The sequence below is a fragment of the Bacillus rossius genome, chromosome 13 (genome assembly GCF_032445375.1).
Source record: "Bacillus rossius redtenbacheri isolate Brsri chromosome 13, Brsri_v3, whole genome shotgun sequence".
NCBI lineage: Eukaryota > Metazoa > Arthropoda > Insecta > Phasmatodea > Bacillidae > Bacillus > Bacillus rossius.
The window spans coordinates 47,217,421-47,289,509 of NC_086340.1; positions in this window are offsets into that span (position 1 = coordinate 47,217,421).

The window sequence follows — 72,089 nt, forward strand, 5'->3', positions numbered from 1 at the left end:
CCCTTTCAATACTAACCCCAATGAAGCAGAAAATTCCATTACACCCCAAGCATTGTATATGAAAGTAAGCACATATCACAATTGAACTAGAAAAAATAAATATAAAAAAAAAGCTAGCGAACACACAGACAAATATTCATCATAGCACCATTGGGTGGAAAGAAGATAGTACCATCAATTTCATCTCTACAGCCACATGCATTAAGAAATATATATATATATATATATACTTTTATTAACCTCACAGGAATCTTTTAGTGTATAATCGTTGTGAAGCAAAATTAGGAGGATAAAATTACAATGTATTTAAAAAATAAATCTAATTACAATTATTAAAAAGTATGTGCGCTAACTCACAATTGTAAAACAATTAATGAAAAACATACAAAACCTCTCTCTTCATATCTCTCTCTCTTTCTCTCTCTCTCTTTATCTCTCTTATTCGCTCTATATACTGGTTGCGAAATTCCACGATTGATACAATTAACTTAGAGATAACCCCCACACCGATGCATTGTAACGTCAACTACATTCCGCTTTTGAGAGGGAAACTAGAGCAACTCGAGAACACTCGCAGGCTCACAGCAACGTCCGCCACATTTACACACAGAACTAACCACTCGTACCCACCGGATGGGATACGAACCCCGAGCAAAAGGCAAATACCTCCGCTTAAACACAATAACAAGTGATCTAAATATAGAACGATAGTGCTAACGCGAGCAAACACATTGGTTGAAAACTTTTTAGAGTAATGGAAACAATACGCTCTTCAATTCTGTGTGTGTCAACTCTGGAAAATCATTACGTAGCGGCGGCAATATTTTACAACATCTTTTATAAAGAACCCTAAAGGAAAAATATCTCAAAGTAAACGATGAAAACAAAAAAAAACGTAGTATTTGTCGGTCGATGGTAGTGAAATAATGTGAGATAAAACATTAAAATAATGTTAAATAAATATATTAATTTTTACTATAAAATGAATCCACGTATAACCATAAGTATTTGATAATAAATCAACAAATCAACATAGATTTAAATTAATTAAAAAGTTGTAATAATAAATTCTTAAATAAATTTATTTCCTTTAACAAATTAACATATAGGTTTCAATTAATTAAAAAAAAATAGTTTAATGCAAAATTCGCCGACGTTTCGGTCGACATTGCAGTCGCCATCATCAGGAAGCAATTATCTACAAAGTAGTTGTAATAATAAATTCTTAAAATAAATTTATTTCCTTTAACAAATTAACATATAGGTTTCAATTAATTAAAAAAATATAGTTTAATAATAAATTTTAAAATCTATTCATTTTTTTATTATAAAAGGACTCTGCTTTTAACCATTAGATTTTAAAATTTATTATTAAACTATTTTTTTTAATTAATTGAAAACTATATGTTAATTTGTTAAAGGAAATAAATTTATTTTAAGAATTTTTTATTACAACTACTTTGTAGATAATTGCTTCCTGATGATGGCGACTGCAATGTCGACCGAAACGTCGGCGAATTTTGCATTAAACAATTTTTTTTTAATTAATTGAAACCTATATGTTAATTTGTTAAAGGAAATAAATTTATTTAAGAATTTATTATTACAACTTTTTAATTAATTTAAATCTATGTTGATTTGTTGATTTATTATCAAATACTTATGGTTATACGTGGATTCATTTTATAGTAAAAATTAATATATTTATTTAACATTATTTTAATGTTTTATCTCACATTATTTCACTACCATCGACCGACAAATACTACGTTTTTTTTTGTTTTCATCGTTTACTTTGAGATATTTTTCCTTTAGGGTTCTTTATAAAAGATGTTGTAAAATATTGCCGCCGCTACGTAATGATTTTCCAGAGTTGACACACACAGAATTGAAGAGCGTATTGTTTCCATTACTCTAAAAAGTTTTCAACCAATGTGTTTGCTCGCGTTAGCACTATCGTTCTATATTTAGATCACTTGTTATTGTGTTTAAGCGGAGGTATTTGCCTTTTGCTCGGGGTTCGTATCCCATCCGGTGGGTACGAGTGGTTAGTTCTGTGTGTAAATGTGGCGGACGTTGCTGTGAGCCTGCGAGTGTTCTCGAGTTGCTCTAGTTTCCCTCTCAAAAGCGGAATGTAGTTGACGTTACAATGCATCGGTGTGGGGGTTATCTCTAAGTTAATTGTATCAATCGTGGAATTTCGCAACCAGTATATAGAGCGAATAAGAGAGATAAAGAGAGAGAGAGAAAGAGAGAGAGATATGAAGAGAGAGGTTTTGTATGTTTTTCATTAATTGTTTTACAATTGTGAGTTAGCGCACATACTTTTTAATAATTGTAATTAGATTTATTTTTTAAATACATTGTAATTTTATCCTCCTAATTTTGCTTCACAACGATTATACACTAAAAGATTCCTGTGAGGTTAATAAAAGTATATATATATATATATATTTCTTAATGCATGTGGCTGTAGAGATGAAATTGATGGTACTATCTTCTTTCCACCCAATGGTGCTATGATGAATATTTGTCTGTGTGTTCGCTAGCTTTTTTTTTATATTTATTTTTTCTAGTTCAATTGTGATATGTGCTTACTTTCATATACAATGCTTGGGGTGTAATGGAATTTTCTGCTTCATTGGGGTTAGTATTGAAAGGGTACTTTGATAAATATGTTTTGAATTTTGTGTCTTGTATAGTATTTATCTATCATTCATGCATATATTCGTGTGTCATTGTATCTCGGTGAACTTATGTTTTGTGCAATATGAGTGTTAAGTTGGCTAGTGCGATTTCTTACATTGTATGTATTTAAGGTTTAGGAATAGCTAATATTATGTTACCATGTTGTCTTCCGGCCTGTTTTCACTTAAACTATGAGATTGCTAGCCTGGTTTAACGTACATGTTTGATTTTTTTAGATGCGTCTTTTACAATAATTACATATTGGTTGCGCAATGGCAACCCCTTCTGTCTGTGAAGTACACGTCTGGCAACTCGTGCTGGGCTGCGGTGGTCGGCGGAGTTTAAGGTCTTTATATGGGTTTGTGAAAGTGATGGAGAATATTCTATTAAGTGTGTTGTGTTTAGCTACTATCGGTGCTGCTGTTTATATATTACAGTTCTCGTTGTTAATCAATGTAAATTTAGATTTAAAATAAGTATAAAGGTTCCAAACATGATGGTGGAAACATCCTGGAAGTCGTGTGTGTGTGTGTGTGTTACGATCTAACCTTGTGTTTCGATACATATGTGGGACAATGTGTGATACTGCAATGATTATCATCCTTCATCCGCGAGGGAATTGGTCTTTGAAGCTTCATCTTACTGATCTATTTGCGTTTTTTTCACCTTTCTGTGTTTGTAATGTCTGAACTTTGTTTACTTTTTGAAGTGATTCCATATTATTGGTAATTTGGTTTGCTTTTTAATTGTATATTTATATCTATATGCTTCTGGATAACCTAAGTCATTGTTAAGTGCATATTTATGTAATATTTCAGTTTGTAACCACTGGATGTTTTATTATTATTACTTCATTATGTGTACAGGCAACTAGTGGTGACAGTATGGTTCTAGATATACGACATACCCGAGGATTTTTTTTTATATGTTTCGTATTAAATTGTTATAATTGTATGGTTGGTATCTAAATATACATAATTCCGTATTTATCGTTTCTTATCACTACGTAACACTTGAGCAAACATCAAATTTCTTACACTAATCCATTTTTTCTCAACTTGTGTGCGAACATACATAATTAAAATGATTTGTGCGAACAAGAGTTCGCAATTCCTTTCAATATACTTAATTATAATGCGGAATCTCTCTTCCATATGGGTTTTTAATGTCGCACGCTTCATTATATTCATTTAGCTTAGTCCTTTAACTTTTACACGTCTTTAACGATTGATTCTCTTTTTAAAGTCTGTGTCTTTAACTCTTTCTATTTCACATGTATGTTATTAGGGATTGTGACTATTACCATCGAACGTTTTGTGTTGGGGAAGCGATGTCTGATCTTTCTGAATGCGTTTTTTTTACGCTAGGTATTTTAAATTTTTAAATATATATTTATACTTAATTGTACTCTCATGTGTTTACGTCAATATTTACCTAATTTTCTGTTCAGTTTAGACTTTTGAAATTTCTCTTTTGGTTCATTCTCCTGTCTTATGTTTTTTGAGGCTGTGATATTTATTGTATTGTTTCTTTTATATATTACTTTCAGTTATGGCGGTTACACCTGTTCTTATTGGCATACATGTGTCTTTTTAGTACAGCATCTGTAGTATATGAAATGTAATTTCTCCTGACCATCTCTGTGGGTTTATGAAGTGTCTGGGTTTGAGTCTTATGATCGTTTCGATGTAGGTTGCATTATGCCTGTAGGCGTTGTTTTGGTTTTTTCGAGTTGACTTGTTATTTTTGGTAACTATATTATGATAATATTAAAGGATTATATATGTGATGGTAGAATTTCAAGGAACGTTTATGATGAGAATTATACAGTTTTGTTTGTGTACACGCTTCAGTTACTTCATTACTTATTATTAGTATTATCCTGACACTATGTTTATTTTAATGTAAAGATATTTTATATAAAAGAGAATTGGTTATTTTATGTCTGGCAATACATGGATTAGCACTAGTAGGTAGTACATAGTTGGTGGGCAATGAGTATTCGTACACCACATGTTTACTTTCATGTAATTATTATTTCCTTCTTTACTCCTTGTCACTTGAAAGTCGTTGTCGGGCTTCGTCGTTCACGTTACTTAGTTTAAAGGCATGGGTGGTGTAATTATAATTTGCAAGGCATCCTTGTTGTTTTAGATATTTTGATATATTATTTTTTTCTTGTTGGTAGCTTGTTTTCCGGGGGGGGGGGGGGGGGGGCGGCTGCGTGTGTGTTATTACCGTCTGCCCCTCCGGCAAGTGAATGTTACTTACTGGTGACCTCACGAGGTTCGCCGAGGCGACTGACCATCGTCGAAGCGGTGTTTGCTATGTCTGTAAACGATTTTGGCTAAGTGGTTATTAATATGAATATCATCGTGTGTTCTTTCACAAACATTACTGGTGTGTTCTATTCTGGTTTCGTCGGAATGGGATTATAGTGCTTCTTATGCTTAATGGAATGCATAGTAGTAGAATATATATTCTTACCTGAACCAGTAACCTTTTATTTTACGTTTTGTTATTAACGCCAGAGCTTCCTATGCTTATTGGGTGTATTTATAAAGGTTATTTGTTTCATTTACCTCGATATATCCTTAATTGTTATTTACTAGTATGAAGTCTATTGTTGGTCTCTGTTTATTCGTCTACCATATATAGAGATTGTTTTTTTATCTAGCCTTGATGGGAAGTTAACAATAATCTTATAAGCATTTACAACATGACTCATATAATATTCTTTCACTCCATATTTAGAACACCACACTCTATGTAATGAGCGAAAGGGAAGGATGGATAACACTTAATATTTTTTGTATGATTATTTAATATTGATGGTATGACTATTTCAAATTAGTTAGCGGTATATTGGGGTCTTTATACTTGCAATGATACATAGTTTATTAGAATAACATGCTATGTTTATAGCCGGGAACTAGTTTACTTATATGAAAGATAAATTAGTCAGAGCTGATGATAAGCATATGTATTACAGAGACCGTTAAAACGACTTATGTTTATATTCCTACAAAGTTTGACTGTATAAACCTGCAGGTATTTAGTTTAGGGTTTAACACGTTTTACTTACATATATATATATTATTTAATGGCTATACATACACTTTATTACTATATTTAATAACGTCTTGTGGCTATATCGCTTTGTACTTCCTATTTATTGCCTACACAAATGCTATAACGAATTTTATTTATTACTGAATGTATACTAGCTGGGCTAGCACTAAAGACTCGTATGTGCGTCTTTTTAACAAATGGGAATAGCATGTTTTGTCTCTGGTGTTGTGCCGTTCGTTCGCGAGGCCTTATGTGGGCTGTGGTGTATTTTCGGTTGCTTAATAACATATTTTGATTATGTAGGTATTTATGGTTATTGATATTTATTTGTGTTGTCATTTATCGGGCCGTGTCATTTGGTGTGTTGGAGAGTGTGGTAGTTTTATAATAATGTTCTCGTAGATAGATTTTTTAAAGACTGGTTTTGGTTTATTGTGATTTACTTATGTGTGGTATTTGGGGGGTCCGTCCTTATTTTTTTCATCAATGTGTAACTGAATTAGTATTTTTATAACCTTTCTTGCTGTCGATTGTTTATTTTATTACGTCATATCTTTGTTTTCGCGTTTGTTTTATTTTACGTATAGGGATTTTTACTCTTTGCATCATGCTGTCTCAATAAGCGATTTTATTATTTCATGGGAGTTTTCACTGCATTGCGCTGTATTGCGTTTGTGAGTGTATTTTGATTGTTTTTGTTATGTTTTAAATGTTTTTTTTTGTTATTTATGGTAAATTTTTTTGTCACATGCATTCGGCGGTTTCATGTATTACTGGGCTGTACGTTTTTTTATTGTGTTCCACGCTTAGGCTCTCCTGCAAGCTACTATAGCACGCGGCGGGCCAGGGTCGACAAACAAAACTTTCTTTTCGTCGCACCGGGAATTTGAAAACAGTTTTCCGAGTGCGTCTATGGAGTACAGACGTGCGCTCTCGCTTTGTAATATATTTTATAAATTTACTTATCGTTAAATGCTGACGGTTGTGCGGGTTGCTGTCCACACGGCGTATATAGGTGTTACTATTTTTAATATATCTTTTCGTCTGCGTTTTTATTTTTAATTACACGTTGCCGTGTTGGAGTGGGTGCATTCCGGTGAGTTTTTCCTTTATGTATGCTTATTTGCGGTGCGCGAACAGGCTACACGGTCGTTTGTTCAACGTTTATTTATATTTATTTGTTACAAGTCGCCGGGGTGGGCGGGATGTGTTCCGGTGCGTTTTTATTTTATGTATGCTTATTTGCTATTTTTTTTATTACTTTGGTGACATACGTAGTTTGTTTTTATCGATCGTGCCGCAGCTACATTTTATTTTTAATTACTTAACGCTTCGTGTTAACTGCAGGGGTTTCTTAATACATTCCTGGTCGCCGGCGCACGCTTCCAGCACGGCGTTTATAATGCTTAACACATTGGCCTGTAAAAATATTATAAAATTTAAATATGCTTATTACTTCAAGCGTTTTTTACGTTACGTTTCTCGCTCTCCTCTGTGACATGGCGGTGTGTATATGTGGCACTCCATTTAGTCTTAGCCAGTATGGCGGGTTTTTTTTAAGCATGGCTGCAAATGGTTTAGGCATTGCTAGTATGGTTGGGGTTTCTTTTAGGCATACTTGGGGGGTGGGTGTTTTAAGCATACTAGGAGTGGTGGTGGCACCTATAGTTTATTTTTTTTATTACCTCGGTTACATACGTCATTTGTTTCTGACGATATTGCCGCAGCTACATTTTATTTTTTAATTACTGAACGCTACGTGTTAACTGCAGGGGTCCCTTAATACATTCCTGGTCGCACGAGCGGGGCTCTCAGCACGGCGTTTGTACTCGACGTAAAGTAATGCTTAACACATTGGCCGAGAGCCGATTACTACACATTGTTTGTATAATATTTATTTTTTACTTGACGTACAATAATAGTAACTATGCTTAATACTTAACTTTCTTTACATACTTTTACGTTTTACCTATGCTTATAACACTAAAACATATTCGTGAGCGGGCCGCTCCCGATTTGTAATATATTTTATAAGTTTACTTATCGTTAAATTCTGTCGGTTGTGTGGATTGCACTCTACACGGCGTACATAGGTGTTACTATTTTTTAGTATATCTTTTCGTCTGCGTTTTTATTTGTTACATATCGCCGGGGTGGGTGGGGTGCGTTCCGGTGGTTTTTATTTTATGTATGCTTATTTGCTATTTTTTTTTATTACCTCGGTAACTTATGTCAATCGTGCCGCAGCTAATTACTTAACACTACGTGTTAACTGTAGGGGTCCTAACTATGCTATCCTAATATTATATAATTTAATTATGCTTATTACTTAAAGCATTTTTTTAAAGACATTATTATGCTTATACTATTGTGTGTGGGGTTATAATTGCGCAGTTTGTGAGTGACGCTCCAGCGGACAACTTCTTGCTCTCTATGCGCGGGATTTTTGAGGTTATGTTTCTTTAGTCATAGCTGGTATGGTGGTGTTTGTTTTAAGCATACTGGTGGTGGGGGTGTGGTAGACATAGCTGTTATGGTGCCTTTTTTGAGGTTATGTTGCTCCCAGGTATTTAGTCATAGCTATTATGGTGGTGTTTGTTTTAAGCATACTGGTGGTGGTGGGGGTGGGGTAGACATAGCTAGTATGGCGCTTTTTTGGGGTTATGTTTCTCTCATGTATTTCGTCATAGCTATTATGGTGGTGTTTGTTTTAAACATACGCTGGGTGGTGGGGTTGCGGTATTTGCTTTTCGATATTTCAACATGGCGGGTTATTTTCCAAATTTAAATATGACTATTGGAAATTTAATTTTGGCGGTTTAGGCAAAGCTCTTATGGCGGGGGTTTCTTTTAGGCATACTTGGGTGTGTGTGTGTTTTAAGCTTACATCATGGCGGCATAGGTATGGCGGGGGTTTTAAGCATACAACATGGCGCCTATATTATGCTTATAATATGACGTGGGGATTTTATTTCCACCTCTGTATATTCCTTGTGCTTGCTCCTTTCCTATACGCAGCGATGGCCTGACCTTGTTTCTCTGTGGAAAACACTTTCACTGTTACACAGCAGGTAAACACATTCCTGGTCGCACGAGCGAGGTTTCCAGCACGGCGTTTGTAATGCTTAACACATTGGCCGAGAGCCATTTACTACACAATGTTTTTAAATATTCTTAATATTATTAAAACTTTTAACTATGCTTAATATTTATTTTACTCGGCGTAACGTAATGCTTAACACATTGTTTACACAATATTATGGATTTTAATAATGCTTAACACATTTCTGTGCTTATTACTTGGCGTGTTGCACACACACAGTATTGTTTTTAAAAACATTATTATGTTTATAATATGATGTGGGGATTATAATTGCGCAGTTTACGAGTGACGCTCCAGCAGGCAACATCTCGCTCTCTCTGCGCGGGATTTTGAGGTTATGTTTATTTAGTCATAGCTAATATGGCGGTTTTTTTTAAGCATACTGCAACATGGCTGTTGGAAATTTAAATATAGCATTTTTTTTTTCGAAATTTCATAAACATGGCGGTATTTTTTTTAAATTTAAATATATCGGTATTTTATTTGTTTTCATAATTTAAATATGGCGATTAAGCATACTCGGGGTGGAGGGTTTTAGTCATAGCTAATATAGGGGTGGGGTTTTATAGACATATCTTTTTTTCGAAATTTGGTGGTTGGGAATTAAACATTGCGATTAAGCATACTTGTAGTTGGGGGTTGGAGGGGTTTAGTCATAGCTAATATGGGGTGGGGTTTTATAGACATAGCTAGAATGACTGTATTATTTAAGCATAGCGTTATTTTATTTATTTTCGAAATTTAAGCATAGCTTCTTTTAAGCATATTTAAATATGGCGGTTGTGGAGTGGTGGGGGTCTATAGGCATAGCGATATTTTATTTTTCGAATTTAAGCATATTTTGTCGAAATTTAAACATGGCGGCGATTGTGGAGTGGTGGGGTCTATAGGCATACTTTTTTAAAATATGGCGGTTAAGCATAATGGCGGTTGTGGGGTGGGGGTTTATAGACATATATTTTTTTTTCGATATTTAAGCATAGCTAGTATTGCTTTTAAAGACATAGCTTCTTTTAGGCATAGCTTCTTTCAACCATATGTTCGTTATTTTATTCTCCATACTTCATATGGTCCCGTGGTCTAGTGGTCAAGGTGCACGCCTCGTAACCACGACGTTGGTGCGTCTCCGGGATCGAATCCACCCAGTGCCCAGGTTTTTTTGTATACAATTCCCGCCTTCGGAGCGACGGTGGCGCGCTCCGGTAACTAAAGGCTGAACTAAGATGGCGGCCTACCGGCGCGCTCTGGTAACCAATGTCAACAACAATGGCGGCGCCCAGTGGCGGCGACGGTGGCGCGCCCTGGTAGCCAATGTCAACAACAATGGCGGCGCCCATGAAACAAGATGGCGGCGCCCAGGCTGTTACTGGCGCTGTGTTTACATTTCTATGTTTACATTGATCCAGTAACGGCTTACTACTCCTACTTATATATATATATATATATATATATATATATATATATATATGTGTGTGTGAGTGTGTGTGTGTGTGGGTGTGTGTCCTTGTCAGAATGGTAACGGGAGAGGAAAATTATTGATGAAAAATGAAAATTTATTAAAAATAATAAAAATTATTCTAGTAAAAGAAAAAAAATTAAAACGCAGAGAGAGGAAAAAAAACAATAGTTTATGTTTGCGATTTAAAGTGATAAAAAGTATTTAAATACTAATTGAACTCTTATGAGGGTACTAATTGCTTCGTTGTTAATATAAAACGGGTGTTTTTTACTTGTATGGGAAATATAAGAATGATAAGGCATCTAGTGCGTGGCAACAATGTTAATAGGCAATAGGAAATAAACTTCTAGCGCCTGCGGCATTGTCAACACACACTTCGTACGTGTACTACATGTTGTATCTAACCCCCTCCAACGCATTTGATTCTAAGTTGGACTTTTAGTAAGGATCCCTAATGTTATTGATAATATAATATAGCCTATAGCCTTCCTCGATAAATGTACTATCCAACACTGAAAGAATTTTTCAAATCGAACGAGTGGTTCCTGAGATTAGCGCGTTCAAACAAACAAACAAACTCTTCAGCTTTATAATATTGGTATAGATTAAGCAAGAACGCTGCTGTGGTTTTAAGTGCTGTGCTGTTGTTTCGTAGGCGTCGTCGTCGGCGGAAGCATTCAAGAAAATACTGGGTCCATCCCATATTGAGTGAAACATCAACGAAAGGATAATTTGTGCTCTTTCATAATAAACTAAAAGAAAATCCAGACAAGTTTTTTGAATACTTCAGAATGTCCGTTAACTCATTTGAAATACTTTTGTCTATGGTGAAAGAAAATATATGAAAAAGTAACACAGAAATGAGAGAATGTGTTAGTGCTGAAAATTGTGCCGAAAAATGTTTATGAAATAACTAATATATATATAATATATATACACACACATATACACGCGCGCGCGTTTTTGAGTAGACCATGGTTTTAAGGTCTTGGGGTATGAAAAGAAAAACTACATGAACATTTTCCGGAAGTCGTAACATATCGACTACAATGGGTAGTATTTCAGAACAGAACGCGGCGAGAATTCCCGCACGTGTGGCCGGGCATCGACTGAAACGCTGCGTGAAATCACGCCAACGAATTGGCAGCGGTGCATTTTCTTGCGGGCGACCTTGAAGACGCGCCTTTCTGTCCTCTCCCCGCCGGGAATTCACGCTGCGTCTGGCCGGTCTCATTCTCCTTGCTGCGGTTCATATTTCTGCCGTGTTTTCACGCAGAATCTCTGCGTGAAAACACGCTCGTGTGGCCGTAGCCTAAGCTTGCGGAGTGAAGGACAGCCGTAGTCGGTCTGTAGGTCTACAATTACAACTGACGCATCACACAACTTGCTCAGCCATTTCTTCTGTTCAGGTCCGGCAACGTAGATTATTTCGTTTTGAACTAGTAAATCTTCAATAGTGTTTTTCACTTGGTGGTACGGAATCTTTCCTTCGTCCCACTCTAGTCCGTGATATTTACATAGCCATTCATTCGACCGTTTTTTTTTTTCGTCTAGTAGTTTCCACGGATACGGAGGTCGGAAAGTGCGTGTTCGAGTCTTGTCTCCGGAGGTGACGCTAATTTCCTTGAGCACGAATCCATTTTGACTCTGGAAACCTTGCAGGTTGCAGTACATATTGTCGCTAGCAATGCTCGGTCGTAACTAAATTATTATCGAAAACGAAACAGTATTTATGTCAGAATTTTCACAAGTTTTTCTCGACAATTGTACGATGCAAGCCGATCGTGAAGTATCAGACAAAAAGCATAGGTGTTTGGCGGAATATTTCCGCTAGTCGTTATCTCGATCCTACAGTCGATGATGTTTAAATTTATTCGATCATCCTGTTTGAAAACGTCAAACACCATTAATGGAGCCTTAATCTTGAAACTGTCGGAACTCAGTATCGGTGACTGTCTCCGCCCATAGTAAGCTTGCTGAAACTTGGCATACATTTGATATGCGAGAAGAAATCTTCCACTTTCAAAGTCCATGTTCATGTCTACGTACGGATAACTTTCGCAGTTTAAAAATATTTTTACATTACGTATTTGACAGTTATCGAATACGGAGCGACTTACTCCTGCATTGAGCTGTCTTCCGGTCTGAAGCCCAAAGATGATGTATCTTGGTTTTTCCGTAGCGAAGCTGGACTTTACTATCCGATACGCTGACTATGAGGCAAGCCAGGATAAGTTTCCAGGCTCCAGGATCGGAATGGCACATCGAAGTTCTTGCCATTTTCTATGTTTTTTAACATCTTTACTCGTTCAACGGTGCTCACTTGGATGTGGGGCAGCATCCACTCGATAGACTGTAGTGTTAGCGAGACATCTTGAGGGTTTTCTGCAGCGGCGACAATTGCATTAATGTGCGTGTTGGCTAGAAGCAGTACGAGCTCTTGTTTCGAATTAATGATTATATGCTTGTAGTCCTCAGCGAATCCAAGAAGCATGGACAGAGGAACACAAACTTCGAACTTCCCTTCGGCATAAACCGGAAGCTTATATTCATCCTCGAGAGCCCAACCGGCCATCTTTGCAGCAGTCAGTTCATTTGGCGTGAGCGAAAGGTAATTTTTCATAGCAGATGTTATGCCTACATCTCTCGTCTGGTCTACCTCGACACCATTGAGTACATAAGTAATGCGCTCGATTAGGTGAAGAATACCATTGCAGTATATTGACGTCGTTGTCGGGTGCGTACCATCCGCTTTTGTCAGCGTGCCTCTTATACGTAGAAATGACTGCGAAGGTAAAGTACAAATATCTTGGTGCTGTACAGCAATGCGTACTTCCGATGGTAGTGCGTACGGTCCGAGCAGGAAAGGCTGGTACTCGTGCAATTCCATTTTCGTAATGCTGTCATCAAAAATGACCGGATCTTCCACGTTGAGGATTTCGTCTTCCATATTTACTCGGCACTTGTCCAATACTGAGAAGATACTTTATGCTGTCAGGTGTTAATGCACCGATGTCTGGTAGAGAACTGTTCTTATTCACGGCAATACGATTTCTTTTATAACTGTTCGGTGTTACGAACTTTATGCCCATCGCTTCAAATGTAAACGTAGGGTAATCTCTTCGTCTTGAAAATTCACCAATCGTCCTCGCTGGTCAACGATTCTGACGACGACTTCGTGTGCGCACTTCACGACGACTGAAACGTAAATGATACTTTGCGGTACTTCGACCAGTTTATATCATGGCGGGACCATCGGCGAAAACTCGTGCAGCATGTTGCTTAGTCTTCGTTGATATACGTTCCACATGCCAAATTACAGTTTATTCATATGACATTAACAGGCAAAATGTTTACTGCGCGCGTAGATTCGTACGTTCTTCCTGTATCATACACCTTTGATTCGAATCCGAGCATCGTACCTATGGTGCCAGGTTTCGTAAAGTCGACATTTTCACTGCATGTTAGAATGCTTTTTTGAGTTTTTGGATTTCACGCAGTTGAAAGTCTACATCCTGTGGTAACATATCCCTGATGTAATTTGCAATGTCATTAATTTCGTAAGAGCCAACAGGTAACTGTATTTCATGAGCGGTCCCATCGCTTTTCAGGAAGCAGATCTTGCAGTTTTCCTCGTCGATATTAGGTACGGCATTATACGTTTGAAAATCTACGAGTCCGATACACCATTCTCCGTCTAAATCCAGAGGCGGGAAATGAACCGCCCGCAGCTCAGATGCGTGACCTGTCAAGGTGTTATCGACATGACTAATAAATTATCATTACTGCACAACCTTTAAGTAGCAATTTTTATTTGTCAGCTAATTTTTGTTTGTTAAAAAGCGAAGACCCAAATGTCCGCAGTTTGTTTGATTAGGCCTCTGTTCCGTTTCGTAATTGTAAAACAATGTAGTGGACCGGCCCAGGTACTGTCGCAGTTCTGGCGGAGGCCGTAAATTTCCAAAACTATCGTAGTACTCGGCCATTTTTCCAGACTTTACATAAGCCACCCAGTGCGTGCCGCGACCCACCGACGTGTCTAAATTATTGATGGCACGTTAGTGCGTTTTTGGCTTGCTGGGCAAAGTGTCTCGCATAAACACGCCGCGGAAATTTGGTATTTTCAGTTTGCGTGCGTACTTTATTAAATCTACGTTGGTGAGCGGTCGTTTCGGCAAAGAACTTAGGATTTTTTCATTCGTTTCTTTCTCATGCCTCGACCTGATTTGTGAGGTTGCAAGTAGAGTCCTGCGCCGTTTTTTTTTCCGATGGCAATGGCTTCCATGCTGGCATTGTGTCGCTGTGCTTCTTTTAACTGCTTGCACTCATTCTTCGAAGTGTTGACTGCCCGCACTATACCGCTCGTTGCACCGATGAGGCCGCCGAGAGCACCCAATGCAGGCAAAAGCAAAGGAAGAAATCCTCCTATAATCTTCTTGTCGAGAGTCTGTAATTTTTGCTTGGCTTTTTGCACGCCTGCACCAGTCTTGCGTTTGGTCTTGCGTGAGTTAGTCTTTGACTTGATGGAGCTGGCTCGACGAGCACCCAGTCCTAATTTCGTCTTTGCATTCATGATTTTGGAAACGCCCCACGCTGCGATTTTCTCTCCTAGTCCCGCGTTCGACGATTTACTTATATCTTCGGCTTCCTGTGCCAATATCTCGTCGGCCCGGTGTTTGGATTCCAGATCCTTGCTTAATGAATATGCGATATCGTGCTGCTTGCACTTTTCGTCGAGAGAATTAATGCCCACGTCACCGCGAGCTAACCTTTTCGCTAGTTTAGTCCCGCGGCCGCAGAATCTGTAGCCGGGAATGGGTAGCTCGAATGGCAGATTGTTTATCAGCGAGTTCACGAGTCCTGCACCGATGTGTTTTTTGTTCTTACCTCTTCGAGTCATTACGCGCAACTGACCAGAAAGTATAAATGTGTTTGATTTTATACAATTACTTTAGTACAATGCTGGTCGTCAAGCAAGACGTGTGTTTGCCCGTGCGCATTACGCAAGACGATGTATTTAGTACGCGTGAATCACGACATGGCTTACTGTTGCCTTCTGCCGTACGTTGCATAATGGCGGGTCCGTCCAACTGCGGCAAAACGTGCGTTCTGCTGAGTTTACTGGAGGAACCAAACGGTCTTCGGTTCGAGAACGTTTACTTGTATTCCAAGTCGTTGCAACAGCCAAAGTACCAGCGCCTAGCTACTGTTCTACGCTCGGTGGATGGTCTGGAGTATTTTCCGTTTAGCGATAATACCGATGTTGTACCTCCAAGCGAAACAAAAGCCAATTCCGTGTTTGTTTTCGACGATGTAATGTGCGAGAAACAAGGCATAATACAAGAGTACTTTTCCATGGGCAGACACGCCAAGGTAGACTGCGTTTACCTGTGTCAGACGTACAGTCGTATTCCAAAACATCTCCTACGAGACAACGCGAATGTCATAGTTTTGTTTCGCATGGACGAACTTAATTTACGCCACGCTTATGACGATCACGTAAACACCGACATGACGTTCCAGGAATTCAAATACATGTGCTCCTTGTGTTGGAAAGAAGAACACGGATTCCTAGTTATAGTCAAAGACTTGCCTCTATATAAGGGCAGGTACAGACGAGGTTTCGATCAGTTTATCGCCAAACATGAGTCATAGCATTTCGAAATTCGGTCGTAGCAGTCGAGACTTACGTACTGCTCTCAAGTCTCATGACGGCGATATCCGCAAATACATTTCGCTACTGGCTCAATATGTAGACAGTGTGAAAAAGGAATTACTAGAGTATCTCGTTGCCATCGACCAGCGTGTGGAAGCCTCGGATTCTCGCATTCGCGACATGATCGAAGTATCGAATGCACAAAGACGTGACGATCTGAGGACTTTTCAAAGTAGTCTGAAAGCATCACTATCTCACTTGTCAACAAATTCCGATTTGGCCAAACACAAGAAAGAAGTTTCTGCGAACGAATAAAAAAGTATAAAAGGAGGTCTTGCAATAAGTTTTCAGCCAGTACAATGTTGGACCTGGCCAGTGACCTTCATCGAGCTATACAGTCTGTTCGTGAAAAATATTTACTTGCTAGACGAACCAGACTTGCACGTGAGATGGAAAATGAGGAGATATTTAAACCAATAACTAGTCGCCTCGACGAACTTAAAAACAAGGAAGAACCAGCCATCATTGTGAAGACAGAAGTTGAAGATGAAATGCCGACTGTAAAGAAGAGAAAGTATGAACCAGATCGTGAAGAAGAGGACTTAACAAGTACAGAGTCTATGCACAAGAAGAAAATACCGAAAAAGGGACATCAAGTTAATTCAATGGTCCGACCATACCTGATATCGTTTACGAGCCGGAATAATGACACGACCTACGGAGTGTACAGAAAACATAATAAATGGTTCCTCGGTGCTAAAGAAATAGACTTTCTACCAGGAAATATCGTGCGCGTAGCAGAGTTCAAAACGCGCGGGACTCCGGGTCTGTACGAATTGCTGTTTCGCAGGGAGCCTAAAGGATATTTTCACAAAGACTTACAAGAGTACAAAAAACTGCTAGAGCTAACCAATGCGCATTTTCGCGATAACGATCCAGATAGTGGTGTATATAAAGACGAATATCATGAAAAAATCGACATTGTCGCTAATCTCTTCAGTGAGCTAACAATACATGGCGAAGGTTTAAAAAAGCTAGAAAGTGGTCAGGTATTTGACTATGTATATTGGGACGACTTCAATGAATTAGTTGATCGCCTTAGAATTCTACATGCTTCGCTTAGTGTAGGAAACTATTCGCACATCAACGAAATAGTCTCCATACTTGAAGAACTGAGGGAAGCCGGCTACATACAATGAGTCGAACCGGAATCGCTCGCGAACTTCATGCTCCTGATAGACGAAAATACCTTCGTCGCAAAGTCATAGTTCGTGGAATTGATGATTTATTCCAGGCGGACCTTGTTGAAATGATACCGTATTCCCGATTGAATAAAGGTTTCAAGTACATGTTGACAGTCATCGATGTTTATAGCAAGTTTGCTCTGGCTAGACCTGTCAAATCAAAGACTGCAACTGACGTAGCCAAAGCCATGGACAGTATTTTGCGTGATGGACGTGTACCGTCGCACCTGCAAACGTACCTCGGGAAAGAATTCTACAATGCAACCTTCAAGGCTTTGATGAAGAAGTATGGCATCAAACACTACTCTACATTAAGTAACGTCAAAGCCTCCGTTGTCGAAAGGTTTAACAGAACTTTGCGTTCCAAGATGTGGCGGCAGTTCACGGCTAACGGAAATTACAAGTGGCTTGACATCTTGCCGAAACTAATAAGCGAGTATAATTCCACCGTGCATTCTACCACGAAAATGAAGCCAAAGGACGTAACGGACAATCGCCTGCTTCAAACAGTGTTTTTCAACACGAAGAAGAAAGATCCACGAAAGCATAAAGCTAACGTCGGTGACATTGTGCGAATCTCCAACCAGAAAGGTATCTTCGAGAAAGGTTTCACTGCGAACTGGAGTCCTGAACTTTTCCGTGTGACACATGTTCGTGAATCAGAGCCTAGGACCTACTACCTCAAAGATTTGGACCACAAACCTATACATGGCGGCTTCTATGCCGAAGAGATTCAGCCTACGTTGTATCCCGATACGTACTTGGTGGAGAAGATTATAAAACGAAGAAATGGACTGTCCTACGTCAAGTGGTGGGGCTTTCCACCTCGCTTTAATTCGTGGGTGGCTGATGCGGAAATCGAGAAATCCACAAAACTTTAGTAATTTGATTTTGTTTTTTGTACTTGTAGTAGTGTAGTATGTATGTAATAAAAGTTTTTTTTTAAAAGAACTTGCGGTGTTTTTATTTTCTCAAACCTGCCACTTTAGTGGTACTTTTTTAAAATATTAAAGTTGTTTTGTATCGGCCCGGGGTTCGAACCAAGGACCTTAGTCGATCTATTCAATCAGTATATAGATTACAAATCTATTTAATGAATTTTAAATTTTTTCCCGCATCTCTAGCATTAAAATTATGAATTACCAAAATGTTGGTCTTTATGTCTGATAGGATGATGGTAGTAGAGGATTTAAAGTCTCTTTAAGAATGTTGAACATGGTTTATTGAAATTATTATTTTTTACATAAAATTAAACATTATTGCATCGATCGGGTATCGAACCGAGGAAAGGAGCGGATCGAATCAATATTTAAATTAATGAGTGATTTATTTAATGAATTTTGAACTTTTCCCGAATTTCTAGCTAAATAATTACGGATTTTCAAGATGGCGTCCAAATTTCAAGATGGCGGGTGTCACAGTAATAAATGATTACTGCACTCTAGCGAATAATAATTAAACTAACATGGCATCAGCGCACTCTAGCCGATGATACAATGGTGATGGCTTCCAGCAGACGAGGACAAGATGGCGGACGTGATGTCATGTTACCTGACGATATATGTGCTATGAAAAAAAGTGGTGGGGGTAAGTCAGTCTGACTGCAGCCACCATTGAGAAAGGAGCCTGTCGCCATTTTTAATTTTTTTTGCACCCGTCGGGTTCGAACCGAGGACTGCGAACTCCATGTCTAAAAAGTATATTTTTATAAGAAATTTATTAAAGTTTTATTAATTTAATTTTTTTATAAATTTAAAATTTTTTTCATTAAAATCGGATAATAAATAAAAAGTTAAAGATGGCGGGCGTAACGGAAATTGCAACGTTGACGTCATAACTCAAAATGGCGGAAAACAAAATGGCGGAATGTTCGAGAAAATAAAATGACGTCATCCAAGATGGCGGATCCAAGATGGCGTATCCAAAATGGCCGCCGGGGTCAAAGTCAAGGTCATCCAAGATGTCCGCCGTGATGTCACAGTCCAAGATGGCGGACCGACAATCACAATCCACGCGCCAGCGCCAGTTTCCGGAGCCCCTATCCTATACTACTCTCCGAGAGACGATAGCCTGCGACGCAACAATTTTGTTACTACAATAAAGTTATTCGTTAAATGTGTGTGTTTGTATTTTTCTTTAATCCTCTTCGGTCCTGTAATTCAAAGCATGTGTGTGTTTACTGGAAGCTATAGTAAGGAGACCCGCTTCACGGGTATAGAAAAGCGAGATACTAAATTTGATTGTATACTGAGACGGAATACGTGCGACCTGCGAAGCAGGTTCTATCGCGGATGGCTGAGGTGTTCTGGCTCCGGACGGAGCGAAAACTTGTATGTTGTGCGAATGCAAGTTCCTCGAGATCATTTGAGCCTCACGTGCTCGATATGCTAGCCTGTTGTCGTTTAGGATAGACCAACTCGTTGCTCGTGCCACCAACCATCTCCGACCAACGAGACCCGAGCGGGCCTACATCGCGATCGACGAACATCGCGTTTCGATCGAAAGACTAGGTTTATCCACCGATTGACGTTACAAGCTGTAAGTAATTAACTCGAAGGTTTCTGATGACTGCCCTGCTGCCTATAGCGATACTAAGAGTCGACAAGCAGTGCCAGTGCACTTGCTAGCCCAGGCAACCACGTCGATTGCCGTTTAAGTGTCATTGAATGACTAACTGATGGAAAACGTACGTCGTCGCTGCCGAAGAAATAACCCCATTGCGTCACACAGTCTTCTTCCCTGAACCCAAAAATGTCACTCTCGCGTTCCCCCAATGCTTGGTTCCCAAGATACAGCTCGTACAGACTTTTGTCACTTACTGTAAGACTAGGTAGGTCATTTTCATTTAAGACATGACACGAAGAGAGAATTAAAAAAGACACGATAAAACTTGTAAAGCCTAACTCACGCAGGATATAAAGTACATAGATGGAGACGTTATGCTCGGGGACAGTATGTCTTAAATGAAAATTATCTACCTAGTCTTAAAAGCGATTCTGTTAAAATCTCTCCAGGTCTTGAGAAATGAAATAGCTTGAATTGTGTTGAAGAAGTAAGGAAGAAGATAATGAAAGTAAAATCTCCAGAAAAAGTGACAAGTCGTATTATAGTAGTCTTCTACGTACTTTGGAATATTATTTTTGGACAATTAGCTAGTAAGATTGATGGCAATGATGGTACTCCAATGTCAAAAAATTCGAAATAGTGGGATACACAAGATGAAGATGTCAGTGTGTTTGATAAAGATGTGCACAGCACCGATGATTATGTAAATTATCGTAATCAATATTACAACGATTTACAGAATATGTTCAGCAAACACTCGAAGAAGACGGTGGCATCAAGTGAAATTTATTATATATCATGGAAAGACCCAAACGATTTGGCGAACATGTTGCGACTTTTACTTGTTTCGTAAGATGGCGAAATTTTATCAGTTATCAAAGAAACATGTACTATTCTTGATGAACTTAGAATTTCAGGGTATATAGAATAAGTTATTAATGTTAATTGACTGACGAATTTTTATACTTTTGTATTTTTAATATAAATATAATTTTAAAAATTGATATTAAAATTGAGTCGTTATTCATACCCTAATAAAGTTTATGTGTTTGCTACTTTAATTAATTAAATTGAGTTTGAATATTTTAATATATATCTGTGTGACATTCCGATTTCCTGTGTGTACATTCCGTTTCCTGTGTTTACATTTCGTTTCCTGTGTGTACTGTGTGTACATTCCTTTTTCCTGTGTGTACTGTATGTATATTCTGTTTTGTTATGCGTACTGTGTGTACATTCCGTTTTGTTGTGTGTACTGTGTGTACATTCCGTTTCCTGTGTGTACATTCCGTTTTCCTGTATGTACATTCCGTTTCATGTGTGTACATTTCGTTTCCTGTGTGTACTGTGTTCATGGTCTATATGTCTGACATTGTTCATGACCCGGTCTCGCGGTCCGAAGACGTGTATGTATGGATGGTTTTTTACATGCACGTTTTAAAGGTTATTCTAAGTATCAAAAACTATACTTTAATGTAAGGTATAGCGGCAACGTCGAACACTGACGTATATTGACTTGAGTTTTTTTTTCGTAGAGTGAATGATTGATAAATTCCATGAAAGGTAATGGAAACCAAAATATAAAATGTATTTAATATTTAATTACACCTGTCACTGGTCAAGAATCTAACCGAGGACAGGAATACATTGTTTCAATATATTAATTAATAAGTGATTTTTTCGGTGATTTTTGGAATTTTTCCCGAATCTCTAGCAAATAATTACATGATTTCAATATGGTGCCCAAATTTTATGATGGCGGGCACCTCAATAATAATAAATGATAACTACACTCTAGCGGGTTAGAATAAAACTATCATGATGGTAATGACTCTATAAGACGAGTACACTCAAGATGGTGTCCTCCAGCAGGCGAAAACAAGATGGTGGTAATGACCTCTAGCAGGTGGTAGCTCCTGGTAGCATGTTCTGAACATTAAATGTTGGATCTATGATGATAGTCAAGAGAAAAGTCAAATTTCAAGGTCAATGTCAAAGTTCAAGGTTAAAGTCAAATTTCAAGGTCAAGGTCAATTATCAAGGTCAAGGTCGAATATCAAGGTCAAGGTTCATAGCTATATCAACACTGAAGGTCCTCTGAACTGTAGATGAGAGGTATAAAAATTAATTGACTTTGGACCTAGCCTGGTATCGGATAAAATAGTTTAATAATGAGTTGTAGACATTTGGAGTCAGTTGGAGGTTATGTGTAGCTGTACATTATAAAATTTAAATTTGAGTAGTTTAAATTATGATTGGATTCTGAAAGTTCCATTGTGTAGAGACTCTTGGTCCTCTAGTAAGTCTAAATAAACCTTGTATGTACGATGTGCGATTAGTTGTTTGAATACATAATTAAAACATGTATTCCTTGAAATTCCAATTTTTTTTTAAGTAATAACAATGGACCATGTACTGACTTGCGTATTATACAAGCGGACACAGTTATATAAGCGAGTCTTAGACAGCAGGTCCCTCAGTCCACCTCTTGTAGTGGTACAGTGCAGGTCTGATGGATTGACTTGTCTTCATATGTCTGGTATATGAACATTCATGTGTATCCGAACTCAATGGTAGCAACTTCGACACCCGTACAAATCCCAATGGTGGCGGGGTCAACGGCTGCAGAGATCTTGGCGGAGGGTCTCACGTCTTCGCCAGGGTCCCTGACGACTGAGGTGACGTTGACGAAGCAGATCCCGATGACAACGATGAGATCAGCTCCAGAGATCCCGATGATGGCTGTATCTACTGTCTCTTCACTCCAAGAGACTTCAATGTGTGCATTATCGAACGCAGAGGAGACTCCGATACCTGCAACTACACCGCATTTGGTAAATAAAACATTTTGTGAGCAATTCCCAGCATCTGCATCAGTCGTGTATACTTCAGATTCTTTGGCATCCAGTACAGATGATCTGTCAATGTCGACTGGGAAATCTCCAGCTCCTGCAATATACGGGACTTCGACGCCTACAACAGCAGTGTACTTTGAAAGTAATATACTTTCCGAGCCGTCGGTGACTCAAGGTCTAACGACGAGACATCTGTGTGCGTACTGTGACAAAAGTTTTAAATACCCTCAACGTGCAAGAAGACATGAAAATCATGTCTGCAGAAGAAACGATAATCGCGTGACATTTCCGTGTGACCCATGTGGTGTACATTTCACAAAACAAAAGTAATTTGATAAGGCATTGTAAAAGCAAAGTTCATTTGAAAGTTGTACATCGGGGAAGCGATGGTAATTGTGATGAACATCTGTATCAGTGCCGCTACTGTGGTAAACGAATTGAACGACTACGAAGTACACACATCCATGAAAAGCATGGTTGCAGAAGAATTCTTGACCGTGTTAAATTTCTGTGTGAGAAGTTTGGTGTACAGGTTAAACAAAAATTTTACTTGAAAAAACATTATAAATTTTGTAAAGGTAGGTTTCTAGCATCAACATCTCTGGTCCTCTAAGGTGTTACACTCCTGAACTGATGTATCGTGATCTGTATGAATTAATCGTATTTTGTCACTCTTAAAAAGAATTTTAAAAATTTATTTTAATAAAAATTAATGTCGCATGGACTGAGAAATGTGTACGATATATATACAGTGCCAGATTTTATTGTGTATAAATGTACAATTTTAAATCAATTATAGAATTAAAGAATTTTTTATTTATTCTTCTTAACTTACATCGTTTATCTTAATGTAATAAACTACATGTGACACGTAATTTAGGTCGGATTTGTAATGCCCGTTTTGACTTGTTTGTGTGTATTATTTTTTTTACCAATAATGCTGAAGACAGTTATTTTTTTGCTAAAATTATTTTTGTCTGAGTATGTCATCTGCATTCTTAAGATTTTTTATGGGAGATGTTTTTGTAAAGTGCTGGTACAGGTAATACCGTAACATTAGAGCAAATCTGATTAGGAACTTGATTTATTATTTCTGAGAAATAATTTGTTACTCCCCGAAATAAAACTAAAAGACTTGAAGGGAAATTTATGGTCTTAAATCGTAACCTGTTATATATTGGTGTACACTACGGTGGGATAATAAAAAATTAAAGAATGTTAATCAATTAACCACACTTCGGAGTAAGCTGGTGCACTGGATGGGTTGTATTAGTAAGATTCTGGTTACGTGGTAAGCGGTTCTTCGTCCAAGTTACTCACTTATTTGTTGCTGATTACAAACCTGAATTAATTTTTAAAACATGAAAAAATAAATTGCATTTTGGCCGTGGTCTTGATTTAAAATATTTTGTCGCTTATAATTATCGGAGTATCGACTTTCACAGTATTGTATGTAGGGTTCGACTCCTCTCGTATATGGGCTACAAATTTTTTTGTTGTTAGCAAGTTATACATTCGTAAGCTGATTTTATGCTCTGGTTCAGTGATGCATACTTTGAAGGGGTTCTAGAAAGTACTTTACGTCTGCTGCATTACGATTTCACTGGAGTTTTACGTGAAATGAGTTGGAAGGCTAGCGACGTGATGTTTGCATGTCTCAAGCAAACATATGACTGTCGCAGCATTCTGCTAGCTTACAACTCCTGCGCGAGGGGTCAATGTTCATTTGCGGGTGACGGTAGGTGTGTCTCGATCGTGAAGTCTCTGCCACTATCCTTGAGAATTTTTTTAAATTTTTGTTGTTGTTAACTTGCTTGAATTTAGGTCCTTTTGACTAGACGCACGTGAATAAGTTTAAATTCGTATGCATTGGAAGATATTTTTCTACATGAGGTAGGAAAAATACATAGCTGCTACAATGTCTGAGATAGGTATCGAAAACATGTTCCTTACCCTATGAGTGACGAGCACTTGACGTTTGACCCATCTCCTCTAACCCTCGTTTACTTAGTGATATAGATGGGACATGGTTGTTTTCAGAGAGATGATGGTTTAAATGTTTTGAGCATAGAGTCATTTGTAGAAATTACTATGTGTGGTAATTAATTAAGTCGAAGTGATAAATTAATTAAACACGTAAAAATTGTTTTTTTTTCGTAATGTGTAAACAAATCAATGATAGGATGGATTTGTATGTAGAACTAGAAGTATACCACATCTCTTGAAGAACACTGCATGGTATATATTGAAAAGACTCTTGGGCTCAAGAAACTATACTATAGGTGGAAAGGATGATGCGGTTCCTATGATTTAATGAAAGGAACTTTGTTGATGTTTTTTTCTATATACTACGATGATTTAATTTTGTTTGGGATGATGGGTTGAAGGATTAAATAATAAAACTGGACACACAGGCTTTTAAAGAATATGAGAATGGAGCTAACCATGTCTAGAAAACAATAGAGAATATTGTGAAGCTTACAAGATCATAGATTGTGGTTAATCTCTGACAACTGAAATGTGGAAACGATATCATAAATTGAGTGATATTGATGCAGCTCATGATAATATTGTTGACAGCTACAATTATGATGATGATGACTTTGCGTCTGTGATAGTGACACGAATGCGGAGATTTTAAGACTAATAATAACAAATATGTAAAGAATATGGAAACTGTTGCACGTGAGACCAATTTTTCATCGAGAGACAATCCAAATGATTGAAGAATAGGCTAAAACTTCTACTTGGTTCGCGAAATGCTGAAAATGTATACGTCCTCAAAGAAACAAGAACTAAGAATTGCGGGGTTTATAGAATATGTATGATGTATATTATTGGGAATAAATATAGAATTTAATATGAGTTTTATTAAAAATCATTCTTACATATGTACTTTCAAGCTCTTGGCCACTACAGTGTACATTAAGTATATAATTTATTTACGTACCTGGTTCTTCGTTTACCATGTATATTTTGTATTTTTACATGCTTTATATTAGCTTCACCTGTATGTTTGTCTGTCCGTCTGTAACTCTGTCTGTCCGTCTGTAACTCTTTCGACTAAGAGTGAGTGACTCATCACTGTAAAATGTCCCACCCATTTCATTACGTTCGTTAGCCGAGCGGTCTAAGGCGCGCGACTTCTGTGATGTCAGCTTTCGGATTCAAAGATCGTGGGTTCTACTCCCGGCCACGCCGAAATAAAATATGTTTTTTTTTTTCCCGGTAAATTCTAAGATCATATCCATACATCTAACTGTAAATGATTCGGAGAGACTTTACCATTTCTTTGTGACGTTGCAACTCCAAATAGTTATCTCAGATGGTAATAGGTAGTGTCGGTAACTCATTTCCCTATGATAATTATACATAAATATAGTTTAAAAAAACTAAAAAACATGCTTTTAAAGAATATCAAACTAAAAAGTTAAAAATAAATAGTTTAAAAAACTAAAGAAACATGCTTTTAAAGATTATCAAAATAAAAAGTAAAAAATAATTTTAAAATTAAATTTATGACAATAGTATATAAGCAATACTAGTATAAATGAGAAAAAAGCATGGGGCGCTTAATATTCAAAAAATATGGCACAAAGCGCCTCAAGCTTTTTTCTCATTTATACTAGTATTGCTTATATACTATTGTCATAAATTTAATTTTAAAATTATTTTTTACTTTTTAGTTTGATAATCTTTAAAAGCATGTTTCTTTAGTTTTTTAAACTATATTTATTAAATATGAATTTGTTAAAGAACATAGACTGAAATGATGTGTGTTATAAACTATAATACCTTCTATAACTGGTGTGATTTATAATACTGTGAAATTTTGAGGATAGTATGACCAATAGGATGTTATTTGATGATGTGGCATTGGTTTGATACTTCGCTTGAATGAAATTTAAATTTAATTTGTGATGAAAGTTGCAAATGCGTGTTTTGCGAGACCATTTCATTTGTCGAATTTGCTTCCAAATGTGTTACCTTTTTCGTTTAGTGGACTTCTATTTTTAATGTTGTTTTGACTCTGGTATTATAGTAAATGTTTTCTTGATTTGACTAGCATATTATTCCATCCGGTGCATCTATATAAGCGAGTCCTAGACAGCGGGTCGCTCAGTTTGTTACTGTCGACATCGGCGTAAGGATCACCTAGTTTGTTTCTTCTGGTGCATAAGTCGCATAATTACCTGTTCTTGTGAACTCGATGGCATCTTTACCGTCTACAACGACGAACTTGATGGACGTTGTACCATCGTCTACGGGAACCCTGACGTCAGCGGTGACGAAGAAGGAGCAGATCCCGACGGCAACGAGGATGTCAACATTGTGGGAGACTTCAACAGTCGCGGTACCACCAGCAGAGGAGACTTTAATGTCGGTGGTGCTGGCTACACAGGAAAATTCGACGAACTTCGTTTCGCCCTCGAGGGAGACTTCAATGGCTGGTGATTCAACAACAACTAACGAACATCGGTGCTGTTAATGTGACAAGATTTTCACAAACAGCAGCAATACTCGAAGACACGAGAAGAGAGAATGTGCCAAAAACCTTTATTGTAAAATGTTTGTTTGTGAGAAATGCCATAAGCAGTTTGCCAGAAACGATAATATTAAAACGCACATGAAGACATGCAAAGGTCCTGCTACACGGCAGAAAGTAAAGGTTTCTATACAACAACGTTGCACTGATGTTCATAAGAGTATGCCTGGAAATGGTACGACTGTGGCAACGCATGTATCTGGATCAGGTCTGAAAGGTTCGTCTTCATCACCACGGTATCCTTGCAGCTACTGTGATACGTCGTTCGCATTGACTCATGATGCACGGAGACATGAACGGAGTAAATGCAAGAAGAATCCATCCCGTATAAAGTTTCGCTGTGATGGGTGTCATTAACGGTTTACACGTATTGATAGTTTGCGGCGACATGTAAAAAAAATGCAACGGTAAAGTCCGTGTGTCTACTGAAGAATTGCCTGTAAAAATTTTGTCTCTTCGCTTTAGATTAGAGACTCGTAAGCGTACAAGCAAGAAAACCGATGTGCAGCAACCGATTGCTATAACGTCTGGACATGAAAATAAACCTAAGAATGTGATCGGCGCATTAAAAGTGAATGATAATGGGTTCTACTTGGCGCAGTCTGCATTTCGTGGAACACTGAAATATTACTATTATCTAAATACGTTTGGTAAGTCAAAAGACATTTGTAATTTTCTTGGTGATATTAGACAGAACATAATCAGCTTACTGATGACGTAGCAACAAACGCTCCATTAAAATATAACTTGTGGTTGGACTGTATATATGGAAAGCCGTATCCATTCGAAGACGAAGTGAAGAAGTGTGCATTCAAGACATCGGCTGCAGTAATTTACAATTCTTACGATGTGAAGCACTCTGTCATGAGGAGAACTATGTCAGTAAAGGTTCTGGCTGGACTCTGTCTAGTATAAACCAATTGGAGCTAAGAATTAGTCATTACACACCTATGCAGACCTAAATGTTTATAAGATTACTTACCTACGCAAGTGATCGTGTAGTAGGATAGAAATTAAGTAATAAAATTTATTTTGTGAAAGAACTTGAGTAGTTTTGTTCCTCGAACCTGTCACTATTATGTTATATTGATGTTATATTTAAATTTTTTTCATCGTCATTCCGAATCGTACCAAGGACCTAAGTCGATCTAATTAATCATTTTATTGGTTGCATATTTATTTAATGAATTTTGAACTTTTTCCCGATTTACAGCAAAATAATTACGAATTTCCAATATGGTGGTCTTGATGGCTTATAGGATGGTGGTAGTAGAGGATTTAAAGTCTCTATAAGAATTTTGAACATGATTTTTGAAATTATTATTTTTTATATAAAATTAAAATATATTGACTCAATCAAGTATAGAATCAAGGACAGGAACTGACCGGATCAATCAGTATATTGATTGTCAAATTTTTTGGTGAATTTTGGAATTTTTCCCGAATTTCTAGCTAAATAATTACACGATTCCAAGATGGCAACCGTAACGAAACATGCGACATTAATATGATCCAATATGTCAGTCGTAACGTAAAGTGTAACAATGACATCCTACTTAGCCAATATGGCGGGCGTAACGAAACATGCAACATTTATATAATCGAAGATGGCGACCATAACGATATGTGCAACAGTGGTTTTTAAGTAATATTCTATTAAATTTTTATTATTCAATTTGATTAGTTAATTTTTTAATTAATTTTCAATTTTTTCCGTTTTTCTAACATAAGAATTACGGATTTTCAAGATGGTGGACATGACATCATACTGTTTGACGATATATATACTTTGAAATAAGTGGTGGGGGTCAGTCTGTCGATGGCTACCGTGGAGGAAGAATCTGTTGCTATTTTTAATTTGTTTTGCCCTCACCGGGTTCGAACCGAGGACTTTAAGCTCCGTGTCGAAAAAGTATGTTTTTTAATATTTTTATTTAAATTTTATTATTTAATTTTTTTATAATTTTTAATTTTTTTCATTAAAATCGGATAATAAATAAAGATTTTAAAGATGGCGACCGTAACGATAATTGCAACGGTGATGTTATAATTCAAAATGGCTGCCATTGAATCCTAATTTTCAAGGTCATGACCTCAGCGGCTTAAAGTGGCTAGCTCTAAGGATGCTTAAACTGCTTTTAGGATTTTGGGTTCTTTCTAAGGCAAAACGACTTTTGAGGTTTCAAAAATCTTAATTTTTGATTTGAGGAATTTTTTGAGATTTTTTGGCGGAATTTTTTTCCGAAAAAATGGAAATTTTGGCAATTTTTGAGGTATTTTGGACAAATTTTGCTCAATTTTGGGCAATTTTGGCACAATTTAAAGTTCAAAGGTCAAGGTCACATTCATCCAAGATGGCCGGCCTGACGTCACAATCCAAGATGGCGGTCGGCTCCACTGGCTCCACACCCAGAACCCAGTGCCAGGAGCCCCATTTACATACTACTGAGGTGCCATGGACTTATAATTTTCCGGGTTGAGTGTAGCAGAAGCTTGCCGACAAAAATAAGCTTGTTGGAATCTCGAATACATTTGATAGGCCGTAGCATAATAACTGGTTAGTTTTCAGCAATAGTTACGGCACAAATAGTGTCAGTGTACCTACAAAACGTATTACATACCACTATTAAAATTAGCATTTAAATCCAAGTAAGGGTATGCCTGAGAATTGAGAAATACTTTAACATTTTTTTATATTAACGTGGTCGAAAATAGACTTATTGGCTTTTATCGTGTTTTGTCTTTTTTTCTGAAATCCTAATATAATAAATCGAGGCCTCTCCGATCCGAATGTAGATTTTACGTTCCAATTTATGCTATGTGACCTTCTTTCGCAAACTAACAATTTTTATACATTCTGTTAAAATTAATTCCCATCTTTCTTCAAGTGCAGTCTCAAAGTAATTTCTTCTCCTCTAAAATTAACTAGTTTCCCGTGTTGATCTACAAGTTTAACTGTTATTTCACTAACTGATTTTACTATTACAGGAATGTAGATTACGGTTTTTGGTATTTCAATCAAACGATAAGCCGGTAGGAACATTTATTCCACACTCATGTATTGTTGTAGACGGTTTACCATTTAAAAATGAAGATCCTACTAAATTAAAATTTACACGAACTACATTACTTGATGTAAGTTTTTGGACATACGCCATTGCTAAGAAGCAATGGCGTATGTCCAAAAACTTACATCAAGTCATGCACACCCATTGCACAAATCTTTTAAAGATAACACGAACTACATTTATCGACTTAACAGATTTATCGACTTAAAATCTATATCGCAACTGCTAACTAAAAGTCTTTTCATGGTATTTATATTCCCTGTAAGAATTATTGTTTCATCCGGTTGTAAAATAATCTTAAAGTAATCTTCAATTTCGTAACATCCAACAGGTATTTTTACCTCTTTGAAGTAATCTTCGCTAGACTGTTTGTATCTGAAAACATTATTCGATTCGTCAACATTAGCTAGGGTATAGAATTAAAAGTTTGTAAATCCGTCAGCGCAACTGACCAGTTTCCCTGCAGTTGTATTGGAGGAAAAAAATATAGAACTTAATTCGCTGCTAGCACCTGACAATATTGCTGTAATACTCATGTTTACAACTAACTGTCTAATAAATTTACATGCATCTGTTTATATACTTTTTTAAACGAGAAATGTTTTACCTGTAAAGTTTTCAAAGTATCACAGCTCGCTAGGAAAGAAAGTATGTGCAAGCAAACTGCTGCTGAACAAAGTCGTTAGAGAGATCAACTCCTGACATGTCACAGCTCGTCGGGGAACGAGTGCGTATTTCGTGCACGTCAGTGCCGGGGAATGCGCACCCCAGTTTGCGGGAGCGCGTCATTGGTCGTATGTCGAACCGCTTCTTGAAATGTTTTGACGTCGTTACGGAGGAATGTGTGTTCGAACAGACGTCATACTCGCGCGGATGTTTCACGACAGGTTTGGCGGCGGTATACTGGTGACTGTCTGCGACTACTACCAGAAATATTTCACGAATATTAAACATAGTATTCCGCAATTTTCAGAGTTAAAGTTTTGTTCTCTATTGTAATTGTATGAAATGTTAACACCTTTTAAATAAATTACGAGTTCTCTTGGAGGCTTTAAATCCCCGAAACTATCAAAGTAAATAGCTGTTTTACCGCGTTTCACATATGCTGTTCAGTGAGTACCTACCACTGTTACTTTTACTATCTAAATTAACAATTGAAGATTCGTTAACATTCCGTTATTCTGGCATTCCATCTCTCATAAACACATCTCTAAAGTTCTTTATTTTTAGTTTATGAGCATATTTTATTAATTCCGTGTTTGATGATGCTCTAGATGGTATTGAATTTATAACTTCTTGTTTTTCCGATGTTTTTTCTTTATTTTTCCGCCTCCTTTTGCATATGGGCGTAGAAACATTCCCTGTCCGTTTTTTGAACTTATAGCCAGTGCCTCCATCTTCTCGTTGTGACGTCTGGCTTCTTCCAAGTTTTTTTTTTATTGGTCTTTGCCGAATTAATTGCCCTAACTACACCGTTTCCTGCACCGACCAATCCTGCTAGTGTGGCAATAGCCGGTAGAAGTGGTAAGAATCCACCCTTCTTGACTCGTTTCTTAATAGTTTTCTTGATTTTACGTTTTTTCTTAAGCCCCATACCTAATTTCACTTTTGAATTCATGATTTTTGAAACGGCAAATGAAGCTAGCTTTTCACCTAGTTTAGTACCTCCCGCCTTGTACAAATTCTCTGCTGCCTGCGATAGGATTTTGTCGGTCTCGTGTCGGTCTTTCAGATCTGTGCTTTTGCTATAAGCTACGTCGTGGTTTTTACAAAAATTATCGAGTCTGTTTATACCTTTATCTCCCCGCCTAAGTCTCTTAGCTAATTTCGTGCCTGGACCACAGTAGTTATAACCTGGAATGTGTAGTTCAAATGGTAATTTATTTATCAAACTATTTACTAAACTACCACCAAGTTTAGACTTACTCTCACAAGTCATTGAAGCTTACTGAGGGAGACATATAAATACAGCTCCTTATATAGCTAAGTATCTCAGTTGTAAACTGAACGTTGAAGTAGTTACATAGACTGTGTCAGAATGTTTTACTTGTGTAAATACTGCAAGAAATGTTTTGGTTTAAAACAGAACACGGGTGTTTAAAGAATTATTCCTACCGCTTGTTTCACTTTCCTAAGTGTTACCACGAATTTAAGAGAGTTAGTAACTTGCGAAAACAGATTATTACTTGTAGTACGGATAGGGAAAATATTTCAAACAATAGTAAACATATGTTAAACAAAAATGCACATATTTCAAACAAACCTCAGCTTATTTCAAACATAGATAGGCATATTTCAAACAAAACTCAGCCTATTTCAAATATAGATATGCATATTTCAGACAAAACTTAGCATATTTTAACACATATATGAACATATTTCAAACAAAATTTCATACTTGTTGAATGATGATTCAAACACATTTTGAAAACATATACATTTACTCGAAATTCTTACAACAACCTAAATATGTACGGCTTGAATACATACTAAAATGTATTGATGGCATGGGGTACTATCCTTTTAGCGATAACGATGTAGTCATACCTCCAGAAGAAGCTAAACATAATTCTACAATAATTATATTCGATGATGTCGCTAACGAAAAACAGGGTAATATTCAAAGATATTTTTCGATGGGTAGACACTCATACGTGGATTGCATATACTTATGTCAAACATACTCGAGAATACCGGAACATCTTGTACGTGATAATGCGAATGTCATTATTTTATTCAAAATGGATTACCTAAATCTTAAACATGCGTACGAAGACCGTATTTCGAGCTATATGACATTTAACGAGTTTAAACAAATGTGTTCCGTGTGTTGGAACGATAGGTTCGGTTTCATCTCGATTTTTAAAGATCTTCCGCTATATAATGGCCGTTTCAGAAGGCAGTTGGATCAGTATATCGTTAGAGATGACTGACTCCATAAGTAAGTTCGGGCATAGTGCCTTGAAACGTACGCGTGAAAAAAGCAATATTACAGAAATGCGTGATGGGGACTTGTCGGTAAATGGAAAAATCTTTACGTAATTTAGGACAATCTACACATTCTACAGATGCTAGCACAAAGCAGTATGTGCAGGAAATAAACTCGCAAACATTACAAAGTCTGAATCTAGTTGTGGACTCTGTAAGTGAAAAACAAAATGAAAATTTTGAACGTTTATTTACTAACATAAGAAATGTGTAATCTGAGTCATTATGATGAGTTATTTAGACATTGTGAACACATACGTGAATCTTTACTAAAACAAAGTGAGGGAATTAAACTGGTAGTTGAAAAAAGATTTTACTAATTTACATAAACAGTTCCTGACCGAAACGAATGCTCGCATGGATAGATTAGAAGAACATATAGTTATTAAACCTTTACAAGATCCTAAAACTTTACCGCAAAAGGGGAGAAAGTAGGTCTCATAAAGGTATATAAATACATGATGATGGAGTTAACCGTCATTTTATTAACATGTCTGAATCAGCGAAAGAGCTGCATGAAATAATCAAAAGTATTCGTGATAAATACTTACTCGCGAAGAAGGAAAATTTAGGGTGTGATATTGTCAATGAAAGAATATTCGAACCAATTACTTCATGTCTAGATAATTTAAAACATGAAAATGTTTCTCCTACACTTGTTAAAACTGAAAATGTTTCTTCTGAAGCGAAATAAAAGAATCCTGCTAAAACCTACCGTAGAAAGCGACGTATCATACATGTAAACGAAGATGTACCGATTTCATATTTACTACAGCATAAAAAATTACGTTCCTCAGAGGTTGAGCCGGAAACTCTTGCTTCTACTTACTTGTCTTCATACTCGTCACGCAAAGGAGATCCTATTTATGGTGTTTTTAAATGTGGCAAAAAGTGGTACATGGGTAAATTGGAAGTACATTTTTTACCGGGTGATGTCATACAAGTAGGCGGATTTACCACGACTGGGACACCTGGACTCTATAATTTGCTGTTTCTTAGAGCTCCTCAGCGATATACAAATACAGATTTAGAACAATATAAGCTAATGTTAAACACTACAAGTGCTCATTACAAAAAAAATTGTTCGAAAACTAACTTGTTTAAAGATGAGCATCATATAAAGTATGAAATTATGTCTAAACTGTTCCCTGAAGTAGGTGTTTCAACAGGATCCGGTTTAGTTAGTAAATTATTTGATAATAAAAGACTGTCGTACAGATACTGGAATGTTCCTGATGAACTTGTTGATCGGCTTCGCTTGCTGCTTGCTTCTAAAGAAGCAGGGAATACATCGCATCAAAACGAAATAATATCCATAGTTGAAGACTTACAGGAACACGGATACATCTCGAAATGAGTCGTCGAGCTATTGCAAAAGAATTACATAAGCCGGCGAGACGTACTTTTCCTAGACGAAGTGTTCTGACATTAGGGCTTTTAGACTTATTTCAGGCGGATTTGGTTGAAATGATTCCATATTCTAAAGTGAATGGTGGGTACAAGTATCTGCTTACTGTTATAGACATCTATTCTAAACGAGCGTGGGCAGAGCCTGTTAAGAGTAAAAACTCGAATGATGTGGCTGTAGCCATGAAACATGTTTTTAAATTAAGTTCATCACCTAAGAATTTGCAGACGGACGCAGGAAAAGAATTCTATAATAGTAAATTCCAGGCTCTTATGAAAAAATATGCAATATACCATTATTTCACATTCACCGAGATAAAAGCATGGGTTGTAGAACGTTTTAATCGTACTTTAAAGGAATCCATGTGGAGGGAGTTCACAGCAAAAGAAAGTTATAAGTGGATTGATATGTTATCGACATTATTAAATGACTATACAGAAAACATCGAACAATCGGTATGGCACCTGTTAATGTAAAAGATGACTCACTCCTTAAATCCGTTTATTCTAATATGAATAAACTATAGGTAAAAAAACCTAAATCACAAGTCGGAGAAAAAGTACGCATTAAAAAATATAAACATACTTTTAAAAAAGGGTATACACCTAACTGGCCTACATAAATATTCCGTGTTGTTAAAATACGTAATTTACGTCCGAGATGTTACTACTTGGAAGATTTACGAGGTTCGGCGATACGAGGTGGATTCTATGCGGAAGAAATTCAGCCTACCAAGTACCCGAATGATTATTTGGTAGAGAAAGTGTTAAGACGAAAAGATGATAGGTTGTTTGTGAAGTGGTTAGGATTTGATAAATCTGAAAACAGCTGGATAAAAAATACTGATGTTTTAATGTAATGTGATGTAATTATTTTATGTTTAATAAATACAAGTTCTAAATTTACGCTAATAAATGTATGACTGAAATAAATGTTTTTTTAAATTTATTTCCGTACTGTTAAAATCTTTTTCTTTAGCGTCGGAGCACTTGTGGGTGATACTTAAAATGACATTTGGAGGCTCGGATCGTGTGGCGACAGGCTCGGGCTATTAGGGTCGGGGAGGGCAGGGGTGTAGGGGGTAGGTGCGTCAGAGGTTGTACGTCAAGGGGAAGCGCGCTCAGGGCTGTCAAGGAGGGTGGGGAAGGGATAGCATAAATACCGTAGACGGTTGGAATAGAGGTGGGTTGGGACAGCAATTTTCGGTATCAGTCCCAACCTGATACTGATACAGTAATGTACCTGGGTACAAGTCTCTGATACTTCTGTATCAGACGGTCCCAGGAGGCAACAAAGCTCCGCGTACGTAGACCGTGCGACCGGAAGGAGAATCTGATACATTATTTATCACGCCCGGTAATTCTCTACCTCTGTTACTCTCATGCCCGCCCGATACAGCCAGTATCAATCAGTTCAACATTCACTGCAGTTCGTCCTGGCCGTGTATCACCATGTACATTGTTGCGGGCTGTCATGCTTTGTAGTTAGTATATTTATAGTGAAATAAGGAATGGATAAGTGCACGAAAAAGACTTCATTTGTGTGGAATTTTTTTACGGAAAATAATGAGTTTGCTAATTGTAATTTGTGTAAACAAAAACTGAGTTATAAATCATCATCGACTAATCTGAAGAAACATTTGAAACGTAAACATTGATATAGTATGCTCACTAATGTACGTATCTGTTTTTTTTTTTAATTTTTAATTTTTTATAAAATCGTAATCTTTTAATGTATGAAAACACTAATTACTAATTGTTTTCGGAAAAAAAAGTCCTAATGTTGATTACATCTGTTATTAGTGTCAACTGAGAATTTATTTGCATTTTCATAGCTGTTAGGTGCACAAATATAAATATTATATCTTGTATTAATGTACTTTTTAATATTAAAATTTCATTAGTTTTATTATTGAACGAGACTGTGCACGCACTGCGCACTGAGCGTACTTTGAAGTAGGAAAATAAACAAAACGACTTGTAACCAGGGCTGCCACTCTGATATTCATGAAAAACCTAGATAACCTACAAAAAAACCCAGACACATGGGTAAAAAACCCAGATGCGTCTAAAATGCTATCGTTGAAAATGTTTGCATACTAATTCAAAAATATAAACATAACTGGTTTTAATATAAAACAATTATTACCTTACAAGACTGAAAACGGTTAAATACAACCAATACAAGAAAATTACACTGCAGAAAAATGGCTGTATAAGTAATTCTTGGACCAGTACATATCATAAAAAAACCTACAAATAAATACATGACAAAACAAACACCATCACTGCATCCTTTAAACCGGTAATTGTTTTTATAAAACTGCATCATGTACGTTAGTCTTTATTCAGAGTCTGATTCTACAAGATTTGTTGAAGGTTAATTGTTGCATTGGTTTTGTGTTCTGCAAGCCTCTTTGAAGAATGTGTCTAATTTAATATTCGACTTAGCTTCTTGAAAACTAGTTTTGTGTTTATATGTATTTTTGTGTGTGAAACACATCGACTTGTTTGCATTTATCAAACAGATATTGCAACAGATACAGTAGCTACTACCTTTATTATTGTTTTAGATATAAAAATAATTAAAATTATAAAAAACCTAGAATTGTTGGAATTCATTATTTAAAAACCCAGAAACCCAAACACCATTGGAAAAACCCAGATCTGGGTGGAAAAACCCATGAGTGGCAGCCCTGCTTGTAACAATATCGCTTTGCGCCTCTCCTTCAAGTCTTCAACGCCTTCCCCTGCGCTTCCTCCCCTACATTCTTTCCCTTCTTTATCCCTTATTCGTCGTTCCTGCTCCCTCCCCTTTCACAAGCTCCGCCCAAGTGACCGTCCTCTGCGATCGGGTACTGTATTCATTGGCCGTGGTGTTGTTCCAGCTGAATTCTGAACTGATACTAAAGTCTCTGATACTTTTCAAGTGTACTCGTTTGCCGTTCCTGATACAGGCGCGTATCAGTGCTAAAGTATCAGGTTGATACTTTTCGACCCACCTCTAGGTTGGAAGCACGCTTCAGTTTGTTGCAGGATACTGATAAATATTTGTTTAAAAAACCACTTCCTATGTCTTTTCACGGAAGCGACTTCGTGCATGGCTGGTCGAGTGCGGAGGAGGGCAAAAAATCACCATTTCCAGCGACGGGGGGGGGGGGGGGGGGAGGACTACGGCACCATAAGCGAGGAGACCTATCTCCACAACTGGTCGGGGATCGAGCGGTGTCGTCGCCAAGGCTGCCGCTGGACACGGGAGGATATGTGGGGGCGGGCTCCTGAGCGGGACCGCTCGCCGCTGGACCTCTCGTCGACGCGGACATCGCGGCTGGCTTTTGGGGCATGCGGTCCGCCGCCACCCCTCATCCCGATTGTAGTTGTCGGTCGGCAGCCCACTACAGAGGGGGCTGGGGTGCGTGAACCACCGCCGCCACCCCTCATCCCGATTGTTGTTGTCGGTCGGCAGCCCACTACAGAGGGGGCTGGGGTGCGTGAACCACCGCCGCCACCCCTCATCCCGATTGTAGTTGTCGGTCGGCAGCCCACTACAGAGGGGGCTGGGGTGCGTGAACCACCGCCGCCACCCCTCACCCCGATTGTTGTTGTCGGTCGGCAGCCCACTACAGAGGGGGCTGGGTTGCGTGAACCACCGCCGCCACCCCTCATCCCGATTGTAGTTGTCGGTCGGCAGCCCACTACAGAGGGGGCTGGGGTGCGTGAACCATCGCCGCCACCCCTCATCCCGATTGTAGTTGTCGGTCGGCAGCCCACTACAGAGGGGGCTGGGGTGCGTGAACCATCGCCGCCACCCCTCATCCCGATTGTTGTTGTCGGTCGGCAGTCCACTACAGAGGGGGCTGGGGTGCGTGAACCACCGCCGCCACCCCTCATCCCGATTGTTGTTGTCGGTCGGCAGCCCACTACAGAGGGGGCTGGGGTGCGTGAACCACCGCCGCCACCCCTCATCCCGATTGTAGTTGTCGGTCGGCAGCCCACTACAGAGGGGGCTGGGGTGCGTGAACCACCGCCGCCACCCCTCACCACGATTGTTGTTGTCGGTCGGCAGCCCACTACAGAGGGGGCTGGGTTGCGTGAACCACCGCCGCCACCCCTCATCCCGATTGTAGTTGTCGGTCGGCAGCCCACTACAGAGGGGGCTGGGTTGCGTGAACCACCGCCGCCACCCCTCATCCCGATTGTAGTTGTCGGTCGGCAGCCCACTACAGAGGGGGCTGGGGTGCGTGAACCATCGCCGCCACCCCTCATCCCGATTGTAGTTGTCGGTCGGCAGCCCACTACAGAGGGGGCTGGGGTGCGTGAACCATCGCCGCCACCCCTCATCCCGATTGTAGTTGTCGGTCGGCAGCCCACTACAGAGGGGGCTGGGGTGCGTGAACCATCGCCGCCACCCCTCATCCCGATTGTAGTTGTCGGTCGGCAGCCCACTACAGAGGGGGCTGGGGTGCGTGAACCACCGCCGCCACCCCTCACCCCGATTGTTGTTGTCGGTCGGCAACCCACTACAGAGGGGGCTGGGGTGCGTGAACCACCGCCGCCACCCCTCATCCCGATTGTTGTTGTCGGTCGGCAGCCCACTACAGAGGGGGCTGGGGTGCGTGAACCACCGCCGCCACCCCTCACCCCGATTGTTGTTGTCGGTCGGCAGCCCACTACAGAGGGGGCTGGGGTGCGTGAACCACCGCCGCCACCCCTCACCCCGATTGTTGTTGTCGGTCGGCAGCCCACTACAGAGGGGGCTGGGGTGCGTGAACCACCGCCGCCACCCCTCATCCCGATTGTTGTTGTCGGTCGGCAGCCCACTACAGAGGGGGCTGGGGTGCGTGAACCACCGCCGCCACCCCTCACCCCGATTGTTGTTGTCGGTCGGCAGCCCACTACAGAGGGGGCTGGGGTGCGTGAACCACCGCCGCCACCCCTCATCCCGATTGTAGTTGTCGGTCGGCAGCCCACTACAGAGGGGGCTGGGTTGCGTGAACCACCGCCGCCACCCCTCACCCAGATTGTAGTTGTCGGTCGGCAGCCCACTACAGAGGGGGCTGGGTTGCGTGAACCACCGCCGCCACCCCTCACCCAGATTGTTGTTGTCGGTCGGCAGCCCACTACAGAGGAGGCTGGGTTGCGTGAACCACCGCCGCCACCCCTCACCCCGATTGTAGTTGTCGGTCGGCAGCCCACTACAGAGGGGGCTGGGTTGCGTGAACCACCGCCGCCACCCCTCATCCCGATTGTAGTTGTCGGTCATCAGCCCACTACAGAGGGGGCTGGGTTGCGTGAACCACCGCCGCCACCCCTCATCCCGATTGTAGTTGTCGGTCGGCAGCCCACTACAGAGGGGGCTGGGTTGCGTGAACCACCGCCGCCACCCCTCACCCCGATTGTAGTTGTCGGTCGGCAGCCCACTACAGAGGGGGCTGGGTTGCGTGAACCACCGCCGCCACCCCTCATCCCGATTGTAGTTGTCGGTCGGCAGCCCACTACAGAGGGGGCTGGGGTGCGTGAACCATCGCCGCCACCCCTCATCCCGATTGTTGTTGTCGGTCGGCAGTCCACTACAGAGGGGGCTGGGTTGCGTGAACCATCGCTGCCACCCCTCATCCCGATTGTAGTTGTCGGTCGGCAGCCCACTACAGAGGGGGCTGGGTTGCGTGAACCACCGCCGCCACCCCTCATCCCGATTGTAGTTGTCGGTCGGCAGCCCACTACAGAGGGGGCTGGGTTGCGTGAACCACCGCCGCCACCCCTCATCCCGATTGTTGTTGTCGGTCGGCAGTCCACTACAGAGGGGGCTGGGGTGCGTGATACCGCCGCCACCCCTCATCCCGATTGCTGTCGGGCAGCAGCCTCCTCCTACGGTGGAGACAACACCGTCGGCTACACCCCACCTGGATGGGAGACTGACTCCGTTGATGGAGCTTGCCAGCCACCGACCGCCACCAACATCAGCTGTGTCAACACCGCCACCGACATCGTCGCCGCCAACTCCAAGTTCTGCTGGAACCCCTACCACACTGCCGCAGTGTGGGTGGGACACATAACCGCCGGAGGGTGGCCGCAGGCAAGTCTGTGGGTGTGGCGGACTGGGCGAGAGACTAGCCCTGATGGAAGAGGGCTTCAATGCCCGTACAAACAGCCTAGAGTATGTGCTCGGTGGGTTGAGTGTTGAGGTGCGGCTCCTGAACATGTTTATGCGCGAGCGATTTGGGAGTTAATTTTTTTCTATATTTTTGGGATGTGTTTTTTTTTATTAAAAATTCATTTCATTTATTTATTTCTTTGAATTTATGTTTCAAGGTAACTGGGTATTTTTCCAAAATATTTTTACGTGGAAGAGTTAGTGAAAACATGTACGCGAACATTAAAATATCTGCTTTTAAACACGTGTAATCAAACATGAAAAGACAATATTACTTGTGAGCTAGGACTCTGAAAAATTTCTGGTCCGCTAAGATGGAGTAATAAATGTTTTTTTAAATTATCATATGACTGTGGATTTTGTGAATTTTTTTCTATAAGGGTCATAACAATGCTGGTACAGGATATGAACTCAACCTTACATAACATACTTTAAAAACCTACACTTGATGATACCATTAGATGAAATCAAGATGGCAGTCTCCACTAAATAATATGGTTGCCTCCGGCAGACAACGATGGTATATATTTTAATTTTGATAATAAATTATTTTAAATAATGCAGTGTAACGAAAAATTGTAACAGGAATTAGTGGGGTGTTCGATGACGATGTCATTGTAACAGAGGAGTGGGGTGCTAGATGGTGTATTCGTAATGTAGAGGAGTGGGGTGTTCGATGCGCAGGTTTTATTTAAAATTTTATTAAATAATATATTTTTTAAATTTTATTTAAAATTTTGATTATTTAATTTTTTATAAATTTTTAATTTTTTGTCATTAAAGTCAGATAATAAATAAAGATTTTCAAGATGGTGGACGAAACCCGAAATGTTGGAATGTTCTAGAAAATAAAATAGTGGAATGTTCTAGAAAACAAAATGGCGGAATGTTCTAGAAAAACAAAATGGCAGCCAGGGTCATAGGTCAAGGTCAAATCCAAGATGGCCGCAGGAAGTAACATAATCCAAGATGGCCGCCAGAAGTGATGTCATCCAAGATGGCCACCGCGGATCCTTAGATCCCGACCCGGGACCCGGTGCACCAGAACGAACTATATATACCTACTATTGCCATCAAGGAAATGTCTGCCTTGTGTGCCGAGTTTGGTGCCGATTTCGTTGCTGCGCACTACAATGACTCCTCTACCTTCCAGGTGGCCAATAAAGCCGATCATGTCAAGATGAAGGACCTCCTCCGGCAATGCGGCATTCCTTATCATACGTGGACATGCCCAGATGATAGGAATGCATATGTGATCATTCGAAATCTGCATATTGAGACGCCGATGGATGATATCTCGGACAGTCTCCGCGAGGTGGGCATTCGGCACTCCAGGGTGCTGCGCCTCGAGAAGTTGGGGTCGTATCGCGAGCCATATAAGCTGTTCCTGGTCATTTTGAAAGGCACCGACCAGCTTCAGGATGTGCTGGTACAATGTTACCGTTGTCAGTTTTTGGGGCATACATCCCACAACTGTAACGAGCCTGTGCAGTGTGTGCATTGTGGGAGAGGCCACACGGCGAAGGAGTGCCCACTGCCACTGAATGAGAATCCCACCTATTGTCTCTGCAGGTGAACACCCAGTCAATTATGATGGCTGCCCCAAGCATCAGGAAGTAACGCTGAGGAAGGCCTGTCGTCAGCCGGCCCAGGTGGTGAAGGCTCCTGCACAGATTTACGCTCCCACTTGGCGTGACCCGACCCACTCCTTTGCTGCTGCCGCAGTGGGTCTCCCCCAGTCTTCCGGACTTCGGGGTCCTCCGACGTCTGCCTCGTCTAAGGATGTGCCGATACTGGAGTCACTTCGGGAGCTTTTCGCCTTTTTCCGTCAGCTGGACCTTTGTGCATAGCTCAGCCATCTCAGCCACCTGCTGGTTTCTTTTCGCGCGGCACGCTATCTGGCTGACAAATGTGACATAGTCCTCACTGCCCTGTCCTCACCGTTCGATGTGTGCGGCGACTCTACTCCATCGTCCGATGATGTTGCCACTCACTATGTCTGACAACCTCTTGTTGTGGAATGCCTGTTCGCTGGCCTGTCGCCGCGATGAATTCTCGCTTTTGCTGGACACCTATCGCCCGCTGGTTGCTGGTGTCTCCGAGACCTGGTTTAAGCCCATAGAAGATGGCCATCGTTGTTCTGGTGCCCAAGCCTGGCGGCCCGCCGCATCTGTTGACGTCCTACCGACTCATCTCGTTGATCAACATCTTGGCCAAGGTGTCGGAACGTATCATCATGGGTCGCCTCGTCCTTGCTGCTGACATCTTGGAGCTCCTACCCGACCACCAGTTTGATTTTCGCTGTCGACACTCTGCCATCCATGCCGTCGCGGCCCTCATCGACAAAGTGGCGGAGGGGTTTTGCCAGCACCAGCACTCCTCACTCATTTTGCTCGATTTGTCCCGGGCATTCGATTCTGTGCATCATGATGGTCTCCTCTGCAAACTTCGGTCGCGCCAGTTCCCCGAGCGCATCTTGTCGCTGCTCTGTAGTTTCCTTCGAGGATGCCGATTCCAGGTTCGTGTAGCCGACGCCCTCTCCCTGCCGCAGGGCTCGAACCTTAGCCCGTTGCTGTTTGCCCTCTATGTGGCCGATCTCCCGCGTCTGCCGGGCGCCATGGTGTACTAGTATGCTGACGATACTGCTGTCCACCTGATTGGGGAGAATGCCCTGGAGCTTCAGGCCCGTACGGATTGCTGCCTCCATTCTCTGAGCACATACTTTCAGTGGTGGGGTGTCTTGCCCAACACAGCGAAGACCTCCGTCATGTTCCTGACCAAACGTCGCCGGCGTCCCCCTGCACCGCCGACTCTGCTCGGTCGCACGCTGGCATGGCAGTCGCACACCTGGGAGTCTACTTGGACTCCATGCTGTTGTGGACCCAACATCTTGCCACTGTGGCCACCAAGGCCTGTTCTGCTCTCCATTCGGTGCGCCCTCTTTTTGTGCCTGCTTGCCCTCTGGACCAAGATACCTGTCTCCGGCTGTGGGAGTCACTCATCCTGCTCATTTTGATGTACGACACCATCGTCTGGGCGTACGCGCCGGAGTACTGTAAGCAACCCGTCTACTCTGGCTACAACCACGGACTCCGCACCATCCTCGGCTGGCCGCTCCATTCTGCTGTCCGCCTTCTCTACCGGCTGGGGAACGTTCCCTCCCCGCAGGAGCGGGTTCGACTGATTGCTGCCTCCTTCTTCCGGAAGATCCGACGGCATAACAACCCGGTGCATACGGCCATCGGCGATTACGACGTCGCGGCACCCTGTGCTCATCGCCGCATTCGTAATTTTTTGCTGTACGATCCCCCCTGACCAGTGTAGAACCAAGATCTGTCCTCCCCGCATTGGCATGACTTTGCCTGCTCCCCTCTAACATGAAAATTCTTTCCCCTCGTGGCTTCTTGCTGACTGCCCTATCTGTTCATCAGCACCGGTTCTTCTTTTGCCCCGCGCCTCTTTATTTCTTTTGTTAGAGAAACGTCATTTTGTTTGCTTTTGCTGCCCCTCCACCATGAGCTGCGGGCTGGATTTTCCAATTTTTCCCAGCATCTTACACCTTTGCTGGTAATACCTTATTTTAGTTCGTTTGCTTTATTGTCTTTTGTGAATATTGAAGAGTGGCAAAATAAAGACGTGGAACGGATGAAGATCCGAAACAAGATTAGGACAGGGAAAAGCAGAAATTTCGTGTTAGTTAAGGGAATCATCTATCGCATGAACAAAAAGGGAAATAAAAAGGTTTGGGCGTCTAAGAATGTGCGGCACATGATCTTACGATATTTCCATGATTCGACTTTAGGAGCCCATCTTGGATATGCGAAAACTGAAAAGAAGATACACAAAGAATTATTTTGGGAAGGTATGCACGGGGAAATTAAGGATTACGTCAGGAAATGTACCGATTGTCAACTAGCCAAGCAACCTCAAAGCTAGAAAGTGGGAATGTATTCAGTACAGACACCTAAGAGAGTGTGGGAGAGAGTATATATTGATATAGGGGAGAGTTGGACAAAACCGGGTGGTCTGGTAAAACGGGGTACCGCTGTTATTTCCACTATACCGTGTTGCCATCTACCTCTGCTCGTGTCAGTTAATTACTCGTACGAGTACCGCTAGCCAGCAACAAATAGCGCGACAGTCGGCAGCGTCAAGCGTTGTATTTTGAGAAAAGTGTGTTTTCTGACTTATGTGATGTAATTTTTTGCTTTTGTTAATATGATAACTGCAGATGAATGAAACCGTCAAACTATACAGGTGAGTGGGCATAGAAATGAGTGTAGTATGCACTACAAATACGTGTGTGTACTAACTTGTACGTTTCTCATATTTCCTTAGAAATTAATTTATTTTGTAGCAAGGCGTAGTCTGACAAAACAGGGTACTGCGTGGTCGGTTAAAACAGGGTAGTACCCTGTTTTATCCGACTATACCCTGTTTTATCAAACCGTTTCTTAACTATAGCTTTAAGTACAATGATCATTTGATATTGTTACCCATAAGTTCCAAACCATTATTTATTTGGTTTCGGGCACAAATTAATGTACAGTATTTTATTTAGACAGTGAATCATCATGCCTTATGTTCGCCAAACCAACAGACAGTCTTGGTCTCAAGATGCTATGAAAAATGCAGTTGCTGAGGTTTTGGCTGCCAAGAATGGGATACCTTAAGGCTTCTAAAATGTTTGGCGTCCCACAATCAACTTCTTAAAGCGAGAGTGAAAAAAGCCAGAACTGGTTTATCGCTTGAGGATGCTACTAAGAAAGGCAAGCACTTTAAAATTTTTGCATTCTAAGAATTGTAAAAAAATAAATATGTATTAGTTTTTAATATATTTATTGGAAAAAACTAAATAAAATCTTTATTATTTTGTTGAATGTTGACTTTTTAAAATAAGAAGAATCATAATGTGTGAATTATTATGTTTTAGGCTTGGGCTGGATGTTTCAACCTGCTGAAACCACTGAAAGGCCTCTAGAGGAAATGTCTCGTCAGCAAAGTTTGGCCATTTCAAGCATCCACTAACCATTGGTACAACCTACCATGGCTGAATCTTAACCTATGGCCAGCACACCTGAACCTGCATCTAGCCACCGTGAATCTCATGGGCCATTTTCGCAGTGTCTTTTGGATTCCGAAGCATCCACATCAACAGCCACATCGGCATTTGCTGTGTCACCGAAAGACATTAAACCCATACCTATAGCTCAGAGGAAGGTTGAAACCAAAAATAACAGGAGACGTGGCAAAACTGTGATCCTCACAAGCTCCCTTATAAAAATTAACTAGGCCTAATTGCTTCACAAAGTAAGACATCTGCGCATAGTTCTACTGCTAATCCCAAAACAGTAAAAAGAAAACTGAATTCATCTAGATACAGTTCACATGTTAATGAGTCTACAACTCGCAAAGACCACAGTAATAAAAAATGCAGTAAAATATCCGTAATGATTCAGGACAACTCTGAAACATCTGATGAAGAGGAAACAAATGCAGCATGTCTCTTCTGCTATGACTTGTATTCAAACTCCAAATCAGAAGTAGGGTGGATTAAGTGTGTTATGTGCGATGAATGGGCACACGAACAGTGTGCAGGTATAGACAGTGATGATGCTGGTCCTTACATTTGTAATTATTGCCAGTGATAGAATATTCTTTTGGTATAAATGTGTTGTATAACTTGCACTGATACTCAGAGAGTCTGTGATTTCAGGCATTTTGAAAAATGAGATCCTCAGAAACTGATAATGATGACATTTGACTTCCTAATTGTGCTATTTGTTAATGTATCATAGTAAACTGTAATATACATGCAAGTCATAAATCATATGTAATAACGTTGTCAACACTTTTATTAAATATGTCTCAATTTGTATCGAAATACCTGCACTAATATGTTCGACATTGATGTACCCCGTTTTAGCCGACCGGTATGATAAAACAGGGTACTTAGCAACATAAAAGAAAAATATTAATGTTTTATTTGACATTGCTTGGATCCAACTCTTCATATGCACAATATCAGTAGGGATATATATAGTGTTTCCTTGCAAATAATGGATACTCAGGTATAATTACCAGCCACTTAATGAGCATATAAACACTAAGTACCCCGTTTTAGCCAACTCTCCCCTATTTTGTCCTCTTCCACGCTCAAGTAGGGGGCACAATTGCCTCTTAGTTCTGGTTGATGGTTTTTCTAGATATGTCGTGCTAATGCCACTTAGTGACATGAAAGCGAACTCCATTTGTAGCAAATTGGAGAATGAGATGTGGAAGGTTTTCGGTAGCCCCGAGTTGCTTATTTCAGACAATGCGACCTACTTCACTTCGCAAAACATGAAAAACATGTGTTTCCGTTGGGAAACCAAACAGGTTCATACCAGTCCTTACCACCCGTGCCCGAACCTGGTGGAGCGGGTGAACAAAACAATTAAGGCTGCTCTTACCATTTTCCATCACGAGAAACAGAGGGGATGGGATACTGATTTGTCATCCCCGAATGTAGCCTTAAACTCAGTCCCACATGGGGTGACTGGAAAAACGCCTTGTATGGTGATGTTCGGTAGAGAGTTGCCGCACCCACTATTAAGTCTTTGGGGCATTCCCCCTGGATGTTTCGAAGAGTCAGGCAGGAAGTTAGAAGACGTTTGGCGTGAAACTCAACAAGCCTTGAATAAAGCCCACGCGGTTATGGAGAAGAAATAAAATTAATATAGATCGGTGTCCAATATCGTTGCTGGTGACTTAGTGGTGTGTAGGAAAGTCAGCCTAAGTAAAAAGGTGGATTATGTATCCAGTACATTGTGTCCTAATTATGATGGTTCCTATCGGGTGCTGTCTTTCCTCACTCCAGTTACCCTAAATTTGGGGGATCCTGATAAGGGATTCGTCATCAAGAAAGCCCACATCTCGTCGGTGAAAAAATTTATACCTCCTTAGACTAACAGCTGGTTTAATCGGTTATCCTTCGAGCGGCATGTGTTCTAGTGTCTGTTGAGCTTCTTATCTTGTGAGGGTGTTAAATGTTTTTTTTTTTGTGTTTCTTCTTGGTTTTTTTTTTTTTTGCTTTTGTTGGGTGGGATAATTTTGGGGTTTTGAGTTTTGGGATTTCTTGTTGTCACTGTGTGTATTGTGGTTGTGAGTATGCTTCTCTTTGGGATGCCGTTATTGCCGTATGCTTTCGTGCTGAGAGGAAAGGAGCGAGGTAGGGTTTTTTTTTGGGAGGGGTGGCTGTGACGAGTGTGGCCGTCACCTGTTTGTTTCTATTTTTCGTCCGGGTGGTGTTGTGTCCGTTTAACCGTAAGGCGTCACTGCTAGTTGTGTGCTGGCAGCGCCCCCTTTTTTTGCCGTGAGTGCGACGTGGGAAATTTTAGTTTGTGAAGTTGGTGGTTGCATTGTTCTTTTGTTGTCGTGGTTTTGAGCTGCTTGAAGCATAGGAAGGGAAAAACTAGTGGGGTGGAGTGGGACGCGGTGGGTCAAGCTGGGGAGAAACAGGCGAGCTGTGATTAAGTTGTTTTCGGAGAGTCTTGGAGACGAGAATATAACGGGTAGCGTCTGGGAAGAGTGTTGGGCTTGACAAGGGAAATGGGAATTGACGAGACTGGTACGACGCACATGAGAGGGTGTGGATTCGCGGTGCGTGAATAGTATAGCAGTGAGCTATAACATTTTTTTTGTGTCGTGTTGGTCTACGATGGCAGAAATTTCCTGAGGTGGAATTGCCCCGTTTCTCTGGTGGTAGCCAATTCCTGTGGTGGAATTGTCCCGTTGTGGCCATAGGCGGCATGGCCACTTGATTTTAGATTTATTTTAATTAATTTTGAATTATGGCTGTTACGTAATTTTAGTTTTAATATTTGCCCCTTTCTTTTTTTGGTTTGTTATAAGTTTTGTAAATCTTATTTTTAAATATGTTTTTATATTATGTTATTTTTTACGGTAATGGTTTAGTTTCTTAATATTTAATAATAACGCTTTGGACTTTCAATCAAAATACTGTGTCCGACGCTCCCCCGCTGTGAGCATGCAAATGGACTGTTCCAAGGCTATGAGGTGGTGGGGGAAATACGTCAAGAAAAAAGAAAAAGACAGAATGAGCTGTAGGCGGAGAGTCGTCAGCTGATCGCCGTGTGGCGTGTGTGCGCTTCGAGCGTAACGGGCGCGATGGCTCGTGGTATTGGGCCTGGGCAAGCTCGCGAATACTTTTTCAATAAAATCAGCTGACGTGTATTGAGCATTGGGGAATACTTACGTCGTCACGGGTGCCGCCAAGAAGAAGAAGATTTCACGCTACATTTTCCGTTGATTGCAGAGTTGATATGAAGCATTTAGCACCTCTGCTAAATTACAGCCCGCTAAACTCCGGGCCAGGAGGTCCGGGGTGTGATTCAACGTACATCGTTCGTCCAAGTAAGTGATTCCGGCCCTGAATTTTTTGCCCCTGTAATCCCGGGGTGTTGATTTGGACTTTGCCAAAATAAGAGTGAATAATTCAAAAATAACTTCTGCAAAAAGACCCTGCCCACAACTTCGAGTGTATGTTCCATCGTGGTACCAATTTTAACGAACCTTGTATCATGTTTGCCGCGAAGCGTCGAAAATTAAAAATCACCTGGGTGTAATAAAGACATTTTAGAGTGACATTTATTTTTATTAACTTTTATTTAAAAAGAATTGTAATTCATTATCTATATACATATATATATATATATATATATATATATATATATATATATTTGGAGCAGCTTTTCATCAATGTCTGATTTTATTTATGGGTTTATTACAGTATTTATTTATTGGTATATACTAAAACGTGGCTCTATTAAAAGCCTCTGTAGCTCTATAGGGCAAAAGGTTATAGGTATTATTGTAATCTTTTTGAGATTTTGTCTTCAATTAAATTTCCTGCCATGTTCATGCGCAAGTAGTCCTATTAAATGTTTTGGCATTTCAAGTAATTACTTGTTTTTCGTTTTAAATACTATTACTCTGTTCTCTTCCTTTTCCAAAAGGTCTTTGAATAATTTACTTAAGAATTTTGGGGCACCGGTTTATTGGAGCAGCCCGCAAAATAATAATTTGAAAAAGATTAAGAATTTAAGTGGAGTGTTTAAGGCTGTTCCCAGACGGGTGTCTGGCTTATGGTGGTGTGACACAAGGGGTGCCAACCACGACACCGTTTCTCCGAAGGCAGCAAATTCCTGTGGTGGAATTGTCCCGTTTCTCCGACGGCAGCAAATTCCTGTGGTGGAATTGTCCCGTTCCTCGGATAGCTAAAATTCCTGATATGGGATTGTACCATTTCTCCACGCCGCAAGCAGCCATTTTCCTGGATTTTGCCTGTTTTCGAGGAAGGGTAGAAATCATCGGTGACCCTGGTTGGAATAGATTTTAGTTTATATTGGATAATGGCCTGATTACTTCACAATCAAAATAAAAAAAAAGGAAAGGAAATTAAAGTGTGGCGTGACTTCAAGAATTATTGTGGTTATTGTGAAGCTGTATAGTCCGCGTTTGATATATATATTTGTAAAGTCATTAATTTTTTTTATGTGAACTTGATTAATTAATGTCAAAATACAATTTTATAGAATTATTTAGACATTTATGAGAGTGTATTAGCCACCAGCATTTTGTAATCTGCAAAACCGTTACTTTTAGTGGCATATGTCGCATGAGGTGATCTTAGGAAAGTTATATGAATTTATTACTTATTGGCATATTTGTAATCTGTAAAACTGTTAGTTTTAGTGGCGAATGTGGCATGAGGTGATTTTAGGAGATTTATATAAATGTATTAGCCACCAGCATGTTTGTAATCTGTAAAACTGTTATTTTTAGTGGCAAATGTGGCGTGCAGCTATTAATATAAATTATTGTTGTTATTACCTTTTGCGTTTTGAAAATAATCCTAAATAATAAAAGGAAAAGTTCTAACGCCTGAACTTAGTGTTATTTCTTAGAGACTCTCCCTCTTCCCCATACTGTACCGGTGGGAGAAGAGAGATACTCATTTCAGTCTTTTGGCTCCATCAGTCTTTGGCTCCTACGGTTATTGGCTTAATTGGACATTGGCGTCAGAAGTATTTGGCTCCAGCTGTCTTAGACCTAGCTGCTATTTGGCTACGAGACTAGGTGGCTGCGAAGCTGCGATATTACAGGAATACAAGGCTTCAACTGGCTACGAGGCTACAAGACTACTATGATACAAGTCTACGAGGCTACACGTTTACGAGGCTACACGTTTACGAGGCTACACGTTTACGAGGCTACACGTTTACGAGGCTACGAGTCTATGGGGCTACGAGACTACTTGGCTCTGTCTTTGACTCCATTCAGCTGCGAGAGTTAATTTATTTAATGCAAAGGAACATGTAAATAGTCCCAATTCTTGACAATAGATGTCGTCACGTGATGTGTTGAGGTAAAAATGATTTATTTCTTCTATGTGGGATTCAGGATGCTCACTAACGATCGAAAGAGAAGGAAGACTTCGCTAGACACTAAGGAGAAGGAAGTTCGGCCTTCATGATAGTGATTCTCAGCTGTCTCTAGGCATATTATTTGACTGAGTAATATATGTTATTTATTTGAAATCTGCCAAAAAAATATAAGTAATGCTAAAAAAATATATGACTCAATAAGAAAAAAATCTATTTAGTGCAGAGATCGATTTCTCAGAAATAACCAGAAGTTCTCACAGAATATCTGCAGAAGTCTCGTCAGGAATAATAAGGAGAACACGAAGTATACCATCAAAATATTGACAGAAATAATCAGGAGCAACGGAGAAAAAACCAACGCATGTTTTCCGTACTATTAGTAAATCACATAAAGAAAATAACAAATTAAATAAAATCATTACAATTTAAAAAAAAAATAAAAATAAAAATTGCAAACACAGCTTCTGCCAGCTTGTGAAATTCTCTTTTGTTGAGCAAGGATAGAGTTCTCCAGTACAAAGCAGAATTTTGCGACTCCAGTGTTGTCGTAGTATTCACGTAGCTGGAGCCAGGAAGACACTAGCGACTCCAGCATGGCCGTGGTGTTCACGGAGCCGGGGGCAGGCGGTGGCGGGGGGCAAGGTAGTCGACTCCAGTGTTGTCGTAGTATTCACATAGCTGGAGCCAGGAAGACAGCATGGCCGTGGTGTTCACAAGGCCGGGGGTAGGCGGGGGCGGGGGGCAACGTATTCGACTCCAGTGTTGTCGTAGTATTCACGTAGCTGGAGCCAGGAACACACTAGCGACTCCAGCATGGCCGTGGTGTTCACAGAGCCGGGGGCAGTCGGGGGAGGGGGGCAAGGTAGTCGACTCCAGTGTTGTCGTAGTATTCACATAGCTGGAGCCAGGAAGACACTAGCGACTCCAGCATGGCCGTGGTGTTCACAGAGTCGGGGGCAGGCGGTTGTGGGGGGCAAGGTAGTCGACTCCAGTGTTGTCGTAGTATTCACATAGCTGGAGCCAGGAAGACACTAGCGACTCCAGCATGGCCGTGGTGTTCACAGAGCCGGGGGCAGTCGAGGGCGGGGGGCAAGGTAGTCGACTCCGCACGTGCCGCGACTGGCCTGCTGTTGTCGGCGGTCAAGGTCGACGCCTGCCTCTGTCCCCCCACTCCTCCCACCAAGCAGGGTTCCTGCCTCGGTTACTCAGGACATGAGGTCTGGCGGGTCGTTAACAAAACAATTCTATCTAACCTTTGAAGCGAATACACTGACACACACACGTAGCAGTTTAAATAAAACAACAGTAACGATGTTAGAAAAAAATTCATTCCTCAATAATTAAACAGACCGAGAACCGAGAGATTATTTTTTTTATTGGGTTCTTAAAGATGAAATTTACGTAACATCTTTAGGTTAAAAAAAAAACTACTTTTACACAAAATTAAAACATTAATTTTCTTTGACTATTTATAACTTTTTTAGAATATAAATTATACTAGAAATTATATAAAAAGTATAAAAACATATTCGTCTTTTTTGGTGTTATTTATAACTTAATATTTTTTTGTAAAGACACAAATTATAATTTCTTTCTCTTATAAAATATGTTTTAAATCATTCTAATTTCCCATTTTCTTATAATGTGTTTCATTAGAAAGTTTTCCATACATACAACCAAACAATATAAAACATTTTTGACTAACTACGTCTTATAAACTTCGCCACAGGATTAGAAATCACACACAATCAAACGCAACAAACGCCAACTAACATTTTTAATGGTTTCACCTGTGAAACTTATACGATTAAATGTCAATGTCTTTAAATTTAAAACTTTTTATTACAAATATTGCTTAAGCAAAATTCAATTGTTTGTTTCGTTTGTTTCAATAAATATATATCAAAAAAACGTATTCGCATTTTTCATAATATTTATGAACCACGAAGACTTAACAGTTACAAAAAGCAAAATTTCATTTTCAGCATATTAATTTCCGCAATAGTATTATTTTTTAAAAAATGATAACAATTTACAGTACAAATTCATTATGTCATTTTACGGGTTGATAAACCACAGGACCGAAGCTTGGGTCATTTTTTTTATGTCAATATATCTATGCCTATGGACTAAGCCTAGTATAAATATGTATATGACATACTGAAAATATGGTATCTGTAAATGCACAAGTGTAAAAATATTGTTACTTACTTTCAATAAATTTTTAATCCTGACAACTTAAGAGGTCTTGGAAAAAAAATTACGAATACTTGCTCTAATAAATTCCATAAACAATCCAAGATAATTTATGTTGACATGAAAACTCACATTCCATGCATCAGGGACCACACGTCGATATAGTTCGGAATGTTTTCCTCGGTTCCAGAACGTATTTTATCATACGTGCGTTTTTGTGATAAAAAAATTTAAAATGTTTTAAATAGTTTCTACAAATGTTTTAGTTCCTGAAATGTCTATTATTGGAAATGAAACGAAGGGAGTGGTTTTCTTAAATGTCCCATTGCGTGACTAGCATGCTTGGACGTGAAGGCTCATGGGGGACTGCACATTCAGCGAGCGTCAAACGGCACGTGACTGATGCACGCCCGCGCGCCGGAGGTCTACTGTGAGGCGCACCGAGCGTACCGACCAGCTCCAGGGATGCAAGCGCTTATAAAAAATGTCAAGGATCCAGCTCGCGCAGTAAACCCGCCACACGTGCCAACAGGTTCTCCCGCCAGACAGAGAGTGCTCGATGCTAGCCCGCGGGCGTGTTTGCTGGCGAGTCAATGAGCGGAAATAAGTGCCCTTAAACGCTTCTTTTCTCCTTCCTTCTGCACACCCACTGCTCATTTTTTTTTATAAATAAATCAATACAAATTAACCAAATTGAAGTGAATGTGACTTTAGAATTATTACATAATAAATTTTTTCGTGTTAGCATACAAGAAACCTAAATCAAAAAAAAAAGTTCCAAAAATCTTTATATATGTCTTTACAAAATGATTTAATTTAAATACCTGCTTATGCTGTTCACTTACTTCAAACAAGATATATATACTTCAGGGTTTATTTAGTTTCTATCTTATTGTAATATATCAAATCGGTATAACCAGTAAAATAAAAAGTTATAAAAAGCATGAATTTATGTTCCTGACTACCGCCGCTTGTACAGTTAGGGCACAGCTAGTTGGTGAAAAAAATTGTTCAATCTTGACAGATATATTTTAGTAAATACAGCTTATTTTAAAAGATATTTAAAATCTACTTAACGAGCTAAATACAATGAAACCTTTTATTATTATTATATGTAACTTTTTATCATTAATTTAAATAGCAATAAATAATTGAATAAAAAAATACGATTAAGAATTTTAAGGCAACCTCTGCTGAAACAGGCCAGAAACAACAATCTGATGTTGCACACACAGTTTCGGCAAGGACGTACAACCCTGTCATTGCTTCGGGGTTACGAACAATGCATTTATATTTGCCTCGTATCCATGCTTTAATGTCTCGGGCATTTCAGCTCTTGTGTCTACACACTTCTGGAATATACTTTTGAGAAATATATTCTCTGTATGTTTATCCATGTAATTTCACACAATAATATATATTTAAAAAATTTATTTCCAGTTTTAGGAGGTTTATATTTGTTCACAACTTCGGAGAAACGAACATATAGCGGACAGGCCTATTTTATTTTCTGACAGTTATAAAGTTAGTTGTGACTGTCGCATGGACCATGACCGTGATCTGGCGGGGGCTGGAGGGTGGAGTGGAACAGCCCCCACTCCGGGAGGGGCGCTGCCATTGGCCACACCCGCCCCCTAGCTGGCTGACACTCTCTGCTGATTGGTCGAGAGACACAGCTCGCCACCGTGTCTGCGTCGTCAGTTGCGATTTGGAAATAATCGAGAAAATATCCGTGAAATAGTAAAAACAAAATTATTTTATCATTTTGAGTACGTAACAACATAACAATATTACTTCATTTGTCTATGATCTTTAATCAAACGCTTTATTTCGTTTGATATTTGACTTATGTGACGTTATATAATTCACTAAGTGATGTAAGGCTGATCCAAACACTTGATAAAACAGCCTCGTATGTAACTCGCTGTAATCTTTTAGTATGTGTTATACGTCAAGTAAAATGAAACGTTCTTTTGCTAATATTTCATTACCAGATTTGTTTATTTTTGTTCATTTGAATTAGAAAAAAAAATATTGTGATAAAAATATTACATAGTTTTTGAACAAATTGTGACAAAAGGTTACTTAAATTGATCTTATTAATGACTCCTAATTACTTTGGTACGCTGTACGCCGATCAACTTGAACGATCTCAAAGCCACAGGAAGAAATGCTACACGGCTAACGCAACACCGAAGGTAGCACGTGTTTAAGACACTCAAGTTTTCCAGACTCGCTTGGATGAAACTGAAGTTATTATGTAATTACGATTGTAAAATTAGTATTAAATTAAAGGTTCCTGTAAAATATAACATTAATTAACTTTATATAACGTTCTGAAATAACATTAACCATAATTTTTCGATATTTTTTTTTTTCTTTTTCTAACATAAGCATCATTTAGCAATATATGTGGATCAAGGTCTATCAGTTTTGTTTGCAGAAACGTGGCAGAATGAGTGCATGGCACAGATATAGTGCAAAATGATTGTTTGAATATTTTTGGTGTAAAACATTTTGTGCACAAATTTCCCACGAATAAATTCATGCTTGACTAGTGTCGTACAATTTACCACTACAAATGTATTTTAAGCTGATAACAAGAAATTCCACTGTGTAGTAAGTTACGTGTTGGAAAATATTTGTTCAATTTTATTTTATATTTAAAGAAAAAAGTACTGTTTTGCTTCTTACATTATATATCATCATAAAAATTTATTTCACCACGTAATTGTCATAAATTTATTTGATATTTTTTTTCTAAAAACCCCTTTTTAGACTTAGTGAAATTAAGATGGATCCTAAACAATTCGTTTAGTTCTGAACAGAGTGATAGCAAAAGCAATCAATAACAAGTGTTAAACATGGAGGGGCCTGAATAAAGACAGTGTGTAGTGGTGCATCACCCCCCTCCACTGACACTAAGGGTCAGGGCCACATCCCGAAGGGCAACCCTTCTCACGAAATTATATGGAAATGGCCGTCAGTGACATTTGAAACTTTAAATCAAGAAGTTTGAGTGTATCCCTATAAAGATAACTTGCGGTAATATTTAATATTTCTAAACACCAGGTATTTGTGAACCCAATTACTACTGGACTTGTATTTACCCCATGGTCACTTGACTACGCGTGAAGGATATGAGTTTAAAAGTGATGATGACAGCCACTTGGCGCCCAGCCACAATTATCAGACCACACCGCGACTCCTGGCCGTGGAGGGCCTGGCTGCGCGTGGCACACGCGATAGTGGTCCTTATGTAACGTGAGTCCCGCTGCAGGTTCAAGGCCGCGCGAACCGGACGGCCGTGAGAGTTACGGGAAACTGCGGTGTCGGACCCCCGTCCTCCGCAACTCTGCTTCTGGGCGAGGTGTGTGCGCGGCTAGGGCTAGGGCCCGGGCGTCTCCTGTCTCAGAGTCCCGGGGCGTCTCGTGTCTCAGAGTCCCGGGGCGTCTCGTGTCTCCAAGTCCCGGGGCGTCTCGTGTCTTTAAGTCCCGGGGCGTCTCGTGTCTCAGAGTCCCGGGGCGTCTCGTGTCTTTAAGTCCCGGGGCGTCTCGTGTCTCCAAGTCCCGGGGCGTCTCGTGTCTTTAAGTACCGGGGCGTCTCGTGTCTTTAAGTCCCGGGGCGTCTCGTGTCTTTGTCCCGGGGCGTCTCGTGTCTTTAAGTCCCGGGGCGTCTCGTGTCTACAAGTCCCGGGGCGTCTCGTGTCTTTAAGTCCCGGGGCGTCTCGTGTCTTTAAGTCCCGGGGCGTCTCGTGTCTTTAAGTCCCGGGGCGTCTCGTGTCTTTAAGTCCCGGGGCGTCTCGTGTCTACAAGTCCCGGGGCGTCTCGTGTCTTTAAGTCCCGGGGCGTCTCGTGTCTTTAAGTCCCGGGGCGTCTCGTGTCTACAAGTCCCGGGGCGTCTCGTGTCTTTAAGTCCCGGGGCGTCTCGTGTCTTTAAGTCCCGGGGCGTCTCGTGTCTTTAAGTCCCGGGGCGTCTCGTGTCTCCAAGTCCCGGGGCGTCTCGTGTCTTTAAGTCCCGGGGCGTCTCGTGTCTTTAAGTCCCGGGGCGTCTCGTGTCTTTAAGTCCCGGGGCGTCTCGTGTCTACAAGTCCCGGGGCGTCTCGTGTCTTTAAGTCCCGGGGCGTCTCGTGTCTTTAAGTCCCGGGGCGTCTCGTGTCTTTAAGTCCCGGGGCGTCTCGTGTCTCCAAGTCCCGGGGCGTCTCGTGTCTTTAAGTCCCGGGGCGTCTCGTGTCTTTAAGTCCCGGGGCGTCTCGTGTCTTTAAGTCCCGGGGCGTCTCGTGTCTTTAAGTCCCGGGGCGTCTCGTGTCTTTAAGTCCCGGGGCGTCTCGTGTCTTTAAGTCCCGGGGCGTCTCGTGTCTTTAAGTCCCGGGGCGTCTCGTGTCTTTAAGTCCCGGGGCGTCTCGTGTCTTTAAGTCCCGGGGCGTCTCGTGTCTCAGAGTCCCGGGGCGTCTCGTGTCTTTAAGTCCCGGGGCGTCTCGTGTCTCCAAGTCCCGGGGCGTCTCGTGTCTCCAAGTCCCGGGGCGTCTCGTGTCTCCAAGTCCCGGGGCGTCTCGTGTCTTTAAGTCCCGGGGCGTCTCGTGTCTCCAAGTCCCGGGGCGTCTCGTGTCTCCAAGTCCCGGGGCGTCTCGTGTCTTTAAGTCCCGGGGCGTCTCGTGTCTCAGAGTCCCGGGGCGTCTCGTGTCTTTAAGTCCCGGGGCGTCTCGTGTCTTTAAGTCCCGGGGCGTCTCGTGTCTTTAAGTCCCGGGGCGTCTCATGTCTTTAAGTCCCGGGGCGTCTCGTGTCTTTAAGTCCCGGGGCGTCTCGTGTCTCCAAGTCCCGGGGCGTCTCGTGTCTCCAAGTCCCGGGGCGTCTCGTGTCTTTAAGTCCCGGGGCGTCTCGTGTCTTTAAGTCCCGGGGCGTCTCGTGTCTCCAAGTCCCGGGGCGTCTCGTGTCTCCAAGTCCCGGGGCGTCTCGTGTCTTTAAGTCCCGGGGCGTCTCGTGTCTCCAAGTCCCGGGGCGTCTCGTGTCTCAGAGTCCCGGGGCGTCTCGTGTCTCCAAGTCCCGGGGCGTCTCATGTCTTTAAGTCCCGGGGCGTCTCGTGTCTCCAAGTCCCGGGGCGTCTCGTGTCTCAGAGTCCCGGGGCGTCTCGTGTCTCCAAGTCCCGGGGCGTCTCGTGTCTTTAAGTCCCGGGGCGTCTCGTGTCTCCAAGTCCCGGGGCGTCTCGTGTCTCAGAGTCCCGGGGCGTCTCGTTTCTCCAAGTCCCGGGGCGTCTCGTGTCTTAGAGTCCCGGGGCGTCTCGTGTCTCAAAGTCCCGGGGCGTCTCGTGTCTCCAAGTCCCGGGGCGTCTCGTGTCTCCAAGTCCCGGGGCGTCTCGTGTCTCAGAGTCCCGGGGCGTCTCGTGTCTCCAAGTCCCGGGGCGTCTCATGTCTTTAAGTCCCGGGGCGTCTCGTGTCTCCAAGTCCCGGGGCGTCTCGTGTCTCCAAGTCCCGGGGCGTCTCGTGTCTCAGAGTCCCGGGGCGTCTCGTTTCTCCAAGTCCCGGGGCGTCTCGTGTCTTAAAGTCCCGGGGCGTCTCGTGTCTTAGAGTCCCGGGGCGTCTCGTGTCTCAAAGTCCCGGGGCGTCTCGTGTCTCCAAGTCCCGGGGCGTCTCGTGTCTCCGAGTCCCGGGGCGTCTCGTGTCTCAGAGTCCCGGGGCGTCTCGTGTCTCAGAGTCCCGGGTCGTCCATTGTCTCCAAGTCCTGGGGCGTCTCGTGTCTCCAAGTCCCGGGACGTCTCGTGCATCCAAGTCCCGGTGCGTCTCGTGTCTCCAAGTCCCGGTGCGTCTCGTGTCTCCAAGTCCCGGGGCGTCTCGTGTCTCAGAGTCCCGGGGCGTCTCGTGTCTAAAGGCCCGGGGCGTCTCGTGTCTCCAAGTCCCGGGGCGTCTCGTCTCTCCAAGTCCCGGGACAACGATCAACTAACAGAGCACCACAGATAACATTGCGTTTACAAAATGGCTTGCTGGATAGCAGAATTAGGGATGCGATGAACAATAGGTTTGCCTGTTCTGGTACAGCCCTCCACTTAGCAACAGTTTTAAATTAGCAAATATCTTCTGACTTTTGACGGGGGAAGTAATTTTTATACTAGTGTTGTTTAAAATGCTGTTCGCAATGTCTCCCAAAAATGCCGTACAGTCTCCCAAAAAGGCCGCAAATCTTCCAAATACTAGGAAAATATTATCCATGCAATCATCTTTCGAATATACGTCTAAACCCATGAGACCAATCCAGCTTTTGAGCCCATTTGGAGTCTATTATCAGAGAAACTCATAACATAGAAATTTACTGAAGTAGTTTTTCGAATACTTGTGTATAAATGAACCAAGACGCTGGCAGTATAGCGATCTCGCCGTGTCTAGTGACCATGCCTAGTGTATAGTGGCGGATGTGGTCCTGCAAATCACTGAATCCTAGCCCTCAGGAGCTGCAAGTGCTGGCTGCAGGATCTTCCAGCGACCTTGCGAAGTGCATGATGGTTCTAAGTGATCTTGGGGCCAATCTTGCAGGACGTGTAAACCAACAGGGTTCTCCTTCCAGAGAAACTCCTCTAGCGGCGATGAGTAACTGATCTCTCGAGATCTCTGGGACTGACCATCCTCACTTGGGTTGGCTGTGTTCCGCGTTCAGAAACCACTCCAAGATAACGCTATGGTAATTTCTTACAGTGATGTCAAGCCGTCTTATTGTTGCTTGTTTCTATGTTTACGAAAATAAAGAAGCTGTTGTGTAAAAGCAAAAAGCTACATGATGAGAACTTCTCATGGTCTGAGAGCTGTAACTCGATTTTTTTTTGTATGGCAAGATCAAACCTGTCAAAGTCTTTATTTACACCGCTATGTTTGCAAACCTCTCAAAAATGTTTTGCGAAAACCTGACGCTGTGTCAATCCGGTCCATTATGTAACTCAAGATGATTTCCATATTAGTTTATGTAACAATGTTATAATTTATACGTTTTTTGTTTATACATTATATTGAATTTTAATAAATTCCTCTTTTTAACTTTCATCTGTATAAAACTAATGTAAGGTTTCTTAGGTTATCTTTATCTTTATATATATATATTTCTTGTGTGCGTGTGTATGTCACTGAACTCCTCCTAGACGGCTGGACCGATTTTGATGAAATTTTTTGTGTGACTTCACGGGGATTCGAGGATGGTTTAGATTCACAATTTGGTCCACTGGAAAATGTTTATTTAATTAATTTTTTATTTATAAATTGTTGTTGATCTTTGAATGGTTTAGGTTTACAGTATATATATGTGTGTGTGTTGTGTATTTATTTATGTGTTGTTGTTAATCTTTGGATGGATTTTATGAATTTTTGTTATTACATTAAAATTAAAATAGAATTGTTATTGAGATTATTATATTATTATTTATTGAAATAACATTTTAAAGTGTAATTAAAAATATAGGTGCAAATTTGTGAGGTGCAGTATTAAAAGTGAGTATTTTACATGATTTTTCGTGATTTTAATTATGTATACACGTGAATTCAATACCAATCAACTTAACCTCCAAATTTAAATTGTCAGTTATCATTTTATTCTACATATTAAAATGTAATAAAAAATATACATTGTGCAAAATATGTAAGGTGCAGTATCAAAGTGAGTATTTAACACGATTTTTCATTACTTTTAATTATGTATAGACGTGCATTCAATAACAATCAACTTAACCTACAATTTTAAATTAGGGTGAAGGCCCAGGGGGGCAGAGCCCGGGGGGCAGAGCCCGGGGGGGCAGAGCCCGGGGGGGCAGAGCCCGGGGGGGCAGAGCCCGGGGGGGCAGAGCCCGGGGGGGCAGAGCCCGGGGGGGCAGAGCCCGGGGGGGCAGAGCCCGGGGGGGCAGAGCCCGGGGGGGCAGAGCCCGGGGGGGCAGAGCCCGGGGGGGCAGAGCCCGGGGGGGCAGAGCCCGGGGGGGCAGAGCCCGGGGGGGCAGAGCCCGGGGGGGCAGAGCCCGGGGGGGCAGAGCCCGGGGGGGCAGAGCCCGGGGGGGCAGAGCCCGGGGGGGCAGAGCCCGGGGGGGCAGAGCCCGGGGGGGCAGAGCCCGGGGGGGCAGAGCCCGGGGGGGCAGAGCCCGGGGGGGCAGAGCCCGGGGGGGCAGAGCCCGGGGGGGCAGAGCCCGGGGGGGCAGAGCCCGGGGGGGCAGAGCCCGGGGGGGCAGAGCCCGGGGGGGCAGAGCCCGGGGGGGCAGAGCCCGGGGGGGCAGAGCCCGGGGGGGCAGAGCCCGGGGGGGCAGAGCCCGGGGGGGCAGAGCCCGGGGGGGCAGAGCCCGGGGGGGCAGAGCCCGGGGGGGCAGAGCCCGGGGGGGCAGAGCCCGGGGGGGCAGAGCCCGGGGGGGCAGAGCCCGGGGGGGCAGAGCCCGGGGGGGCAGAGCCCGGGGGGGCAGAGCCCGGGGGGGCAGAGCCCGGGGGGGCAGAGCCCGGGGGGGCAGAGCCCGGGGGGGCAGAGCCCGGGGGGGCAGAGCCCGGGGGGGCAGAGCCCGGGGGGGCAGAGCCCGGGGGGGCAGAGCCCGGGGGGGCAGAGCCCGGGGGGGCAGAGCCCGGGGCGGCAGAGCCCGGGGGGGCAGAGCCCGGGGCGGCAGAGCCCGGGGGGGCAGAGCCCGGGGCGGCAGAGCCCGGGGGGGCAGAGCCCGGGGGGGCAGAGCCCGGGGGGGCAGAGCCCGGGGGGGCAGAGCCCGGGGGGGCAGAGCCCGGGGGGGCAGAGCCCGGGGGGGCAGAGCCCGGGGGGGCAGAGCCCGGGGGGGCAGAGCCCGGGGGGGCAGAGCCCGGGGGGGCAGAGCCCGGGGGGGCAGAGCCCGGGGGGGCAGAGCCCGGGGGGGCAGAGCCCGGGGGGGCAGAGCCCGGGGGGGCAGAGCCCGGGGGGGCAGAGCCCGGGGGGGCAGAGCCCGGGGGGGCAGAGCCCGGGGGGGCAGAGCCCGGGGGGGCAGAGCCCGGGGGGGCAGAGCCCGGGGGGGCAGAGCCCGGGGGGGCAGAGCCCGGGGGGGCAGAGCCCGGGGGGGCAGAGCCCGGGGGGGCAGAGCCCGGGGGGGCAGAGCCCGGGGGGGCAGAGCCCGGGGGGGCAGAGCCCGGGGGGGCAGAGCCCGGGGGGGCAGAGCCCGGGGGGGCAGAGCCCGGGGGGGCAGAGCCCGGGGGGGCAGAGCCCGGGGGGGCAGAGCCCGGGGGGGCAGAGCCCGGGGGGGCAGAGCCCGGGGGGGCAGAGCCCGGGGGGGCAGAGCCCGGGGGGGCAGAGCCCGGGGGGGCAGAGCCCGGGGGGGCAGAGCCCGGGGGGGCAGAGCCCGGGGGGGCAGAGCCCGGGGGGGCAGAGCCCGGGGGGGCAGAGCCCGGGGGGGCAGAGCCCGGGGGGGCAGAGCCCGGGGGGGCAGAGCCCGGGGGGGCAGAGCCCGGGGGGGCAGAGCCCGGGGGGGCAGAGCCCGGGGGGGCAGAGCCCGGGGGGGCAGAGCCCGGGGGGGCAGAGCCCCGGTCAGGACCAGCACTGACCACGACACGTGCCGGAGCCGGCTGGCCTTGCCTCGCTCGGCTCACTCTCACAGGCCCCCGCTCCTCACAGGGGAAGCCTTCTGTTCACAGACGAGAGAGCCATACGCCCGATCGTGCATCTTCGGTTTTTTTTGTTCATTGTAACTCAGGATAACTAATGGTCAATAAGGTTAGGTTAGCTACATTATAAATACTTTAAAACATTGTGGACGGTTGATTTGGTTATGATAGCTACATTAAAGATACTGTGACATCATGTAAAACAGTTTCCTAGCCCTGGATTAGCTACATATTAAAAAGTTATTTGCTAAGCAACCATAAAATGATTTTACAGTATTTTTAATGTAGCTATACTTACCTTATATTATAACCAACCATCCACAATGTTTTAAAGTATTTATAATGTAGCTAACCTATCCTAATTGTCCGCAAAATTTAATGCCACACCGGTTTATACAATGAGCTAGAACGGAAAAAAAAGCGAGCATGAACTTCGGGGAACTTCGGGTGTGGCTCTCTCGTCTGTGAAATGAAGGCTTCCCGTTGCAGTAACCATCACCATTCCCTGTGGGTTTACACACGTTTACATTTCACCGGACCAACTGTAGGGCAACTTCCTTACTATCTTTGTTTTTACAAATGGCCCCACTTCTATGGAGACTAATTAATTCACGTTGGGCTGTATTATTCTGTGTAAATCACTCTTGCTTGTGTGGATCTCAGTTGGCAAGTGTTTGTGGTATCTAGACCACAGTTAGGTATTGACTTAACAAAACAAATATACATAAATATACACTAGGACAAATGGTAGGATAAATAACATGACACAACACTCACAATTAAAATATATACTTATTTATTAAAACAAAAATAATTCAAAATTTACCCTTATTATTATTACAATTTAATTAATTATATTCAAGTTCCCTAACTGTTCTTTGGCATCACATCCCACATGTAATTTACAACCATCAGGAGTTACGATGCGCACATTTAATTTACAAGCAAAAGTCTTTGATTGGGGTTCGGCGATATTACACAGTTTATTTTCGTTGATTCTAGAGATCTTAATTGTTTTCCTCGGCTAGTTGGGTTCAAATTAAAGTCGGTAAAGCTCAGAGTCTCTCGCTCGTCGGACCTTGAGTTACTATAGAAGTGTGGAAAATAAAATTAATTCGTATCAAAATGTCAGTTTTCTCGTAGACAATGTCAAATAACTTCAAATCACAATGTTTATATTAATTTTAGGCCGCGATGTGACGATTTACGGGAGTTACGTGACGATCTGCATGTAATTGGTGAGACAGATTTTTGCACTTTTTGTTACTCACGTATTTTCTCTCCTAGGATCTTTATCTTTGTAGATAAAGCCTACTTTAGTATCTTGACTCCCGAAAGATACATAATTTTCATCCTCTATTCGGGATGCCTACTGCTAAACAGCTATTTCGTAGGACTTGCAATTGCCGACGTCACGAAGCTCAACTCTCTTTAGCTGGCCATCACATTCTTTTTTTTAGCTTCTCAAATTAAGCCAGTTAACAATACTCAACTTAATTTCAGATGGCGGGCCGTGATTGGCCGAAAACCAAAATCAGTTACATTAATTACTTAATAAATCGTGAAATCCGCGCGCATCAATAGCGCGGAACTCAAAATTTCACGTAAAATTTAAATATATAAATATTGAAATAACAATTTCTATTACAAAATAATGGCGTTAACTTTACCGTTTACCGTCTTAATGTCAATTCCTCCTTAGAGGGGTCTCAATAATGTTCAATTTCAAATGTCCAAAAGTCCGTAGAGTCACATTCTCATAGATATACATTAAAATAATTTACCGTTTTTGAAAATAAATAGCATATCAGACATAGAACAAATATTAAATAAATCATAAATAATAACACTTAATCTGTCAAAACAATAATATGTTGCAGTACACAACCAACACTTAGGCTGTCAAAACCTTCCATCTTAAACACAAGTAGTGAGAAATTTTACTTACGCAACACACCTTACATAACCTACCGTTTGCTTCGGCAAACAAAAAAAAAAGAAACATGGATTTTATGACGCGTGACTCGGGTTCAATGAATAGTAGGATCCCCCTTCCTTACACACTGCCTGAGGCCCGCCTGCTATGTACAGCTGTTTGTTTACCTGACAATACGTGTTCGCTGGCTATTAGCTACTGTCGAGCGCCAACAACCTAACTCCACAACAGGTTTTGGTTTTGTTCCTTGAGGTTTATAGGCGCCTATGGTTCAGTTTTTAGCACCTTCGTCGCTATAATAATACGCCACGCAGAGTTTTTGAGGCTTATCAGATGATTTCTGTCATTATTTGTTATCGAAGGTTACCTTAATCCTAACTGCCGTAGGTGGATAAAGTAAGCGTATGAAACATACATAACGGGTCTCATTTTATATACGTGATGAGTAAATGAAGATATACTATTTTCTTACTATCGTTTCGAATGATTTTAGTCTTGGGCTTGGAATGAAGGCGGCTCCAGTTTCAGTTTTTCTCTTTCTCTGCTCTTCAGGCCGTTCACAAGTGAAAGAATACATACAAAATCTTTAAGACTGCACCTCCAAACAAGTTATTTAATATATATTTTTATTGGAATATTATTTATTGCTTCCAATCAATTTCTTAATCACATAGAGATGTGAAAATTTTAAGACATAAAATTGTTGATGAAGAAACTGTGTCCACTTCATTGCCATAAAAATAAAAAACGTGGCAATAGTTTTACGTTTGGGTTGTTTCCTGTGATATATTTTTCTTAAACAAAAATGTCAAAATCCATGGTAGTGGATATGTTATAAAAAGAAATTGTACATTATTAATTTAATGGTAAGTAGAATGTATATTTTCTCGTGTCTTCTATGGTTTATATTTTTGGTTTGGCTTTGTAACAATACAATATTGCTTTCATATAGCATAAAATGTAATTTAAAATTATGTTTTTTTTTAAATTGATCATTTCCTTATTGTTACATTTATTTTAAATAGCGCGATATGGTTACATTTTCCTTCTCATTTGGAAGGTTTGTAAAAAGGTAGATTTTTGTCGTAATCACAGTAAGTTAAAAGTTAATCTGAATTTAAGTGTGAAAGTAAATGATATGAAGTTTTAAAAAATATTGTACTAAAACCTTTATTTACAACCTTATTCGTTATTGTTGATCGTAAATGAACCATCAACAAATTTAATGTTACGCTAATAAATATAAAAATTGTTATTCCCAGAGAAAGAATTATTTTATTTCAAAATTAACACATGATTAAAATGTGCGTGAAGACTTAATATTTAGAAATGAATATGTTAATAGGCCCAACGATTTTTATCGATCGATACCCAAGCGTTTGATACTATCCCAATTGAAACAACGATGTAGTATATCCCAATTGAAACAACGATGGAGTATATCCCTATTGAAACAACGAAGGAGTATATCACAATTGAAACAACGAAAGAGTATATCCCAATTAAAACAACGATGGAGTATATCCCAATTGAAACAACGAAGGAGTATATCACAATTGAAACAACGAAAGAGTATATACCAATTGAAACAACGAAGGAGTATATCCCAATTGAAACAAAGCGGAATATATCCCAATTGAAACAACGAAGGAGTATATCACAATTGAAACAACGAAGGAGTATATCACATTTGAAACAACGAAAGAGTATATCCCAATTGAAACAACGAAGGAGTATATCCCAATTGAAACAACAAAGGAGTATATCCCAATTGAAACAACGAAGGAGTATATCCCAATTGAAACAACGAAGGAGTATATCCCAATTGAAACAACGAAGGAGTATATCCCAATTGAAACAACGAAGGAGTATATCCCAATTGAAACAAAGCGGAGTATATCACAATTGAAACAACGAAAGAGTATATCCCAATTGAAACAAAGCTGAGTATATCCCAATTGAAACAACGAAGGAGTATATCCCAATTGAAACAACGAAAGAGTATATCCCAATTGAAACAACGAATGAGTATATACCAATTGAAACAACGAAGGAGTATATCCCAATTGAAACAACGAAGGAGTATATCCAAATTGAAACAACGAAGGAGTATATCCCAATTGAAACAACGAAGGAGTATATCCCAATTGAAACAACGAAGGAGTATATCCCAATTGAAACAACGAAGGAGTATATCCCAATTGAAACAACGAAGGCGTATATCCCAATTGAAACAATGAAGGAGTATATCCCAATTGAAACAACGAAGGAGTTTATCCCAATTGAAACAACGAAGGAGTATATCCCAATTGAAACAACGAAGGAGTATATCCCAATTGAAACAACGAAGGAGTATATCCCAATTAAAACAACGAAGGAGTATATCCCAATTGAAACAACGAAGAAGTATATCCAAATTGAAACAACGAAGGAGTATATCACAATTGAAACAACGAAGGAGTATATCACATTTGAAACAACGAAAGAGTATATCCCAATTGAAACAACGAAGGAGTATATCCCAATTGAAACAACAAAGGAGTATATCCCAATTGAAACCACGAAGGAGTATATCACAATTGAAACAACGAAGGAGTATATCACAATTGAAACAACGAAGGAGTATATCCCAATTGAAACAACGAAGGAGTATATCCCAATTGAAACAACGAAGGAGTATATCCCAATTGAAACAAAGCGGAGTATATCCCAATTGAAACAACGATGGAGTATATCACAATTGAAACAACGATGGAGTATATCCGAATTGAAACAACGAAGGAGTATATCCGAATTGAAACAACGAACGAGTATATCCCAATTGAAACAACGAAGGAGTATATCCCAATTGAAACAACGAAGGAGTATATCCCAATTGAAACAACGAAGGAGTATATCACAATTGAAACAACGAAGGAGTATATCACAATTGAAACAACGAAGGAGTATATCACAATTGAAACAACGAAGGAGTATATCACAATTGAAACAACGAAGGTGTATATAACAATTGAAACAACGAAGGAGTATATCCCAATTGAAACAGCGAAGGAGTATATCCCAATTTAAACAACGAAGGAGTATATCCCAATTTAAACAACGAAGGAGTATATCCCAATTGAAACAACGAAGGAGTATATCACAATTGAAACAACGAAGGAGTATATCACAATTGAAACAACGAAGGAGTATATCACAATTGAAACAACGAAGGAGTATATCACAATTGAAACAACGAAGGAGTATATCACAATTGAAACAACGAAGGAGTATATCACAATTGAAACAACGAAGGTGTATATAACAATTGAAACAACGAAGGAGTATATCCCAATTGAAACAGCGAAGGAGTATATCCCAATTTAAACAGCGAAGGAGTATATCCCAATTGAAACAACGATGGAGTATATCCCAATTGAAACAACGATGGAATATATCCCAATTGAAATAAAGAAGGAGTATATCACAATTGAAACAAAGGAGTATATCCCAATTGAAACAACGGTGGAGTATTTGTCAAGGCTGCGGACCCTGGAGGCGTGGGTTAGCGCCGGCCCAATAACAACAACACCATGTGAGGAAACTAGCGTTCATTTATCGTGAATTTGATGTTGGACCTCTTGCACACATTGCACACGCTTACTTCATCCACCTGCGGTAGTTAGCATACAAGTATCCTTCGATGAGGAATAATGTACGAAACACGGTGAGTGGTATTAAGTTTATGCTGTTGTGTTACAGGGACTGGAGTGTTAAAAACTGAAGCGTAGGTGGCTATGAACCTTAAGAAAAGAAACTTTAAATTCAGTGTAGTGAGTTTGTTGGTTTATTTGGCAGTGACGAGGTTAGTTTACCGCGGCGTACTGTCTTCTGGAGCGAGACCAGACATGGCGCTCGTTCATACGCGCTTCGGCCCAAGTGCTGGTTCCATGCCGCGAGCACAGGACCAAGACAGCCCACCAGCCCACCAGCCCACCAGCCCACCAGCCCACCAGCCCACCAGCACACCGGCACACCGGCACACCGCAGTTACACGCCAGTTCACTCGCGTTGGCACGCAGCATAGCAGCGGGCCAGACTGTACTTGGTTGAACGTCTTACTGGACTTTCGAGAATACACCATTCCGGCACACTGCGTTACGCAATGCTTCATCTCTGGTCTTTTTCCACTGTACGCAACCTTTAAGACCATCCATTAAATAAAAATAGTGCGTATACTTAATACGAACGTGAAAAGAAATAGGCTACTTCTATTTGATTTAATACGCATCTCTGTTTAAATATTAATATTTACAAAAATTATAAAAAAAATTGGTTATATAACTTTTGTAAAAGTAGACTAGTATTTACAGCATAATGAATATAAATTTAATTATATGTATATGTGGCCCAGGATTCAAGCAGAGAAAAATCATACTTCATTTAAGGAAAATAAAATAGGTACTTTTTAAATACGATGCAGACAACTTTTTTTTTGAACATAAAATGAGCGAAAATCTATTGAGAAAGAGCAAAATTATGATTGAAAGAGGGAAAGGTATGGAGATTTTTTTAAAATCAGAACTAAACATTATTTTATATTTATTTTGTATACAAATTATGAAAAACATTTCAAGTAGTACCAAAATTCTTATTTAAATGGTGGGAAAGTAGGTAATTGGGGGTGGTTATTTGAAGTCTCGTGTGGACAGGGGGATAAGGGTAGTTTTTTTTTTAAATCAGATGAAGAAATTTACTTTTTTTATTTTGAAATTTGAGTGCACAAAATTCCTTCATTTAGTACAAAAGTGGTTTAAGGTGTGTGAAAGGTAGAGGGGATATTCTTTCAATATCAAATATATAAACAGTAATTTCACCTTTATTTAGAACATTAAGTCAACAAAGTTTCATTCATGCTCGAACTAAAACCGTAGATTTGTAGAAAAATAAACAAACCAACAAACCGACGAACAAAAACTTTTTTCATTAAGAGACATGCAATTATATTCAGAGTTTCGTTTAAATTACGAGTTCCTGTTATTAAATCAGCACATACAATATTTTAATCAGGTGGAATTCAAAGAAAAATAAATGCATTATTCAGCCAAATCATATGCCCTAAAATAGCTGAGAAACACTTATATGTGAGATGAACTTCCTTCCCCTTGATGTCTAGCGAAACCTTCCTTCTCTTGCGATCGTGAGTGAGCATCCCGCATCCTACATTAAAAATATTTACCTTAACACGACACGTGGCGCTATCTGTTGGCAATAATAGTAACTACTTGGACAAGTTTCTTTTATGAGTTAAATCAACTCACGCTGACGAAATATTAAAAATTCTATTTAAGTAATTGTTCAAATATATAACTCTCATTTTAGGGGCTCTAATGAATTTTTGGCCCAGCGGGGCCCTAATTAATTTTTGGCCCAGCGGGGCTCTAATGAATACACCAACACACAAATTCCCCACTCCCATAGGAATGTTTATTTCTTAATTATTAAGTGAGCAGACTCACTATCGCAGAATAGGTGTCCGACCATGTGCCTGACCACGCCCTGCGGTGCAAATATTCAACATTGGACTAGCCAATGATTGACATGCCCAGGCTGGCAGCACAACGTGTCGGGCATACATGGCCGTGGTAACTGGGACAACCTGGGTGCTGCGGCCATATAACTTATAGTTGTAAGATGTACCTTTCTTTTCTTTCAGCTCACCTGGCTGGCTGGCAGCCTGGCGGGAAACGACGAAGTCGCCCCCTAAAAACCAGTCATGACCAAACACCCAAATGCGGACAAAAATGTCCAAGTGCCCGCCCTTGCTTAGTAGATATTTTCTACTCTTCCAACTCTTCTTCCTGAGCCATCCTTCTATTCCCGTAGCCAACCCGCATGTAATTAATGCATGAAATTTTGCATCCCGCATGTAAGTGCCCAGGGTTTTCCCTGTGTCTATGCAGGTTTTACCTGGGCCCAACTTATCTAGTTTTAACTTAGAATAGTCAGTGAGGGGAGTTAGTCATGGCGCCAATCGCTGCCATGGCTGGCCAATCCCCTCCTAGCACACGATGCATGCACCCTCTCCCGCATGGCTAACCCCTGCATGATTAGAGCGTATAGGCTTCGGCCTGAGACGCACTTAGAGTCTGTCCCTAATCCAGACCCCTCCCAAACACACTTAGTTTTAATTTAGGTTAGGAAAAAAAAATAACTCTCATTTTGTATGTGGTTTTAGTTGCAGAAGCTAATATGGATCTCGGTTCGATTATTGTTGCGTTATCGAAAGGATACTGGTGTAATTTCTACAGCTAAGAGTTTATCCTGAGAAAAAGATGCTAAACGTTATGAGAGGACCGAGCGTATTTATGTCCTTGCCAAAAAAAATTTAGTTGCAATCAGTGTCAGAAAGCATTTGGTTGAAGATATTTATTGAATAAACATCATAAGATCTGTACGGTTAAACTGAATAAAGAAAACATGGAAATGGGTCTACTACACATAGGAAGTGGAATAACGACAAAATATTAGACAACGACTAATGATCGCGAATAATGTGAAAGTTCTAATGCTAACAATACTATTACAGATCTTGCAAATAATTTAAATTCGAAAATAACGAGGGAAGAATCATCTTCGTGGGAAATCAAAAGATATTAAGGGGGTCCCTCCTATTTCAGGTCAAGATTTTATATTTACAGTAATTACAGATAAACTTGTAGACTTTTTCAATTGTTTAACTTTCACGAAATGAAAAATATATACAGTGCATACTTTTTGCATAAATAGCTGTCAAAGTTACATTTTTAACATTTTTGGGTTGTACAAATAAGGAGAATTTCATTTAATGCAGAACTGAAACTTATTAGGTTTAACTGCAATGCCACTGGCTACTTCAAGAAATGGTTTAAATTTCTTTCAGAAAATATAAATTTGTTTTACCTGGCATTTCAATATTCTCAAATTTGTTACGATTTTGACAGCCAAGAAACAAGAAATGAATTTTTGTGATAGAAATGCAAACCACATCATGAAGTAGCCAGTGGCATTTCAGTTAAACCTAAAAAGTTTTAGTTCTGCAATAAATTAATTTATCCTTATTTGTACAACCCAAAAACGTTAAAAAATGAAACTTTGGCAGCTAATTATGCAAAACGTAT